Here is a 70737-nt window from a genome sequence, read left to right as displayed (position 1 = left end):
CCTTTGACATAAGCTGCGCTCACATCCACCAAGCTGTCATCCCTCACACATAGGTACATGTCATCATCCCCCTATCAACAGAATAAGGAGGGAAGGAAAAGCATAGTTACAGCCAAATGCTACAGTAACTTACCTAGCAAGTTATCAACCAACGCAAACTTACCATCCATGTGTCATGGGAGAGGGCGAAGGCAATGTAGCCGTCTGAGGGCCCACTGAGCTCAAACACCACAGTCTGACCCTTGGGGGCGAACGACAGGAAGAAGCACGATGGATCTTTTTCCGGGTCACATCCCACTGGGTCCAACAGGCAGGACTTCTGTTGGCCACAACCCACTGAGCTGAACTGAGAAGGCATCAAGAAAGAAAGAGAGAGAGAATGAAGGGGGGGGTTCTGTACCAAAACATACAGTAATGTACACTGTTTATATTCCATTATACAGTGCTTTCGGAAAGCATTCAGAAACCTTTTTTTTTACCCACATTTTGTTATGTTACAGCCTTATTATAAAATGGATAAAAAACGAATATTGTCCTCAATCTACACACAAACCCCATAAGGACAAAGTGAAAAAAGGTTTAAAAGATGATAAAATTACAGAATTATTCAGACCCTTTGCTATGAGACTTGAAATTGAGCTCAGGTGCATCCTGTTTCCATTGATCATCCTTGAGACATTTTTGATACCCGATATTTTCATTGCCCCAACAAAAAGATACCGATAACCGATATTTAAAATTCAGCAGCCTTTTAAGCATTCTATATAGTTCGCTACAAAGCTGTACAGTGCAATATGAATGTCAGTACACAATAGGCTGACTGGGGAGGTGATATCACAGTCACGTGATAAGAGCTACAACACTAATATTTGCGTAAACTCTTCAGTTGTGTTCTGTGGGTGTCACCGAGTAGACTGATAGCCCATTTCCTTGTTTCACATTCCAACCTTGTCTAGTCTAAATATGGCATGATTCCACTAATTGGAACCTGCATCACTTTCAAAGAGGTACTTTTATTTTGAAGCAAACTGCAAATTCCACTATTGTGCCTAATCCTTATTGTGGCTAGCTTCACAACAGATAGGCTCAACCTGACCGGGTTCACTAGCCAGATGAAGCTGGCTTGCTGCTTATAATGTTAGCTTTGGGCAACAGAGTAATACTTACTCAAGGATTCCTAAGAATAGTGAAAATTACTGCAGTTTACTGGTCATAGTTTTCAGGCTGGTATTGGTGCTAGCTAGGTACTAGTAATGCTTTCCAACCAACACTATTGTAAACACATCATTCGTGGCCGGTGTGTGCAGACTTTTGTACAGCTTTGACAGTGCTACTGATAGCAGTGGTGGCGCTTGGCTTGCATGTGCAAATTCCGAACACAAAACATTTTATAATAGAACTGTTATTTAACGTGTCAAATTAAAAGCTAATTTAATGCATCAAATAGTGTTATTTGACGTGTATCTTTTTTGACACGCAAAAACCCAAACGGCGTTCCATAGTATGTTGTGAAGCTAATAACAGTGACGCTATTACTGTGTCACTCCGGTAGGGAAACATCTGAACAATAGCACACTTGGCAACGTTAGTGTGTACCGGTGCTCAAATAGTTGCGAAAGCCAACATCACCCACGACAGAGAACGGTTGGTTGTGAAGGGCAATGAATTCCATTATCTTGGCGTTAATGGAGTTTGCATTTGAGTTGCCTCACTGAAATGGTCTTAGTTTTTCAATTGACTGCGCCATCCACACAGCAGACATTGTGGTTTAGGTTAGGAATGCTGTGTTGCACGTGCAGGGCAAAACTTTACATGGCGTCACAAATGCACGTCAGCTTTGACATTGGTTTTTCACATCGGTGTGAAACTAGACAATGGGTCGATACCGATGTTTGCATTCAATATGTTCCACGATATATTGTGCATCCCTAGTTTCTATAACTTGATTGGAGTCAACTGTGGAAAATTTAATTGGACATGATTTGGAAAGCCACACACACCTGTCTATATAAAGTCCCACATATTGACAGTGCAAACCAAGCCATGAAATCTAAGGAATTATCCGTAGAGCTCCAAGACAGGATTTTGTCAAGGCACAGATCTGAAGGGTACCAAAACATTTCTGATAGCCCACTTGGAGTTTGCCAAATGGCACCTAAAGGACTAAGACCATAAGAAACAAGATTCTTGTCTGATGAGAAACCAAGATTGAACTTTGGCCTGAATGCCAAGAGTCACATCTGGAGGAAACCTTGCACCACCCCTACGGTGAAGCATGGTGGTGGCAGTATCATCATCATGATGTGTGGAAATGTTTTTCAGTGGCAGGGACTGGGAGATTAGTCAGGTTAAGGAAAACCTGCGCCAGAGTGCTCAGGACCCCAGACTGGGGCGAAGGTTCGCCTTCCAACAGGACAATGACCCTAAGCACACAGCCAAGACAACGCAGAACAAGTCTCTGAATGTCCTTGAGTGTCTCAGCCAGAGCCCGGACTTGAACCCGATCTAAAATCTCTGGAGAGACCTGAAAATAGCTGTGAAGTGATGCTCCCCATCCAACCTGACAGAGCTTGAGTTGATCTACAGAGAATAATGGGAGAAACTCAACAAACACAGGTGTGCCAAGCTTGTAACGTCATACCCAAGAAGACTTGAGGCTGTAATCGCTGGTGCTTCAACAAGGTACTGGGTAAAGCGTCTGAACACTTATGTAAATGTGATATTCATTTTTTTTTATACATTTTCTAAAATGTCTAAACCTGTATTTGCTTTGTCATTATGGGATACTGTTTGTACAGTGAGGGAAAAAACAATTTAATCTATTTTAGAATAAGGCTGTAACGTAACAAAATGTAGATAGTCAAGGGGTATGAATACGTTCCGGATGCACTGTATGACTTACTGGTCTGGGCAACACAGAGGGAGTTGATGTCTCTATGGTAGTGGAAGGTGTGGTGGGTTTAGGTGGGATGGGAGTTACCCCACTCTGAGACACAACAGGACCGGGGATTTTCACCCAGAAAGTCTTGTAATGAGCCACTACTGTCACACTTAATTCAGAAACACAAATGCATTAACTCAATATATCATTTTTGCTGTAGATTGTAAATGACCATAGCATGTAATGTAAATGCATGTGTGAGAGGGAATGCAGATGGACTCTAAACACTCACAGAAATTGGACAGCGTCGGGTGAGTTTTGGGGAGCGTTCCAGATTACCACGATTTTTGTCTGTCTGGCATCACTTGTGTGACTGACAGCTGAACCCTAAATAGCAACAAAAAATAAATTAAAATAACTAAAATAAATTGCAAGAAATGTAGAGTATGAGGCCATGTGTAACCTGAGGTCATTGTAAAGGATTCATTCCAAGCCAAATTAAAATAAAACCATTTGCATAAAGGTAAGTAGGCCTACCGGAGTGTGGCCACATTTCAACAGTTGTGTGGTTTTAGGATTGGTCAGGATGAAGGAGCCGACAGCATCAGAGTCTGGATTGGATGCATTCCGAGCCTCAAGCAGGAATCCCTCAAAGTATGTCGTTCCAGATATGGTAACTAGGGACATTACATGACAGTGTAGGAGTGTGCTTGTGTTGGACCCAGAACAATTCTTTCAATGCCAATTGAATAAAATGCTGATAAAAGGGGTGGATGTCTAGTCCTCTGGATTTTTCATGTGAAATGTATTGACAAACCCCTTTACTTCTGTTTGGAAATACCGTGCATTCCAATACATTGGAGTTAACAATTAAGAAGCTTTCTATTCCCATTGTCTTAAGAAATGCTGAATATATTCCCCTCTTGTATTACCAAACTGTAATTACCTTGGATGTAATCTCCAGAACTGAATTTAGTGACATTGACAGCCAGAGTGTAGGGAGAGTGGCTGGTATTGGGGGCATGACCGTGTATTGGCATCATACTCCCACAGGATTCAGTCACTTTTCCATTGGGGTAGGCATCAACTGATGTCAAACAAAGAGTCTGAACAAACAGCAGGATGGTCCATAGACTCACACCCATCTAAAAAAATACAAAATACAAATAAAACCCTCCAATACACACCATTGAAGGCAAAGCATATGTTCAATGGCTATATCAATAACCATTATTACCACCTACAAATGTAGCACTTGCAGATACACTACATGACCAAAAGTATGTGGACACCTGCTCATCAAACATCTTATTCCAAAATCATGGGCATTAATATGGAGTTGGTCCCCCCTAGGCTGCTATAACAGCCTGCACTGTTCTGGGAAGGCTTTCCACTAGATTTTAGAACATTGCTGTGGGACTTGCTTCCATTCAGCCACAAGAGCATTAGGGAGGTTGGGCACTGATGTTGGGTGATTAGGCCCGGCTCACAGTCGATGTTCCTATTCATCCCAAAGGTGTTTGATGGGGTTGAGGTCAGGGCTCTGTGCAAGCCAGTCAAGTTATTCCACACCGATCTCGACAAACCATTACTGTATGGACCTCCCTTTGTGCACGGGGGCATTGTCATACTGAAACAGGAAAGGGCCTTCCCCAAACAGGTTGCCACAAAGTTGGAAGCACAGAATTGTCTAGAATGTCATTGTAGGCTGTAGCGTTAAGATTTCCTTCACTGGAACTAAGGGCCCTAGCCCGAAACATGAAAAACAGCCCCAGACCATTATTCCTCCTCCACCTAACTTTACAGTTGGCACTATGCATTGGGGCAGGTACCGTTCTCCTGTCAGTTACAGGTGTGGCTGAAATAGCCGAATCCACTAATTTGAAGGGGTGTCCGCATACTTTTGTATATATATATATATATATATATATATAGTGTATTTCTCAGTGAGGCTCTTGAATGTGCCACATGCTAAGACGGTGAAAGTTAACAGACATAGCATTGAGCAAACCAATGAAAAAGACTATTCTAGCAGTAAATATTAAGTAATCCAAATAAAGCATGTGGTCATTTCAAACCAATGGAAAACAGTATGGGAACTAACAAACTAGGACAAAAGACAGTTTAAATGACATATCTCAGACTATGTACTCACCTCCAGCATACTTTACTGCTTGCGAAAAGGATAGTATGTGTTTTATTACCTGAGCAAGGCTTTTTAAAGCTCATGCCCTGGGCGGTTCTTCCTCCAATGTGGGCTTGCCTTGAATGGGAAGAGGCGTGGCTTACATAGTCTGAGTATTGGTCTCTTTAGCTAACATTCCACTTGCCACTCCTTGTCATTGCCAAAGAGGCTGGCTTTTCTGCAATCTCAATGTTCAAGTTATGCGCTGGATTTACAGCAGAGTTGCTCATTGGTTGTTGGAAATTGTGACGACCCTCCCACTCTGTCTGTCGAATTCTTTCTCTTTGCTCTTGTTTTCCTTAATAGGATATCGGTGGGCGGAGCCGGGAGGGTCGTCAGCGAAATGGGACACACCTGGGCTCGTCTGGTTCGGGATAAATGCACCTCTTCCCCATTAATTGAGGAGACTCTCTCCGTTCAGACACAGATTTTGATTGTGGCATTTTTGCGTTTGTTTGCACCTTTCAACACCCCTCATTATCACATTTATGCACGCAACCACTCACTTACACTACTGATTACTGACTACACACACCATTGTTAATTATATTTAGTTTACTTTAGTTAAATAAATATATTTTGTTATTCCCTATCTCCACGTTGTCTCCTTGTTTGTTACGCGCTTTGAGCCGGTTCGTGACAGAAATAATATTAATATTTGTGTAGCGTCAAATAGAATTAGAATGTATAACAAAGTTAAACAACAAATATTTGGCTGTTAGCTAGGCACGTTTTGTGGTTGGAATTGTTGATTGATAATTTAGGCATGAGTTATCAACTTTTGACAGGCTGGTTTCACAGAGTTTCTAAACTCATTACTAAAGAACTGTACTATCTTCACTGGTTTCTTCTGGACAAACAAAAAACGTTTTTTTTAGCAAAAATGGTTATGGAGTTCTCTAATTTGCATAATTGTGATTGGAGGATAGCTGTGAGGGTGATAAAATCTGGAATAAATCCTCCGTTCTCGAGTTCATTAATGATAGAATGATCATAACTGAAGATTGGCAGAAAAGCCAGTCTCTTAAGCACATGACATGGAGTACAGGGAGTGGATTAGCTAAAGCCTTTACTGCATAGAATGTATTTGCATCAATATTCAGATTTAAAACCATGGTTATAACTATGTGATTAAATATTTGGTTGTTGATTGACTAACTGCAGTATGATCATGATTTTGGATGACCTCATCTGATGCAGTAATGTGATGCCGTACTGTATCAACCAGGTTCTTGGGTAGGGCAGAGTCAATGGGGACCTGAACTAGGTAATGGATATGGAACACAACACATACAGGATTTTCACTCAAAATATATGTTATTACAATTAATCTAACAAGTATGCTGTCAGACTTGGATTGCCATTTACCACAAAACACAGATCTCAAAATAAAATTACAATTACAAGTTGAAGAAATGTTGACTGAACATACACTCCCTGATGCATTTATTTGGACAGTGAAGCGAAAACGTTTAATTTGGCTCTATACTCCAGCGTTTTGGATTTGAGATCAAATGTTGTTTATGAGGCAACAGTACAGAAACTCACCTTTTATTTTAGGTTCAGAAATGAAAGCACTTTATGCATCTAGTCCACCAATTTAAATGAGTTACAGATGCACAAAGACCATGCCACCAAAACATGCTAACCTCTCACTGTTCCCAATAACAGAGACTACAACAAAACATGCTAACCTCTCACGTTACCAAAAACAGAGGCTACAACAAAACATGCTAACCTCTCACCGTTACCAATAACAGAGGCTACAACAAAACATGCTAACCTCTTACCGTTACCAATAACAGAGACTACAACAAAACATGCTAACCTCTCACCGTTACCAATAACAGAGGCTACAACAAAACATGCTAACCTCTCACCATTACCAAAAACAGAGGCTACAACAAAACATGCTACCTCTCACCGTTACCAATAACAGAGGCTACAACAAAACATGCTAACCTCTCACCGTTACCAATAACAGAGACTACAACAAAACATGCTAACCTCCCACCGTTACCAATAACAGAGACTACAACAAAACATGCTAACCTCTCACCGTTCCCAATAACAGAGGCTACAACAAAACATGCTAACCTCTCTCCGTTCCCAATAACAGAGATTACAACAAAACATGCTAACCTCTCACCGTTTCCAATAACAGGGGAGGTTACAATTTTTTCGGGGGTGTGATAGTTATGCCTCTGTAATCAAGCCTCTGTAATCATTATTTGAGATTTATTAATGATTATCTTTAATCATGGTCGCACCCACATTCATGTAGAAGTGTTCAGAAACATATGCTATTCTTATTTACAATAAAAGTGACTCCAAATTGACACAATACATTATTGAACATTCCTTTCTACTGGGCACAATTGAATCTGAAACACAACCAAAACAATACAGTCATTGTGTGCTAGGAATATGGGATCAAATACTACATTTTATACTAAACGTAATACACTATAAGTGAATTTGTCCAAATACTTACGACACCTTAAAATCAGGGGACTAGATAATGTACATAAAGTGCTTTAATTTCTAAACGGTAAAAAAAGATATGAACGAAAATACCCTAAAATAAAAGGTGACAGTTGATCTCAAATCCAAAATGCTGGAATATACAGTGCATTCGGAAAGTATTCAGACCTCTTGACTTTTTCCACATTTTGTTATGTTACAGCATTATTCTAAAATGTATTAAATTATATATTTTTCCTCATTAATCTACACACAATACTCCATAATGACAAACTAAAAACAGATTTTTTTGAAAATGTTTGCAAATGTCTTAAAAATAAAAAACAAAAATACCTTATTTATCTAAGTATTCAGACTTTGGGATGACACTCGAAATTGAGCTCAGGTGCATCCTGTTTCCATTGATCATCCTTGAGATGTTTCTACAACTTGATTGGAGTTCACCTATTGTCAGACATCAGGATAAGACCCAGATGCAGACAGTTCGAAATAACAAAAGTTTATTTACAAAATAGGGGGTAGGCAAATGACAGTTCAAGGGCAGGCAGATGTCAGTAATCCAGGGCAAAGTCTGTAAGGTACAGAACGGCAGGCAGGCTCAGGGCAGGCAGGGGTCAGTAATCCAGGGCAGTGTCAAGAGGTACAGAACGGCAGAGGGAAAGAGGAGACAGGACTGTGAGACAGAGGTTTAATCCTTGATACATGAAACGTGGGATGTATACGGAGGGTGTGGGGCAACAGAAGACAAGCAGCAGAGGGGCTAAGGATCTTGGAGATGGGGAAAGGGCCGATAAAACTGGGGAAAGTTTGCAGTACTCTACCTGGAGGGGCAGATCCCAAGTGGACATACCCTCTGCCCAAGACGATAGCGGGGAGCCGGGGTCCGAAGACCCTATGAGGGTGCAGAATGCCTTCAAGAACCAAGAAGAGAACTGAGGACCACGGTCAGAGACCATGTCCACCGGAAGTCCATGGATCCTGAAGACGTGCTGCACCATGAGCTGGGCTGTCTCCTTGGCAGAAGGTAGCTTCGGGAGGAGAATGAAATGGGCGGCTTTGGAAAACCTGTCCACCACAGTGACGATAGTGGTGTTGCCATCAGACAAAGTGACGAAGTCCAGGGATATATGTGACCAGGGAAGGTGAGGGACAGGAAAAGGTTGAAGGAGGCCAGCCAGAGCTTGCCGAGGAGTCTTGTTCTGAGGACAGACAGTGCAGGCGGCGAACGTGGAGACGTCAGGGACCATGGTGGGCCACCAAACGCGTTGTCGCACAAAGGCCAGGGTCCGACGGGAGCCAGGGTGGCAGGCAAACATGGCGGAATGAGCCCATTCCAGGACCGGGGAGTGGGTAGAATCTGCGACAAACATCCGGTTAGCTTCCCCCCCTACACCTCACGGACCTGGTTCTCTATTCCCCAGTCGAGGGTTGCCGCCAGGCATGAGGTGGGTAGGATGGTCTCTGGGTACGAGGTGTAGATACGGGGCTATAGTGGCGTGAAAGCTTGTCCGGCTTAACGTTCTTAGACCCCGGGCGGTAGGAGATGGTGAAGTTGAACCGGGTGAACAACAGGGCCCATCGAGCTTGCCTGGAGTTGAGACACTTGGCGGTGCGGAGATATTCCAGGTTCTGTGGTCCGTCCACACTATGAATGGAAGTTCCGCCCCCTCTAACCAGTGTCTCTACTACACCAATGCCTTCTTCACCGCAAGTAATTAGCGATTCCCCACATCATAATTCCTCTCAGTGGCGTTAAGACAATCGGAGAAGAAGGCGCAGGGATGCAGCTTAATAGGGTCCAGGGCAGAATGCTGGGACAGGACAGCCCCTACTCCGACATCCGACGCATCTACCTCCACCACAAACTGACAGGACAGGTCCAGATGGATCAATATGGAAGCTGTGGTGAAGCAGTGCTTAAGGTCCAGGAAAGCCCGGTCAGCAACTGGGGGCCACGCGAGCGGGACCTTGGGAGAGGTGAGTGCTAACGGGGGAAGCCAGGGTGCTGTAACCCCGGATAAAACTTGATAGAAATTGGCAAATCCTAGGTAGCGTTGCAGCTGCACTCTGGATGTGGGTTGGGGCTCTCACCTTTCCGGGATCCATCTCCACATTCCCAGCAGCGATGATGTATCCAAGGAAGGAGATGGTGGAGCGATGGAATTCRCACTTTTCGGCTTTGACAAAAAGCTGGTTTTCCAGGAGACACTGGTGTTTCTGTCGGACGTGGAGCACGTGTTCTTGAGCCGAGCTGGGAAAGACGAGGATGTCGTCAAGGTAGACAAACACGAACCGGTTCAACATGTGCCGGAGAACATTAACCAGGGCCTGGACACAGCAGGAGCATTGGTCAGACCGAATGGCATCACCAGGTATTCATAGTGTCCGCTAGCAGTGTTGAAGGCTGTCTTCCACTCGTCACTTTCCCGTATACGTACCAGGTGATAGGCGTTTCGCAGGTCCAACTTAGAGAAGATAGTGGCCCCCTGGAGCGGCTCGAAAGCCGAGGCGATGAGTGGTAGTAGGTGCACGGGTGCCTCAATGTCATTGAGACCCCGGTAGTCGATGCACGCGTGCAGGGTTTTGTCCTTCTCCACAAAGAAGAACCCTGCGCTGGCGGGGGAGGCAGAAGGGCGTATACCCACTGCAGCCAGGGAGTCCTCGATGCCTCCATAGCCTTGGTCTCCAGACCCAACAGTGAATACAGCCGTCTCCGGGGTGGTGTAGTGCCCGGGAGAAGGTCGATCCCACAGTCATAGGGTCGATGCGGAGGAAGTGAAGTGGCCTGTGCCTGCGCTGCAAACCTCCCGGAGGGCCTGGTATTCCGCGGTAACGGCGGAGAGGCCTGAGGCTTCTTCCGAGCCCACAGGAAGACGTCCTGGGGCAGGCTGCGCTGACTTCAGGCAATGGCCATGGCAGAACGGGCTCCAGCCCATGATAGTACCAGCAGTCCAGTTGATAAGGGGATTGTGGCGCTGGAGCCAAGAAACCCCCAATACCACCGATTGGGACCAGAATAGACCAGAATAGACTTCCTCTCCCTCCTATGTTCCCGTAGTCGAGATCGGTAGGCAGCTCCCGTCCTTAACCACCTCCGATAATCCATGAAGGAATGTGTCAAACAGAGATTCTGGGTTCCAGGCACTCCCGTCAGCCATCAAAACCTTTTTTTTTTTTTACCTCAGTCACAAACTCCTCCAGGCTGAAACGCACGACAGATTGTTGTTCCCACACCGCCATAGCCCAGGCGAGAGCCCTCCCGGACGTTAGCGCTATGAGATATGCTATCTTCGAGCGGTCCGAGGGGAAGGGCTGCATCTCGAAGATGAGGGAGCACTGGGAGTGAAACGCCCGACAGGTTCCTGACCCTCCAGCGAAGCATTCTGGAGGAGGTAAGCAGGGTTCTCGGGAAGCCGGGGTGGCCTGGAGAGACGCACTGCTGACAGCGGGGTTACCGAGGGGCTGGGAGGTTACTGTCGTGGCCGGCTGCCAACAGATCATCCGGGGCATTCATGCAGGAACCAATTGGATGCTCAAGGGGGGTTCCTGCAGATGCAGTAATGCCCACATGCAGGAACGCCCCGAATTGCGTGTGATTGATCGGGTAGGCGGGGCTTCTGACTTTGCAACTTGGCCAGATAGTGATGAACACGCACCCACCTCTTCCCGTTACAATGCCATAACATCATTTTGTAGTTTGATTTGCTAACTCACATTTCTACCCAAATTTTTTCCCCTCTATTACAAATAGTTTTTAGATGTATCATTAGACTGTGAGAATAACTGATAACCATTTTAGTTAAAATATTTTGCATTGTATGGACTACTCTTGCACAGCAGGTGGTGCTAGTAATGCCGATGATTAACAGTGATAACGCTGACAAGCATTTTTCCACTCATTAGTTTTGTTACAGAACACTCTGAGGACTTTCATAGTGATATAGAAATTATATAAGTTAATTAAGGGCTAAAAGTTAAAACAACCACTCAATGTATTGTGACAACTGTGAAACTAATAACAGGAAGGAGGTCTCCCCACCCAGGGAGGGGAGAAACCGTTAGGCTTGTAGTAGAAACATGTTGCAGAATATGATAAGCAATGACCATTTGGAGAAGACTTCGTTTATTGAGTTAATGCCAAATAATAGAAGGGGACATTTAACATGTGTGTGTGTGTTTCAAAGTAGGTTAGAGAAATATTGACAATTATAGGATGGAACATGTCTGTGTGGATTTACAGGAAACTATTTGGTCTATTACTCTGACATTATAGACTAGACTGTGCTCCGAGAAGAGAAGTAAGGCTTCCTGTTTTGAGCTCGACTTGTCAGTTGCAGACATGTTGATAGAGGAACCCGGTTAGACAGAAGAAGCTATCAAAGTTGAACATTGTGACAGAGTTAGATGAGAGGAGTGGCATTTATAAAGTGTATGTCATAATGAAATGTGTGAGGTATAAAAGGCTATGCGCATTGTATAATATTCAGAGCTCTCGTGATTAAAGAATCTGACTCTTGAAAGCTTGGTCTCCATCTGCTTCATTTAAACCAGAACCTTACAAACTCTGGGTTGCAGACTGAGTAGATGAATTAAAGTTCAGTTTAAGAACATTGAGAACATAATTCTCTTAACACATACTCAACTATCGACTGGACAGCCAAGTTATCTAGACAGGCCTACATTTGAGCTGTTGAAGTGAGATAGGTACAATGGAGGACAGAAGCCTTCCTCGTATTGTGGTCATTACACTGTCTGTGCTGATCTACATTTCTGCTTTGGCAATAAATGCCATGGCAGGAGCTGGAAAGGGTGAGTGAGTTTATCATGTAACTTTGAACTCAGTGTGTAATAAAGTGCTATCTTGTGCTGCAACTAACTTTCTTCTCGTAAATGTTTGGGCAAGAAACAAAAAATGTTGGGCAATGATACCAATGTCATTATTCCGTTAATATGGTAATATTAAGTAATTACATTGGAAGTAGAGGCACAAATGTAAAAGCAGAAGTCCCCCAAGCATGACATAAACTTAGGGAGGAAGTCCTGTTCTTCAGAAAACATAACTTACTGACACAAAAACATCTACTGTAGTTTCGCATCTGTTACAATGTACTTGTTTTGCTACACTTTCTCTCGTAGGACCATTCCACTGGAGTACAGGGAACATCTCCAGGAAGTATGAGACTGACATAACTCCGGCCGGATGGACCTTCTCCATCTGGGGGCTTATCTACACCTGGCTGACCCTCATGGTCATGTATATCATCTCCTTGATCTACAGAGGGTACTGACACAAAACTATTGGCCTGCCTAATCCAACCATGCAGCCATCCATCTGCCTACTATTCTATTGTATTGTACTGTAATCTATTCTATTCCATATTTTAGGCCACCATCCTACTGTAGTGTCAACATGTAGACAATGAAATGCAGTAATTCATTTATTAGAAATGAACATTGTATTATTATGTAGGTATTGAAATGGTTTTGATGTTGGTAGCTACAGTAGAATGTGTGTTCTTCTGACACCAACTTCTTTCTTCTTCTATTCCTCAGGAGCTGGACCCTCTCTGTGCTACTGTACGGTTTCTACCTGTCCTGGATAGTTAACATGGCCCTCAACATGACCTGGCTGCTCCTATGGGATCAAGAGTGCGTAACAGTCTTTTAACACCTAAACCAATGAGATCCAATGTCATTATCAGCCATGGGGGAATCATGTACTGTTCCTGTTTCCTGACTAGCCTGATCTAAGTGGATGGGTGGATGCAAAATTGCAGCATCTCTCCACTTACTGTAACCGTACAACAGTGCCCACACTGTGGGCCTCTGCCAGTCCGTATAGAACATTGAGACAAGTTGAACCACATAGGCCTAGCATTTCCCCCAACTCCTTTGCTTTACAATGTTGTTACTACATAAGGTATAGATAGACCCATTGATATTCATCATATTGCTCTGGGTCTCTATCATGCTATGATAATTACCAGGCATGTAGATTGTCAGCTCAAAACACAGAGGTAACTTGCCGATCAAATAGAGTGGTCTTTTTTTTACTGTTCCTGACAGGCAGGTGACTGCGGCATTGATTGTAATGGCGACCATTGCTGTCACCAACTACTCCATGGTCTTCTTCTCCTGCTATGGGCTGAGTGTTTACGGAGCCTGGCTCAGCCAGAACCATCCCAGGGACCTCTGGTGCATTCGGTTGCTGGTGAGTTTAATTTGAGGGTTAATCGAGTTAGTTGTTCGATAATCTCACGCCAGCATTATGATTGTAGCCTGGTCCCAGATGTGCTTTAGCCAACTCCAGTCAGAGTATTGTTTTTCATAGGATTCATGCACGCCATTTAATTGAATGGCAAAATGTATATTGAGACGAGTTGGCTAAAGCACATTCAGATCTGGAGCCTGGCCATCCTAGTGCATTTTACTTTACAGTAATTATATTGTGCTGTGGTTTCAATAGTTATTGTAGGTAATCCACTTTCAGTTCCTCTATCCTTCATTTGTCCTCTTATGAGGAATCCCACAATTCTACAGTCATACTACAGGTATCGTTTCTTAACTCTTAGGTGCAAAATGGCATTGCGCTGTATAGCACGTGGACAACCATCGCCACTTTGATCAACTTCACTCTGGTGTTGGACCTCTCTGGAGTGGCAAAGAACACTGCAGCCACCGTGTCTCTCTGCATCCTACTGGTGGAGGTGATCGGATGGTAAGCTCAGTTTTACAAATGTTCTCTCTTATGAGAATCAGGCTCATCACTTTTTATATTACAGTTTTGGACATATGATCCAATCTCACTTACTTTAGGCATATCTTTAATTTGTTCATTATCCAGATGTTACTAAATTGGACCTCTCGGCACATTTGTGCACACAGCCACATACTCTCAATGTAATTGTGATGTGTTTTCATTGTAGGTTTGGTATTGAGAACTTCCTGCTGTATCAACATGTGAGGTACATCCTGACTATTTACCCTGTGGTGATCATTGCTCTGGTTGGAAACGTGACCAAGCACTACAACCCTGCAGCACCAAGCGCTAACGCTATCTTCATGGGTGAGTAGTCGGCATCTCTCAGACTAGAGATCTATTACCAAGTGCAAAGTCAACGACACCTGGTATACTCAGTGTAAATGTAAATGATGTATAATAATTCACTCTGTGTCTTCTGTCACTTCCAGTTGTGCTCTTGGTGATTTCCTGTGTGCTCCTGGTGGTGCGAGTCTCCCTGGTGATCAGGAGAACCAGGAACCAGACCCTTCACCCGGAGGCTCTGAACTCACCCAGCAGCCTGTCCAAGAAGCAGAGGAAGATACTCATGTAGACAACTGGTACACACTTACTTACTTACTGACTTTATTGTCCCCATGGGGAAATTTTGTTGCAGTGTCATGTACACGTTTAAAGTGGCATTTAAATAAAAAACAAAATTGACAATACAACTTTCATAACAGTTACATACCAATAAAATGTTTAAAATATATATATATATAAATAATAAAGACTAGCCTGCTGGCCTTACTGAGTCGATAGGAAAATTAGCCCGAGCTATTTAGGAGGGATATCACACCTGGCACAAATTATTGTCTGGTTCTGTTTTTCCTGCTGAGGGGTGCCCTATACCTGCGCCCAGAGGGGAGTATTTCAAAGTCCGGGAACAGAGGCTGGCTTGGGTCTAAAATGATATTGTGAGCCTTGCAGAGGGCCCTGACCTTAAAACCTGTTTRRGACAGGGGGCAGCATTTTCACGTTTGGATGAAAGCATGCCCAGAGTAAACTGCCTGCTACTCAGGCCCAGTTGCTAATATATGCATAGCATTACTATATTTGGATAGAAAACACTCTGAAGTTTCTAAAACTGTTTGAATGATGTCTGTGAGTATAACAGAACTCATATGGCAGGCGAAAACCTGAGAAAAATCCAACCAGGAAGTGGGAAATCTGAGCTTTGTAGTTTTTCAACTCATCGCCTATCGAATATACAGTGTCTATGGGGTCATATTGCACTTCCTAAGGCTTCCACTAGATGTCAACAGTCTTTAGAACCTTGTTTGAGGCTTCTACTGTGAAGTGGGGGCGAATGAGAGCTGAATGAGTCAGAGGTCTGGCATTCTAAAGACAAAGGAATTCTCCGGTTGGAACATTATTGAAGATTTATGTTAAAAACATCCTAAAGATTGATTCTATACATCGTTTGACATGTTTCTACGGACTGTAACGGAACTTTTTTACTTTTCATCTGGACCTAGTGATCGCGCATCATGAATTTGGATTTGTGAACTCAAGGCGCGAACAACAAGGAGATATTTGGACATAAATTATGGACTTTATCGAACTAAACAAACATTTATTGTGGAACTGGGATTCCTGGGAGTGCATTATAATGAAGATCATCATAGGTAAGTGAATATTTATAATGCTATTTCTGACTTCTGTTGATTCCGCAACATGGCGGGTATATGTTTGGCTTGTTTTGGTCTCTGAGCGCCGTACTCAGATTATTGCATGGTTTGCTTTTTCCGTAAAGCTTTTTTGAAATCTGACAAGCGGTTGCATTAAGGAGAAGTATATCTATAATTCTGTGCATAATACTGTGCATAATATCTTTTATCAAAGTTTATTATGAGTATTTCTGTAAATTGATGAGGCTCTGTGCAAATTCACAGGATGTTTTGGAGGCAAAGCCAAATGTAAACGAAGGTTTTTGGATATAAATATGAACTTGATCGAACAAAACATACATGTATTGTGTAACATGTTGTCCCGGGAGTGTCGTCTGATAAATAATATCAAAGGTTAGTGATTAATTTTATTTCTGCTTTTTGTGACTCCTCTCTTTGGTTGGAAAATGGCTATATGCTTTCGGTGACTAGTTGCTGACCTAACATAATGATATGTTGTGCTTTCGCCGAAAAGCCTTTTTGAAATCGGACACTGTGGTTGGATTAACGAGAAGTTTATCTTTAAAATGTTGTCTAATACTTGTATGTTTGAGAAATTTGAATTATGAGATTTCTGTTGATTGAATTTTGCGCCCTGCAATTTCATTGGCTGTTGGCTGTCCGCTAGCAGAACCCCGTTCCCAGACAGGTTAAAGATCTCATCCAGGCCTGTCTGTTTGACTCCAAGTACCTTGCTTGCTGTGGTGATAATCCTTCTCAGCATATTTCTCTGGCTGACAGTGGCATTGCCAAACCAACAAACAATACAAAAAGTTAAAATACTCTCAATGAAAGATTTTTAAAACAGAGTCAGTATAATACAGTCTACACCCCACTGCGATCTGTCTTATCACCGAAATGTCAAAGCCCAATTGCCTATAACATACATAGCACATATCTGCCTATCTTACACCATACACATTCATTATTCAGTTTGGACAAGAAGCAGTGGAATATTCATGTAAAAGACTGGTAGCCTGTTTCACACACCACAATATGATGTCTACCAAAGTGTCAAAGCCTATACTGCCGTTAAAACGTTTTACCCTTTACACTTTACATTCAGTATTCAAATATCTGTGTTTATCCAATCACAGCACTTCGCTCAGCTGATATAAGACATATAACCCATTTCTGTATGCTAATCAATGCACTGAATCATGATCATGATAATACGATTCCAGTGTAAATAACACTATATATTTTAACATGATTAATTCTTACTATTTTGCATAGATTTTAGAAATAAAACACATATTTTGCCTATAGTCTAGTGTGCTGTATTTATAATGATATGTTCACTTATGAAAATCTATTAGTCTAGACACTGATGATGTTGTTTTATTTTATTTATTCAACCTGGTAAGTTGACTGAGAACACATTCTAATTTACAGCAATGACCTTGGGAATAGTTACCAGAGAGAAGAAAGAACCAATTGAAAGCTGGGGATGATTAAGTGTCCATGAGGGTATGAGGGTGTCACGTGTGATCCCTCTCCGGCCTCTAGGTCACCAGGCTGCTCGTCATGGCGCACACCTGTCACCATCATAATGCGCACCTGCGTGTCATCAAACTCACCTGGACTCCATCACTTCCCTGATTACCTTCCCTATATATGTCACTCCCTTCGGTTTCTTCCCCAAGTTTCTGTTTCTGAGTCATGTCTGTGTGTTGTTCGTGTGTTCTAGGTTTGTATTATGTTAAGTTTATTTATTATAACACGCACTCCTTGAACTTGCTCCCCGACTCTCAGCGCACATCGTTACAGAATGATGCCTCACCTAAGGGAAGCATCAGGGAGTGTTTTTAAAATGTAGTGTGTGTGTGTGTGTGTGTGTGTGTGTGTATATTTATTACATTTTTGTTGGTGGTGGGAATGACGTCCGGTCCGGGAGCCCCTACAGGCTCCCCTGCCTCAGCCGGTCAGGATCCCAAGCATCAGCAGGGGTGACCGGTTCGCTCCTGATCCTCTGGATTGTCCCTTTGGTTGGCGTCCTGCGGCTGGAGCCAACTGCGTCGGGGAGGGGGTACTGTCACGTGTGCTCCTCTCCGGCCTCTAGGTCACCAGGCTGCTGGTTATGGCGCACACCTGTCACCAACATTACGCGGACCTTGGTTCATTCCTCTCCCTGGTAAAACTCACCTGGACTCCATCACTTCCCTGATTACCTTCCCTATACAGTTGAAGTCGGAAGTTTACATACACCTTAGCCAAATACATTTAAACTCAGTTTTTCACAATTCCTGACATTTAATCCTATTATAAATTCCCTGTCTTAGGTCAGTTAGGATCACCACTTTATTTTAAGAATGTGAAATGTCTGAATAATAGTGATTTATTTCAGCCTTTATTTCTTTCATCACATTCTCAGTGGGTCAGAAGTTTACGTACACTCAATTAGTATTTGGTAGCATTGCCTTTAAATTGTTTAACTTGGGTCAAACGTTTCGGGTAGCCTTCCACAAGCTTCCGACAATAAGTTGGGTGAATTTTGGCCCATTCCTCCTGACAGAGCTGGTGTAACTGAGTCAGGTTTGTAGGCCTCCTTGCTCGCACATGCTTTTTCAGTTCTGCCCACAAATTGTCTACAGGATTGCGGTTAGGGATTTGTGATGGCCAGTCCAATACCTTGACTTTGTTGTCCTTAAGCCGTTTTGCCACAACTTTGGAAGTATACTTGGGGCCATTGTCCATTTGGAAGACCCATTTGTGACCAAGCTTTAACTTCCTGACTGATTTCTTGATGTTGCTTCAATATATATACATCATTTTTCTACCTCATGATGCCATCTATTTTGTGAATTGCACCAGTCCCTCCTGCAGCAAAGTACCCCCACAACATGATGCTGCCACCCCCGTGCTTCACGGTTGGGATGGTGTTCTTCGGCTTGCAAGCCTCCCCCTTTTACCTCCAAGCATAACAATGGTCATTATGGCCAAACAGTTCTATTTCTGTTTCATCAGACGAGAGGACATTTCTCCAAAAAGTACGATCTTTGTCCCCATGTGCAGTTGCAAACCGTAGTCTGGCTTTTTTATGGCGATTTTGGAGCAGTGGCTTCTTCCTTGCTGAGCGGCCTTTCAGGTTGTGTCGATGTTTTACTGTGGATATAGATACCTTTGTACCTGTTTCCTCCAGCATCTTCACAGGTCCTTTGCTGTTCTGGGATTGATTTGCACTTTTCGCACCAAAGTACGTTCATCTCTAGGAGACCGAACACATCTTCTTCCTGAGCGGTGTGACGGCTGCGTGGTCCCATGGTGTTTATACTTGCGTACTATTGTTTGTACAGATGAGTGTGGTTCCTCCAGGCGTTTTGAAATTGCTCCCAAGGATGAASCAGACTTATGGAGGGCACMATTTTTTTTCTGAGGTCTTGGCTGATTTCTTTAGATTTTTCCCATGATGTCAAGCAAAGAGGCATGGAGTTTGAAGGTAGGTCTTGAAATACATCCACAGGTACACCTCCAATTGATTTGTGTATGTAAACTTCTGACCCACTGGAATTGTGATACAGTGAAATAATCTGTCTGTAAACAATTGTTGGAAAAATGACTTGTCATGCACAAAGTAGATGTCCTAACCGACTTGCCAAAACTATAGTTTGTTAACAAGAAATTTGTGGAGTGGTTGAAAAATGAGTTTTAATGACTCCAACCTAAGTGTATGTAAAATTCCGACTTCAACTGTATATGTCACTCTGGTTCCTTCCCCAGGCGTTATTGTTTCTGTGTCATGTCTATGCGTTCGTGTTTTYTTGTTTTATATTATGTTATGTTTATTTATTAAAACACTCACTTCCTGAACTTTCTTCCCGACTCTCAGCGCACATCGTTACAGAGGGCCAAATGTAGAATTTAGCCAGGACACGGGGGTTAACACCCCATCTCTTACAATAAGTGCCATGGGCTCTTTAGTGACCACAGAGAGTCAGGACACCCGTTTAACATGCCATCCGAAAGACATACCCTACACAGGGCAATGTTCCCAGTCACTGCCCTGGGTGTTTGGGATTTTTTTATTTTCTTTTGACCAGAGGAAAGAGAGCCTCCTACTGGCCCTCCAACACCACTTCCATCAGCTTCTGGTCTCTCATCCAGAGACTGACCTGGACCAACCCTACATGACTTCAGGGACAAGTCAGAAGTAGGATGCAGGGTGGTATGCTGCTGGGATGGGTATGAGTGGAACTGTAGAATGCTTGTATGGGCTTCTCCTGCACTGACGGTGGCACTAATGCCTATGATTGACGGTGAACATGCAGACAAGCATGCCCTGAAGAAGATTATATTTGCACTCATTACATTGTTACCAAGCAAACAACACCATACTGTCTTTTATCAACTATTGACTGGATTAGCCAGTTATCTGGATACATTGTAGCAGTTGTAGTTAGACATAATGCAAGGGAGAAGCCCTCCACGTATTGTGGTCATTGTACTGTGCGCTGATCTACAGGTAACTGACAAAATAAGGGAAACACCAACATAAAGTGTCTTAATAGGGCATTGGGCCACCACGAGCCAGAACAGCTTCAATGCACTTTGACATAGATTCTACAAGTGGCTGGAACCCTATTGGAGAGATGTGACACCATTCTCCCATGAGAAATTCCATGTTTATGGTGGTGGAAAATGAGAAATTCCAAATATTTGTATTTATCCAATCCTAACACTCAGCTCAGCTGATTATACATAACACTATCAGTGTTTATAATACATATAATATATTTATGTATGCTAATAAATGCACTGAATGATCGTAAGATCATAATCATACAATTCCAGTGTAAATAACACTATATAATTTACAAAAAAACACAAAAAAACATATAATTTACAAAAAAACAAAAGAAACATATAATTTACGTGATTGCATTGATTTTATAAATAAAAACACATATTTTGCATATAACCTCATGTTAATTCAGTTGATGAAAATACTTTAGTCTACCCACCGATGAGTGATGAGTTTTAGTAGAAAGGTGGAATGCTACAATAACATGGGATGTTAGTGTTTTATTGTGTCTGACGTGGGACAAGATCATTTTGTCCTCTGATTACATACATCTTTATCAGATGATGACACAGTCTGTCAGGCAAAGTCAGCTCTAAGTCTAAATGGAAATGATCTTGTAGTATGAAAAGAGCTGCAGAAAATAGTACATATTTACTACATGATTAAATAGACCGCACTATTGCGTAACACATGTCCCGTTCATGTAAAAGCAGCGCAGCTTTGTTCACGATTTTATCGTGTATCACTTCTTAGTTAGTGTTTTGCATTGCAAAATTTGGTGATTAAGACGAATTGTGCTATGTAGTAACCCCAGATAATGTTGCCAAACGGATAGAACTCGCACTGCATCTGTCTACAAGAAATTACAATAAAGCTTTCTTATATTCGTAAATGTACGGTAGTCGGGGTAAAGGTTCATGCAACATTGATACGTTCCCCTCAGATGACAAGCCTCTTCTTCAAACTAGGTACAATTAAGCCTGTAAACTCTATCTTTACAAGTGACACTCAAGCGACTCTTCACGATGGATTGAGTATATGAAGTTGAATGTAACAGATGCATAACGTTTGCTTTTTGACAGTTTGTAAGCTAACCATAATGCTTCAACACTGCTTTGTGCGCATCTTGCAGAGTCAGGTTTTGTGGTTGACTGCTTGTTTCGTCCCAGAACGAGACATTGTTTACAAACGAAGCAAGTTGCCTGCTTGGTCCTTATATAGGGACAGACAGACTGCACACGGTAGACCGAGCATTTAAAATAGTTTTGTTGGCCTTTTTAACCGACTAAATTCTCGACTTAATCGAGAATGAGTTATGAGTTAAAGGGCAAGTCCACCAGTCTTGTCAACCTCGTTTTCATCATTCCCAGCACAATACCAGTGTCAGTATACGTGACAAAGGCGCATCTAATTTTTTGAGAAACAAATGTAAAGTTAAAAATGTATACCTGATGACATGGTAGTTAATAAATAAAAAATAAACAGTGATTTTTAAACACTGAGATTTACAGTGACAYAGGGAGCAAGAAAATACCCTTTGAAAATCAGTGTTTTACTTCTAATCCTACCCTGCAATGTCACAGAAAATTATATTTTTTAGAGCCTTAATTTTTTAACCACAGATCATAGAGACGTGCTGGTTTCACATATGTAAACACTGGTTTGGTGCTGGACGTTATGAATATGATGTTGAAAAATGGCGGAATTGCTCTTTTAAATATGGACACATGCGCTGTGCAACATCAAGTAGGGGCATGTTGACAGTGTGTGTTGTATGCGAGAGAAGCCGTTGGATACTTGCAGTGAACTAAAAGGGATGAAAACTTAAGTCTTCCGAATTTAGTTGATATGGACCAAATTTAAACTGGATGTGGAAATACAGTACCAGTCAAAAGTTTGGACACACCTACTAATTCAAGGGTTTTTCTTTGATTTTACTATATTCTACATTGTAGAATAATAGTGAAAACATCAAAACTATGAAATAACACATATGGAATCATGTAGTAACCAAAAAAGTGTTAAACAAATCAAAACATATTTTATATTCTTCAAAGTAGCCACCCTTTGCCTTGATGACAGCTTTGCACACTCTTGGCATTCTCTCAACCAGCTTCACCTGGAATTCCTTCCCAACAGTCTTGAAGGAGTTCCCACATATGCTGAGCACTTGTTGGCTGCTTTTCTTTCACTCTGCAATCCAACTCATCCCAAACTATCTTTAATTGGGTTGAGGTCGGGTGATTGTGGAGGCCAGGTCATCTGATGCAGCACTCCATCACTCTCCTTCTTGGTCAAATAGCCCTTACACAGACTGGAGGTGTGTATCGTGCAGAATGCTGTGGTAGCCATGTTGGTTAAGTGTGCCAGCCATGTTGGTTAAGTGTGCCTTGAATTCTAAATAAATCACTGACAGTGTCACCAGCAAAGCACCCCCACACCATTACACATCCTCCGCCTTGCTTCACGGTGGGAACTACATATGCAGAGATCATCCGTTCACCCGCTCTGCGTCTCACAAAGACACGGCGGTTGGAACCAAAAATCTCAAATTTGGACTCATCAGACCGAAGGACAGATTTCCGTCTAATGTCCATTGCTTGTGTTTTTTGGCCCAAGGAAGTCTCTTCTTATTATTGGTGTCCTTTAGTAGTGGTTTCTTTGCAGCAATTCAACCATGAAGGCCTAATTCACGCAGTATCCTCTGAACAGTTAATGTTGAGATGTGTTTGTTACTTRGAACTCTGTGAAGCATTTATTTGGGCTGCAATTGCTGGTAACTAATGAACTTATCCTCTGCAGCAGAGGTGACTTTGGGTTTTCCTTTCCTGTGGTGGTCCTCATGAGAGTCAGTTTCATCATAGCGCTTGGTTTTTGCGACTGCACTTGAAGAAACTTTCAAAGTTCTTGACATTTTCCAGATTGACTGACCTTCATGTCTTAAAGTAATGATGGACTGTAATTTATCTTTGCTTATTTGAGCTGTTCTTGCCATATAATGGACTTGGTCTTTTACCAAATAGGGCTATCTTCTGTATACCAACCCTGCCTTGTCACAACACAACTGATTGGCTCAAACACATTTAGAAGGAAAGACATTCCACAAATTAACTTTTAACAAGACACAGCTGTTAATTGAAATGCATTACAGGTGACTACCTCGAAGCTGGTTGAGAGAATGCCAAGTGTGTGCAAAGCTGTCATCAAGGCAAAGGGTGGCTACTTTGAAGAATCTCAAATATAAAATATATTTTGATTTGTTGAACACTTTTTTGGTTACTACATGATTCCATATGTGTTATTTCATAAGTTTGATGTCTTCGCTATTATTCTACAATGTAGAAAATAGTAAAACAATTTAAGAGACCCTTGAATGAGTAGATGTGTCCAAACCTTTGACTGGAACTGTACGTTTTGATTTAGTTTGCACATGTTTTCCACTTTTGGATAAGGCTGATAGCTCCACTTCTAAGCACTTCACCTTTGTAGTGACTTTTCAAATTACAAATGCATTGATCTTTAAGAACTTGATCCACTAGTCCAATTTCAACCACATCATGTGAGCCGTCACAATGTGTCAACAATATTATGTTACAAACTGTAATAGGCTGCTGCTAAAATGTAACTATTTTTAGACAGCTGGAATAGAACTTATGTTAATTGCTTCAATTTTCAACTGGTTGTGATGTAGCCATGCATATTCTGGGGAATAGACTGGCCTCAGACTGTACAACAGAATTTAAAATGTTGTTGAATGTTCACAAATATATGTAGCTTATGTGGAGAGAGAAAGATGTGAGTCAAATGTCAATATGAATGTATTTGGAAACATGGGCTGATAGCTGGTGACACATGACTCTCCTTTTTTTCCACAAGGGGGTCTCGAGAACTAAAATTCCAAAGCATCATCCCCTGTACAGTAAAGGGCGTCCTATATAGGGAAAGTCAAAATGTCCCTCCAGGCGAAACAAGTCAGAGTCCTGGTCCTCAGAGATATGGAACAGCTGGGAAGGACACTCTTCCGCCTGGACCAAGGTACCTGGACATTATTTCCCGTTTATGCATGGCTTAGGCTACCATGGTATTGACTTATTGAGAATGAGAATAACGTGATATTTTMCGTGGTATTTAAATATGATACTGGTAGAAATATTTGCCAGTGTGCTATTTCTGTAGCTAGCCCATGGGAATTGGGGAGTGTGGGTGCAGGCGGACATGTACACATGTCCTAGTCTTGTTGCGTTGCAGTTTTTTCTACATTTTGTTCTTTTGTTGTTGTGATGTGAGAGTTGTCTTTTAGTTTATTGTAGTCCAAATTATTGCATGGATTCAGACACCTTTTGGTCATCCAAGATTTCCATTATTCGAAATCCAACAACGTTTTCTAGATAGCACTCACACTATACATTGTGTCAAATAGCCTCGTCGCAGCCATTCAGTCGTTTTAATCCTGTGTGATATCTGGTAACGTGAGACTATTATGAGACATATCCAACATAGTTTGCTTCTTTAAGAGAAGATTCTGGTTTAGAGGGTTTGAATAACTACTTTCATTGTCGATTCTTTTCATAAACCACAGCTACAGATGCACAGCGAAAACCGGATTGAACAAGTAGAGATCCGGTATCACTCAGAATCTCCCAGTTGAGCAACTGTGCAGGCTCAACCACACTTGATAAGGCAGCTGCTGCTGAGCTTATTAGCGGAACCTATTTTCAGAGATCAGAAAGAATTTGTTTAGTTACACGCACACTATAATATGATTATTGTGAATAGTCAGATTAATATACAGGGAATTCAGAAAGTATTCAGACCCCTTGACTTTTTCTACATTTTTGTTACATTACAGCCTTATTCTAAAATGGATTACATTGTTTTTTTCCCTGATCAATCTACACACAATACACACTAATGACAAAGCAAAAACACGTTTTTAGAAGTTTTGGCAAATTTATTAAAAACAGAAATATCACTTTTACATAAGTATTCAGACCCTTTACTCAGTACTTTGTTGAAGCATATTTGGCAGCGATTACAGCCTCGAGTCTTCTTGGGTATGACGCTACAAACTTGGCACACCTGTATTTGGGCAATTTCTCCCAGTCCTCTCTGCAGATACTCTCAAGCTCTGTCAGGTTGGATGGGGAGCGTCGCTGCACAGCTATTTTCCGGTCTCTCCAGAGATGTTCGATCGGGTTCAAGTCTGGGCTCTGGCTGGGCCGCTCAAGGACATTCAGAGACTTGTTCCGAAGCCACTCCTGCATTGTCTTGTCTGTGTGCTTAGGGTTGTTGTCCTGTTGGAAGGTGAACCTTCGCCCCAGTCTGAGGTCCTGAGCGCTCTGGAGCAGGTTTTCATCAAGGATCTCTCTGTTCTTTGCTCCGTAAAGGTTGGATTGGTAGAGTGCTACAGAGATGGTTGGCCTTCTGGAAGGTTCTCCCATCTCCACAGAGGAACTCTGGAGCTCTGTCAGAGTGACAATCGGGTTCTTTGTCACCTCCCTGACCAAGGCCCTTCTCCCCCGATTTCTCAGTTTGGCCGGGTGGCCAGCTCTAGGAAGAGTCTTGGTGGTTCCAAACTTMTTCAATTTGAGAAGGATGGAGGCCACTGTGTTCTTGTAGACCTTCAATGCTGCAGATTTTTTTTGATACCCTTCCCCTGATCTGTGCCTTGACACAATCCTCTCTTGGAGCTCTACGGACAATTCCTTCAACCTCATGGCTTGGTTTTTGCTCTGACATGCACTGTCAACTGTGGGACCTTATATAGACAGGTGTGTGCCTTTCTAAATCATGTCCAATCAATTGAATTTAGCACAGGTGGACCCCAATCAAGTTGTAGAAACATCTCAAGGATGATCAATGGAAACAGGATACACCTGAGGTCTCCTATCAAAGAGTCTGAATACTTCTGTAAATAAGGTGTTCTGTTTTTTATTTTTAATARATTTGCAAAAATTTCTAAACCTATTTTCGCTTTGTCATTATGGGTATTGTGTGTAGATTGATGAGGATTTTTAAWTTTTTTATCCATTTTAGAGTAAAGCTGTAACGTAACAAAATGTGGAAAAAGGGAAGGGGTCTGAATACTTTCCAAATGCTCTGTAGTAGTTTGATTTAAATGTTTACATGCTTTGCAGAAATAACTATTTTTATAATAATCCTTTTTTCATGGACACATCTGAAATCAGGCTACCTGTTTTATTTGTTTCAACTTTTGGGAGAGGTAGATCAGCTTTAATATTGCAGATAGATTGTGGCTTCCATCAATGTAATTGTCTGCATAATTTCCAATCTCCCATATTTTCTTTTGTAAATATATACAGTACCAGTCAAAAGTTTAGACACACCTACTCTTTCAAGGTTTTTCTTTATTTTTGCTATTTTCTACATTGTAAAATAATAGTGAAGACATCAAAACTATGAAATAACGGAATCATGTAGTAAACAAAAAAGTGTTGAACACGTTTTTATATTTGAGATTCTTCAAAGTAGCCMCYCTTTGCCTTGATGACAGCTTTGCACACTCTTGGCATTCTCTCAACCAACTTCACCTGGAATGTTTTTCCAACAGTCTTATTTCATTTTTTCCCCCTTCACTCTGTGGTCCTTCTCATCCCAAACCATCTCAATTGGGATAAGGTCGGGTGATTGTGGAGGCCAGGTCATCTGATGCAGCACTCCATCACTCTCCTCCTTGGTCAAATAGCCCTTACACAGCCTGGAGGTGTGTTGGGTCATTGTCCTGTTGAGAAAAAAAAGATAGTCCCACGAAGGGCAAACCAGATGGGATGGTGTATCGCTACAGAATGCTGTGGTAGCCATGCTGGTTGAGTGTGCCTTGAATTCTAAATAAATCACTGACAGTGTCACCAGCAAAGCACCCCCACACATTACACCTCCTCCTCCATGCTTCACGTTGGGAACCACACACGCGACTGCACTTGAAGAAACTTTCAAAGTTCTTGAAATTTTCTGGATTGACTGACCTTCATGTCTTAAATGAATGATGGACTGTGGTTTCTCTTTGCTTATTTGAGCTGTTCTTGCCATAATATGGACTTGTTCTTTTACCAAATACACATCTGATTGGCTCAAACGCATAAAGAAGGAAAGAAATTCCACAAATGAACTTTTAACAAGGCACAGCTGTTAATTGAAATGCATTCCAGGTGACTATGGAGCTGGTTGAGAGAATGCCAAGAGTGTGCAAAGCTGTCATCAAGGCAAAGGGTGGTTACTTTGAAGAATCTCAAAAATAAAATATATTTTGATTTGTTGAACACTCTTTTGTTACTACATGATTCCATATGTGTTATTTCATAGTTTTGATGTCTTCACTATTATTCTACAATGTAGAAAATAGTAAAAATTATTTTAAAAACCTTGAATGAGTAGGTGTGTCCAAACYTTTGACTGGTACTGTATATAACATTCTATTGGTTGCAAGAATTTGATATAATAATTTAAATGGAAAAACTCTTATGTTTTGAATCCAGAGCTGTTTTGTTTATCAGTTCATAAGCCATGTGCCATGGAATCGAAAATCTCTTCCCAACTGCAATCTAAGCTCAGCAATAAAAGAAACGGCCATTTTTCAGGACCCTGTCTTTCAAAGATAATTAGTAAAAATCCAAATAACTTCACAGATCTTTATTGTAAAGGGTTTCAACACTGTCTCCCATGCTTGTTCAATGAACCATAAACAGTGAATGAACATGCACCTGTGGAACTGTCGTTAAGACACTAACAGCTTACAGACGGTAGGCAATTAAGGTCACAGTTATGAAAACTTAGGACACTAAAGAGGCCTTTCTACTGACTCTGAAAAACACCAAAAGAAAGWTGCCCAGGGTCCCTGCTCATCTGCGTGAACGTGCCTTAGGCATGCTGCAAGGAGGCATGAGGACTACAGATGTGCCCAGGGCAATAAATTGCAATGTCCGTACTGTGAGACGCCTAAGACAGCGCTACAGGGAGACAGGACGGACAACTGATCGTGCTTGCAGTGGCAGACCACGTGTAACAACACCTGCACAGGATCGGTACATCCGAACATCACACCTGCGGGACAGGTACAGGATGGCAACAGCAACACCAGGAACACACAAACCCTCCATCAGTGCTCAGACTGTTCGCAATAGGCTGAGGGAGGCTGGACTGAGGGCTTGTAGGCCTGTTCACTGACAAGTCGCGGTTTTGTCTCACCAGGGATGATGGTCGGATTCGTGTTTATCATCGAAGGAATGAGCGTTACACCGAGGCCTGTACTCTGGAGCGGGATCGATTTGGAGGTGGAGGGTCCRTCATGGTCTGGGGCGGTGTGGCACAGCATCATCGGACTGAGCTTGTTGTCATTGCAGGCAATCTCAACGCTGTGCTTTACAGGGAAGACATCCTTCTCCCTCATGTGGTACCCTTCCTGCAGGTTCATTCTGACATGACCCTCCAGCATGACAATGCCACCAGCCATATTGCTCGTTCTGTGCGTGATTTCCTGCAAGACAGGAATGTCAGTGTTCCGCCATGGCCAGCCAGGAGCCCGGTTCTCAATCCCATTGAGCACGTCAGGAGAGTGGGGTAACATCTCACAGCAAGAACTGCCAAATCTGGTGCAGTCCATGAGGAGGAGATGCACTGCAGTACTTAATGCAGCTGGTGGCCACACCAGATACTGACTGTTACTTTTGATTTTGACCCCCCTTTGTTCAGGGACACATTATTCCATTTCTGTTAGTCACATGTCTGTGGAACTTGTTCAGTTTATGTCTCAGATGTTGAATCTTGTTATGTTCATACAAATATTTACACATGTTAAGTTTGCTGAAAATAAACACAGTTGACAGTGAGAGGATGTTTTTTTGCTGAGTTTCTGTGTGCACAGCTGTCAATTTTTGGTCCTTAAATGGAACTTCTATACTTTTTTATTAATCACAATTTTCTTTAGCTAGTTTTGGTCTTTAATGCAGGTCGGACAGACAAGTTCCTTACTTTCTCCCCCTTCCACTTGCCTCTTCCATTTTTTGTGGTATTGCTGCAATTAGTTGGTTGTAATTCTGAGTAAAGCAAACATTTCCATATATTTTTATTAGCTGCATGTGTGATATCACTCCACCAGTCCTATTTATGATATAATTTACAAAGATCATACCTTTTTTATTTTTTATTCCCAAAATATAGTTTTTTTTCATCAATTCGTATATTTGAGTTTAATCATAATATTTGTTGTAATATGTGTTCTGTCTTTTCTGATTGATTAAACTGAAATTGCATCCAACTTTATATGGCTTATTTAAAAAATAGTGATATTTTGGAGATTGTTTCCTTTTCAAATAACTGAAAGTGAGAGGTTGTAATCTGAATAAAGGGAAAAAGGCCAAGTATAACTTTTTGTATGACTGAAGCYTTAAAGTGAGATGTTTAATGCTTTAATATTTAATCATTTCTGCCCTCAAGTCATGTTCATTATATAAATAGGCCCRTTTTATTTTGTCTGGCTTGCCCTTCCAAATAAAATGACATATTTTGCTCATATAATTTACAAAACAAGCCATTAGGTGTAAGCAAGCCCATAAGCAAATAGGTAAACTGGGATATTGACTAAATACTTAATGTCATCCAGTACRTAATATAGTAAGTAAACTTAGCATCATTTGGTTGTAATCCAGAGAGGTTAGAAAAGTATCTAGATCCTCTATGAGGCTGTGGAGGGATTCTAATTGTGGATTTAAAAGAAAACAGGAATCATCAGTGTACAATGACACCTTTTGTTTTTAAGCCACGGATTTCTAGGCCCTTGATTTTGTTGTTGGATCTGATTTTAATGTAATCTGATTTAAGGTGTTGACATGTCCTAATAATTTGAAMGTTTGCTCGAAAACCATGTGTTTTAATCAGCGGATATTTACTTTGGTTATGCCCTTACACCGATTTAAGATAAGCAGAGTAAGGTGTTTACATGACTAATGCCATACTCGGCCTACTGCCATAATTAGTTTAATATAAAATTACTAGTGTGCATGTAAACACACTAATTTGTTATTCCTATATCTAGCTGTTAACTAATAACTAATAGTCTACATGGTATTTATTAACCCTTTCTAACCCGTTCATAAAGAGTAGCAACATGGTAGGCTACCGTTGAATTCTCGCTAGCAGGCATCGTGTAACTACTAAAGACATGCTTCTATCCCCTTTACAGTGGCAACAGGGTTGGAGTGTTACGGTCTGGGTTTTGAAAACAGGCATGGTGGCAACTAGACTTTAAGGGGGTGGTTTCCACAGATTAAGCTAAATACTGGACTAAAAAGTAATCTCATTAGAGAGTCTCCATTGAAGATAAWTTTTTTTGTCCGGGACTAGGCTAAATATGTGTCTGGGAAATTGGTCCCAAATTTGTTAGCTGGTTCATTAATAGCGATGTGCAAAATTTCCTGAATTAACAATTGTAAATYGGAAGGTATTGTATCAGTTAGTGGTGCATTCAAAATCATGGGGAGACGWAACTCGATCCATGTGCCTTGCGCCATGCTTTTAGCTAGATCTGCCATTACAATCTGGGGATGTTACCTGAGTAATACCTGAGGAAAYATCTGTCGAGTTGTGTACTTTTATCATATGCTATGGAATGTMTCATATAGATGTATTGTATCCTCAGGCCTGTTTGTACTATATGTTTCTTCTAAGGCTTTGAGCTCCAGTTCCGTCTGGGCCCTACTCTCCAGGGGAAACATGTGCGTGTGCAGACTAACTACCCCGCCCCAGGGGAACACTTTGACCGTCACACCTTCCGGGCCCTGGACTGGCACAACCCCACGGGAAGAGAGGACGACTGTGACAAGTTCTGCTCCCTAGACCTACAGATCGCTGGATCGTACCAATACAACTTTGGTCACGGGTGAGACTCTATTGTGATACAGACTACATGTAGTATTCATATTTCATTTCTTTATGAGACACGACATCACTAGGCAACTCATTGGAGCTTCATGTTTTAACTAAATATTCAACATGTTTTCACCCCCCCCCCCCAGCCGCGAGGAGAAGTCAGGCGGTGGCTACGTGGTGGTGGACCCAGTGCTGCGCGCCGGAGCTGACGACCACCACGTCCATCTGGATTGTATCACCATCCAGACCTACTTGTCCAAATGCCTCGGACACCTGGATGACTGGCCAGACAGACTGAGGGTGGCTAAGGAGTCTGGTGAGAGAGCAGGGGACAGGGGTCCACCCTTATGCAAGCCTGCCTTTACCTGTAGTGTCCTTTTGAAGGCTGTCTAGTCTGTGTAGGGCTTTATTTGTTCCAACCGCCGGACTTTAATACCCGATTCAATTGATCAACTAGTCATCAACTAAATTAGGTGGGTCAGGTGTGTAATGCCTGCGCACACGGCGCTCTTCCAGGATCAAGAGCGAAGAATACTATTTTAGTGCATTGTCTCACCTGGAATTTTGAATCCCATGTAATCACAATGAACAGGGTTAGTCTAATTTCTTAGGTCACGTATGGACAGCAGTGTAGTTCAAGGTCCCAAGCCAATGTTTACACTACATTTCACCTTGTCATTCTGCAATATCCCATTCTTGAAAGAGGGCTAGGTTAATCATCAACATGCTGGCGGGTTACAAAATGCATGCATCTAGTAAGTGACAGAAGTAATATAAATGATGCCATATGATAGACAGTGTTCCCTGTGTCGTTTGTATGAAACTRAACATGTATGTGAATAAAGAACATTCAGCTAATTTCTTCGAATATGTCTTATAATATCTTATAACATGTTATTTCTTATAGTACCCATTTATTACATTGTTGATTTTAAGATATTTTGTTTGTTTCCCAGGCTACAACATGATCCACTTTACGCCTCTGCAGACGCTCGGTAAATCCAGGTCCTGCTACTCCCTAGCTGACCAACTAAGCCTGAACCCAGAGTTTTCACCTCCGGGAAAGAACTACACCTGGACAGATGTGGGAGAGTTGGTGCAGAAACTGAAGAAAGAGTGGAACATGATCTGTATCACTGATGTGGTCTACAATCACACAGGTGTGCGTGTGTCGGGGGAGGGGCTTTACGTGTGTGTTTGCGGGAGAGCATGGACGTGTGTGTGGTGGTGGGATGGGGCATGGACGTGGGTGTGGTGGTGGGATGGGGCATGGACGTGGGTGTGGTGGTGGGATGGGGCATGGACGTGGGTGTGGTGGTGGGTTGGGGCATAAACGTGGGTGTGGTGGTGGGATGGGCATGAACGTGGGTGTGGTGGTGGGTATGGGCATGAACGTGGGTGTGGTGTGGGATGGGGCATGAACGTGGGGTGGTGGTGGTGGGATGGGGCATGAACGTGGGTGTGGTGGTGGATGGGGCATGAACGTGGGGTGTGGTGGTGGGATGGGGCATGAAACGTGGGTGTGGTGGTGGGATGGGGCATGAAACGTGGGGTGTGGTGGTGGGATTGGGCATGGACGTGTGGGTGTGGTGGTGGGATGGGGCATGAACGTGGGTGGGTGGTGGTGGTGGTGGTGGTGGTGGGATGGGGCATGGACGTGGGTGTGGTGGTGGGATGGGGCATGGACGTGGGTGTGTGTCTCCCTCTCCTTGGTTGAACGACTAGCTGCCCAGTAGATTACAGCAGTCTGTTACAATGAGGCCATACGTAAAGAGCAGTTAGTTCAGAGGAAAATAACCAGGGTTTGTCAGCGAGCCAGGCAGGTCTCACAATTCATAGTTTAGTAGTCACCCCTAAGAGTCCTCTACATGTACAACATTTATAAACTCCCACTCTAGGGAATGTAGGAAAATTATTTTCTTTTTTTGGGGGGGGGGGTTGTTATCTGTATAGTGTCGTGTGTTGACTAAGTTGCCATAGCAGAACTCCTAATATCACAATGGGTGTGCATACTACATGCCTCTGACTGAATATAGACTAGGGAAAGGCCACTATTGAAAGGCCACAGTCGCAAAAAAATGGTCCTAGGATCTAGTGCAAGCTTTAAAGATGAGTGCCGTGTTATAAATACCCTCCCTCGATAATTCTGCCATAACTTAGTTATGGGTGAACTTCAACCTAGCCACTGTGTGCAGCTCTGAAGTCAAGCTGTTGCATAGCAGTTCAGGCAGACACTATGTGGAGTCTTTGTGACTAGCATGCTAAACTAAAAAGGGAGAATGAAATCATTGACTCATGCTCCAATTGATTAGATGTGTTTTGAATAGAACCTGCGTCAAAGGGACTCGTTGCCATTGGTTCAGAATTGGTTTCTTTTGTSCTAGTAGTTGAGTTGTTTTTCTATTGTCTACTTGTTCCTGTTTAGTGCAGTTACCCTATTTGGTTTGCAAGTTTATCTAATGAGGGTCATTTATTATAGTGCAGTGTAGTTAGCCTGCTTCAAAAAAAMCTAGATAAGGCTTGGAGAGTATAAAGGCTTGAAAACAGAATTCTCTGGCCCAGGCCCAGTATTGTAAAAGGTTGAATGGTCAGAGAAACCTTATCTCCATGGCAGCTTAAAGGCCATGTGCTAGCTGACACCCAACCTGGGCTGGCTACTGGTTGGCTCTGTGCTCAGTGCAGCTCAGGGTTAACCAATGGGTGTGCTCTGCTGTTACTTGATGCAACATTAAGAAAACCTTTGTTAATTTTTCCCTTTTCTGTCATATGTGCTCATATCATAAGCAGGCACACACTATGGTTAGAATGCTTTTCGTACTCACAACCCGGGCTCGAATCTTACTCAATATTATCGACAGCTGTAATGGCTTCCGAAGGTGCTTCGAACAAGTATTAACTCTGGGGTGTGAAGACATATGCAATCAAGACAACTTTTTAAAATGTATTTATTCATTTGGAAACATTTCTATACTTTTTTACACTTTGAAAATGTGGAGTAGGTTGTGTACATTTGTTTTAAAAAAATTAAATGAATCCTCTTTTTTGGGGCTCCCGAGTGCCGCAGCGGTCTAAGGCACTGTATCTCAGTGCAAGAGGCGTCACTACAGTTCCTGGTTCGAATCCAGGCTGTATCACATCTGGCCGTGATCGGGAGTCCCATAGGGCAGCGCACATTTGGCCCAGCGTCATCCGGGTTTGGCCGGGGTAGGCCGTCATTGTAAATAAGAATTTGTTCTTAACTGACTTGCCTAGTTAAATAAAGGTTAAATATTTAAAAAAATATATATTTAATTTTAAGGCAGCAAAATGTGAAGACTGTGCAAGGGGTGTGTAGACTTTCACTATACACTGTACAACAGCCATTTTAGTCATATGCCCAACGATTATCCTACCACTGACAGAAGGTTAGCTTTTACATTATCAGCTAGTGTCTGCATAGGGAGAGTCCATTAACCTTCATTGTCCTCTGTATTAACCGCTGTAATATTCCTTGGCAAAAGGCCTCAATGTCCTCCATAACATTTAGGATGTCTGTGTGGTAACTCTTGCATTGGCCCCTTTCCCTTCCATGTGCAGCCGCCAACAGCCCATGGATCAAGGAGCACCCTGAGTGTGGCCACAACCTGGTCAACTCCCCCCACCTGAGGCCAGCCTGGGTCCTGGACCAGGCCATATGGCACATGACTTGCAACATGGCTGATGCCAAGTACGCTGCTAACGGCCTTCCCGCCCAGGTCCAGAATGAGGCGCACCTGAATGTGAGTGTCTTAAGGTCACTTTCATAGCTAGGTTTGCAACATTCCCAGAAACCTTCCTAAAATTCAAACATTTTCTGAAAATCCTCAAACTGGGAACTTAAGGAAAGTTTATGGGATTTTGTAACCCTCTGGGTCCAGAGTTTTTCCTGGTCATGCCATGATGTGGTCAGGAAAAACTCAGGACCTTACACATATCACCTTATTAGGTTTGTCTTGATGAAATTGTGAGCTCCGTTTGTGAAGAGCTGAACCTTGAACCGTTTATATGTATATTTTTCTCTCTCAGGCAATCCGCGATGTTCTGTGGGGGCAGATCTTCCCCAAGATCAAGCTGTGGGAGTTCTTCCAGGTCAGAATCGAAAGCGCTGTGGAGGAGTTCAGGGACCTGCTCGCAGATGGTGAGAGCATTCAACTGAGCGCTGCACTGTTCTGTTCTGTCTTTCTGTTCATGACATCTGCTGTTCATTATAATAAGTGGGATGTATTCAGAAAGAACCAAACAGAAGCAAAGAGGCCGAAACAGGGAGGGACTTGTCCAATAAGAAACTCTCCCTTTCGTTGCAAAAAGTTTTCCGGCGTGCACTCATGAATACACCTCTGTGTTATAAACCCCTAATGCCAGAGGGTTGTGCGGAAGAGTGACCGTCTCCCCTTCTCATGAGCTCCACCTGTCCAAACAGTGACCGTGTATGGATTCGCACGAGAAGTAGATCCAAGTCACAGTCAAACAGGCACCTACCTCCACCTCAATGAGAGTTTGTCCATGTCTGATGTGAAACAAAAGGAGTCAATAAAAAAGAAAAAGCACATAAATGGGATTTTTTGTTGTTGTTGAATTTATCATTATCCAATTTTTATTTTAAGATGAATTTTGGCAGCTGCAGTACATGCTACCTAATCCACCACCCTTGTCAATCAGACAAATGATGTGTGTTGGTATTGATTCATTAATTGAATGGGTTGTGGTATTATGTGGTTGTAATCAGGAGAGAAACCAGACCAGAAGAAGACTGGGGGTAAACAGGGACTGAAGATCATTCAGGACCCCAAGTTCATACGCTTCGGAAACGAAGTGGACATGGACTCTGCCCTGGAGACCTTTATGCCTCACAGGTAAGTACATTGAAATTCCAATTTCCTCAATGGTTTAGTTTGCAATTGACCCCAACCCTGGTGCGTGTTTGGTACTTTATAAATGTGTGTGCTGTCTAGTTCAGCAGTGTTAAACCTATTTTGCCCCATGGGACACATTGAGTCTTCAACGAGGTACGGAGGGCCGCACAATGTTTTTCAAATATTTCCTTGCCGTCAAAATGTGCAGAAAACAGTCCTCTAGCTATAGTTTTTGGAATTTTCAATGCTCCCTGACTGTCTAGCTTTTGTTAGGGTGACTGTATAAATGTAGGTCCGTTATCATGTCGACTCAGTTTCCATTTGGTTTTAGTCATTTCAATGTAGATTGAGGTTGTAAAAAACAACAATGAAAAAAAACAAAGAAGAAGGGTTTTAGTCAAACCACCGCGTTGATTAGGATCCGGCCCGCGGGCCTTATGTTTGACACCTAAGACTCTAGTTACTTGGATTGACAACGTTGATGATCCTGACTTTACATCAGTTCATTGAGTGGATTCTCGAATCAACCCCCAAATCTAAAACCAAGTCTCATTCTGCACATGTCAATCCATTTCCCTGTCCAGCCACAGTACACAAGCCATTCTGGAGGCCTGTAACAGGCTGTGGGGGAGACTGGAGGAGATCAATAAAGAGCAGTACCAGCAGATGATACACCACCAGGAGAAGGTAGGTACCACCCCCCCCCCCCCCCACCATCAGTAGCTTTGGTATGCTCCATATGCATGTATGGATAATGTAGTCTATACATTTTACAATTCATTGTTCTGCTTCTTTTTTTCTACTCAGGCCGCGGACTGCATTGTGGGAAATGTAGTTTATGAGCGCCTTGCTGACCATGGACCCAAACTGGGCCCCGTCACCAGGAAAGACCCTATTGTTCCCAGGTAGGCCAGTGGTCGGGTCGGGGGAACTGCAGTGGGGTCGTAATTTTTTTATTATATATATATATATAGCTAAATTCTGGTTGAAAATATGGTGTCCTCGCTGAAAAAGTTTGAATACCACTGAGGTAGGCTGTGTGCTGACTGTATGTAGATGTTAAAATGCTTCATGACCTAGTTTATTTCACTCACATTAATATAGAAAACTGCTTTAGGAACAAGGTCGACAGTATTATGACTGTCATGTTAAAGAGGCAGATTAACTTTATTGAAATCTCGGCAGTGAATAAAAAAAGTTCCATCCGTGACATAAGAGATTATATCATGCTAAACTTCTTTCAACAGGAGTTCCCTCCTCAGGGCCGAAGCAGTAATGCACATGCAAATACAATCCTTTGTTTTCACGTTTCATTATGGTTCCAAGTCAATAAATATGTGTGTTTACAGATACTTTACCTTTCCGTTCGAGGAGAAGAGCCTGGAGGATGACCTGAAGATGATGGACCAGCCAGACAAGGCCTGTCACTTCCTGGCTCACAACGGCTGGGTGATGGGAGACGACCCTCTGAGAAACTTTGCCGAGCCTGGTTTGCACTTTTTATTTGACATTCATTCACTTCTCCCAAATTGTGCGCGGCTGGCACTTAGGGCAGCAACAAAAGTATCTCCACTTCTGGCAGTCTTTGGGCGACTTATCCACTGTTTCCCCAGCTCTGCTGATGTTGGTGCTTAGTACATTTGTTTTTACATTATAATCATTTAAAAAGAGGCTCTTATCCAGATCAACTCACAATATGTGCTTTGAGTCAAGAAAGATGATAATACCTTACACTCACTTATTTCATCAGGCCAAAGATCAGTGTGTCTATGGGTCAATGGCACCCAAACAGTCTGGAGATGCATGATCCAGTCACTCAACTGCTATCTTACCATGTGTAGTCCAAGTGATATAGATGAATGCTTAGTTTAGACTTCAGAGAGTCACTCGGGGGGGCTCCCGAGTGGCGCAGCGGTCTAAGGCACTGCATCTCAGTGCTAGAGGCGTCACTACAGACCCTGGTTTGATCCTGGGCTGTATCACAACCGGCCGTGATTGGGAGTCCCATAGGGTCAGTGCACAATTGGCCCAGCGTGGTTAGGGTTTGGCCTGGGTAGGCCATCATTGTAAATAAGAATTTGTTATTAACTGACATTTTTTTAAATTAAGCTGGAAATAGCAATGCCATTCCAGTGGTAACCTGATCATTCCACAAGGGGGAGCCAGTGTGATGTAAATATCATTCCCAGTGTTACTAAAGACCCAGTCCCTGAGAGTGTCAAGAAACGAATGCCTCTTTGTCTTTCCAGGCTCCAACGTGTACATCAGGAGAGAGCTGATCTGCTGGAGCGACAGCGTCAAGCTTCGCTATGGCGACAAGCCCGACGACTGCCCCTACTTGTGGGCCCACATGCGGAAGTACACAGAGATCACAGCCAAGCACTTCGCTGGGGTCCGCCTGGACAACTGTCACTCCACCCCCCTGCACGTGGCTGAGGTACGTTCCATTTAGTCTGAGCCATTTTAGTTTGTTATTACAATCCGTGTAGGCCATACCATACCCCTCTCTATGAAACACATAGCGTTACTGCATGTAAGTATCTTCCAAGGTAACAATTGATACACTTGATGTATGAATAAAGTTAGTGATCATTTGCTGTAAAGTGACAAAACAATGTCATTACTGAAACCACTCTCCTTCCGTAGCACATGCTGGCAGCAGCCAGGGTGGTCAGGCCCAACCTGTATGTGATCGCGGAGCTCTTTACGGGCAGCGAGCTCATTGACAATGTGTTTGTTAACCGTCTGGGGATAACCAGTCTTGTCAGAGGTACCCGGATGTTAACATGTAGTAGACAAAGCACTGGAGTGGTGGGGGTTAAACCCTAGGTTACACTTTATTTGACATATCTGGTGTTTACTTACTAACATTGAAAATGTGTATTTAAACCACGTCATAATTACATTTTGCATAGTCTGTTACCTGTTTCTTCAATGTAAGTACCAGAAAGTATCGTTGGTTACCACATCATTTTCGAGTAAACGCCAAGTACCATATTAGGACTGTAAAATAAAGTGTTACCAAAAATGTTTTGTTTTGGCATGACACTAAATCTCTGTTTTTGTCTCTTTCTGCATGTCTCTCTCACTACATCTCTTACTCCCATTTACAACCCTTCATTCATCAATCCTGATACTTCCCATACTATTGCTCTGTCTGATTAACATTTTTGCATTAAACATATCACCTGTCGTTTACTTCCTGGTCTAAACACCTCATTGACCTTTTGACCTTTATAATTGGTTGTTCTCCTCACCCCTTTGTCGGTTCTCTTCTCATTTTCTGTCTCTTTGTTTGGTCTCTGTTTTGGGTTTTGGCATGTTTTCTTTTGCACTTTGACCCCCCCATCCATCACTCCTCCATACTAACCTCCTCTCCTGCTTAACTTTGCCGCCTCCCTGCATTTCTACTTCATCTTCCCTATCCCTCATCCATCCTTTCTCTCCTTCCTTCCTTCCCTCCCTCAACCTAACCCTATACCCTCTCTCTGTGATATAACCCCTTGTTGACTGGCCTGTGGATGTGGACATGTAGTACATGTTGGACGTGGCTCGTGTGGCGATGCCCAGTCTGTATGTGGTGGCTGAGCTTTTCACGGGCAGCGAGGACCTGGACAATGTCTTTGTAAATAAGCTAGGCATTACCTCACTCATCAGAGGTAGGACTACACACCACTAGTCTGGTCCCAGATCTGGTTTGGTCAGCCTTGCCAACTCCTTTGGTCGTTGTCATGAATGACCATAGGAGTTGGTGAGACACCACAAACAGATCTGAGACCAGGTTAATGCATCACTGCATCTTTGAAGGAAAAATGGCATCAACGGGCATTCTCGAGTCCTGCATGTTGGCATCGTATGTGATTGAAAAGACGACAAAGTAATACAGTGGTATAACTGTACATCCCTTCTTCCCTCTCTTTCCCTCTACCTGGTCCCTCCAGAGGCAATGAGTGCAGGGGACAGTCACGAGGAGGGCAGGCTGGTGTACAGGTACGGAGGGGAGCCCGTCGGAGCCTTTGTCCAGCCCAGCCTCCGGCCCTTGGTGCCCAGCATCGCCCACGCCATGTTCCTGGATGTCACCCACGACAACGAGTGCCCCATCCAGGTACCTTATTCTTTAGTGCCCTATTTAGGTAGCTTATTCTTGAGTTTCACTATTCAGGTACAGCACAGCATTATAGTGGCCATTGCTAGTTCATTGCTGTAAAACATATCTAGGCAATGTTTCAATATGCAGACTAGCTAGCATACTACTTACAATGAAGCAAATATCCTGGCCATGCATTCTAAGTGATATGCTAGTATGTACATTGAAACATATTGTTAAACGATATAGGGGCTTCACACTGTTCAGAACCTGGTTGATTTCAGTATGATCTTTGGGTTTAAATCCAGTGCTATATGAAACTCCAGTGAGGTAGGGGGAGCTGTCTCCCTGTTCACTAAAACGGGAACATTGCCATCCCCCAATAAAAAAAAAGAGAAATGGAGAGATCCACAAACCTGGTTGTGTCAATTCCTTTCGTTGTTGTCTATGTTCCAGCTCCGCTCTGCGTACGACTCGCTCCCCAGCTCTGCCATCGTCTCAATGGCCTGCTGTTGCTCTGGCAGCACCAGGGGATACGATGAGATGGTGCCCCACCAGGTAACACACATACGCACTCACACTTTTTCTCCGTCATAACAGTATAATGACTTTTGTCTTGATATGTGCATATGTTAATTGCATATACACCACTATAGCATCACTATATATATTTCAAATCTCTTTTAAAGGGTCATTTAGAAAAATGTAATCTTCATATTCATCATCTCCAGTATGTGAATATGGTGTGTTTCTATGTTTTGTAGTAAAAAAAATAGAGAATGATAAGTGTTTCCAATGACATCATCAACCAATTAGTAGACAATTATTAAGCAATTAGTAGGCAATGCCTACTCACAATTGGTCAAAATCACACAATGCACACCGATGGTGTCGTTGGAAACACTTACCTTCCTCTATTTGTTTTTACTACAAAACATAGAAACGTTTCCCTTTAAAGTTTTGAAGTTTCCCTTTAAGTATAAAGCCAAAGGAAAGTTTAGAATTATAGTAGGTACTATAGTAGTATTGTACAGTAAATAGCCATGGAGAATGAATGACTAAGCTCTTCAGTAACCATCTCCTCTGCCTGTCTGCCTGTAGATCTCAGTGGTGAAGGAGGAGCGTTTCTACCCCAAGTGGAACCCTGACGCCAAGGCCTCGTCCCCCGGTGAGGTCAACCTGAAGACGGGTATTATCGCCGGCAAGCTGGCCCTCAACAAAATGCACCAGGATCTGGCCTCCAAGGGCTTTAACCAGGTGGGTGTGTGGAGGAGTAAACGAAAACTGAAATGAAAACGAATCATGAAAAAACGAGTTAGTAAACTGAAATTAAATAATTAGCAGACAAAAATCGAATGGGGTTTTCAAGCATTTTTCCCCCTCTAATTGGGTTGTCAGGCTTCTGAATCTAGTGTGGTGACTCAGCGAGATGACATTGTCACGAACGGCACCGCAGATGTTGGTCGCGTTCCCCTGCTTAGACGTTGCATGCATCAATAAATGGTTTCGTGCCACGTCATCGACTGTGCAGTCGGGCACCAGATTGCTATAACATGTCAGTCGTGTTCCTCTGCTCAGACATTTCTAACGCATGCCAGATCTTACAACTCCTGGATAAGTATTTTACGTATCAGTTAACCACTTTATGTTATAGCAGTCTGGTGTCCGACTGCACGGTCGATGACGTGGCCCGCAACCATTGGTTGATGCATGCGACGTCTGAGCAGAGAAACGCACCCATTGAGATGAGCGCGATGCAAGACTTTGCTACTATGGCTACACTCGCAATGGCCGCCAGTCCACCCATTATGCCTTCATTGACTTGCATGTATCAGGCTCCCGAGTGGCGCAGCGGTCTAAGGCACTGCATCTCAGTGCTAGAGGCGTCACTACAGACCCTGGTTCGATTCCAGGCTATATCACAACCGGCCATGATCGGTAGTCCCATAGGGCGGCGCACAATTGGCCCAGCRTCGTCCGGGTTTGGCCCGGGGGTAGGCCGTCATTATAAATAAGAAGTTGTTCTTAACTGACTTGCCTAGTTAAATAAAATCAAAATGGGGATCCTCGTTCTATTCATTATATTTCTATGGCAGCACATGCAGTCAGGAGTGAAGGAGAGGATAAAATGTGCGTCTTTTTTGCTATTCGAAACGGTTATTACATTGAGCTCGGTCATTTGGCTGGCCAATTACCATCAACCAAAATTCCATGACCGCCACAGCCCTACGTTAAACCTAACCTAACCAATCACTTAACTCCTCACCTTATGTATTACTGCACTACAGTAGCATGAAGTGACATCCCCAAAAACAGAAACTATACTACACAGAAATGGCTGTTAGCCTCCCACACACAGGTTACTTTTTGTCCCCAACACTGAAACTAAATCATATAAAAACTAAATAGAAATGCCTCCCAAAAAACAGGTTTGTTATTTTATTTCAGTTTACTTCATCGTTTTTTMATGATTAGTTTTAGTTTCCGTTTACTATAATACCCTTGGTGAATGTATAAATGTATTTGCATGATAAGAGTTGTGTAACAATGCTTGTTATTTCCTCTGTTCCCTTCCTAGGTGTACGTGGACCAGGTGGACGAGGACGTTGTGGCGGTGACGCGTCACTGTCCCAGCACACACCAGTCTGTGGTCGCCGTGTGTCGCACGGCCTTCCACAACCCCAAACACCACCAGTACAGGAAGGAGGTTCCACCCATGTTCATCCCTGGTATGATGCTTCACTGTTACCATAAACAGGACACTGCCCTCAGAATGGGCCATCCATAGAAATACAATAATACTAGAGTGGCCTATGTCATTCATCTTCATAACTTTAGAATGTGCTGATAATGGCAGACATCTTGGTCAGGGATCAGTTCCGAACCAGTATTGTTGGAACAAATGACAGGAGATGACTTGAGAACACTACAGACCTGGATGCATTTTAACACAATCAACATAGTCTCTCTCCATCTCCAGGTAAAATTAATGAGGTGGTTCTCGAGGCGCGTGTCATCGACAGGCAAGCCGGCACCTACAAGAAATGTGAGAAGTACATTAACGGCATGCCGGAGTACACTGTGGAGATTAAGGAGCACATCCAGGTAACGTGACGCTGGGGAACGTGGGTAATTACAGTTGTTTAGGCCCCCTGTCACAATGGGCTTGAGATGTAAAGTCTTTCCTCTCAAACAAAACAAATCCATTCTCAGACTGGGTCTTGATAAACAAGCTGCTTCAGGGGCATCTGGTTACGTTTCACAAGCTGGTATATTGTCTGTATTCTGTCTGGCTTGTTTGTGAGTTTCCATTGAATGCCATTTAGTTTACATAGCTATTTACTCAGTGTTATCTGCTTCGCTAAATGTACTTTTTGCTTTTTAGTTAAAGTAAAACATTTGGTAATGATTAATGCCATGTTTTTGCAATGATTTACACTAGATGACTAACAGGTGCTGCTTTTTTGAAGACACCATCTTGGTACTCCTCCGTTGTATTTTTTTTATTTTGGAAGCTATATAAATAGATTTTTTAAATTTTAACTAGACAAGTCAGTTAAGAACAAATTCTTATTTACAATGACGGCCTACCGGGGAACAGTGGGTTAACTGCCTTGTTCAGGGGCAGAACGACAGATTTTTACCTTGTCAGCTCGGGGATTCAATCCAGCATCCTTTCGATTACTGGCCCAACGCTCTAACCACAAGGCTACCTGCTGCCCCCATCTTTATTTACTTCTACATTTAGTTTTTGCCATGTTTATTCTATTACAGACGCCTTAATACATATTTTTGTATTAAATTATGTTAGCTAAACATTAACATGTCAAATGAAAAGATATACACAAAAATTTACCTTAAAGCATAATTGTTTTGTATAAAAAAAGTACAAGTTCTAATTTGACTGTCCCCACTACTACAACAACAAAATACTTAAATACATGTAATTTTGTCCTCAAAACATTTGATTTCAATGCTGTAGAATTCCATTCACTCTTATGGAGTTCTGCTTCTTCTGGGGAGTGCCAATATCGCCAACCGGTGGCTTCAAAGCGTCTCACTGGTCAATACTTAGCATCAGCAATCCAGTGTTTATATACATAATTGATATAGGCCAGCAAAAGCCAATTCAGAATTGTCCTCAACGCTCCTCTCAATACCCCATTGTGGACCTTGATACTGTTTTGTGTGGTAGTGAAACTTTATTCAACCATGGTCTTCTGTGTCCCCTGTCACCCCAGCTGAAGGACAGTGGCGTTGTGAAACATGCAGGCGTGACATCTAAGGGCAGCAGTGAGTTTGTCCAGGAGATCGTCTTCGAGCGCCTCACCCCCGGCAGCGTCATCGCCTTCAGGTTAGAGGTCATGATGAGCAGCCCACACATTGAATAGAATTTAAAAGTCTACTGTAAAACACACACAAATGTTATTGAGGGGTGGGGATGTTCTTTGGCCAGTTTGGCCTCATATTGTCTACTCACAGCTCACAGGTAATGCTGTTAACTCTTCACCCCTTCGATAGCTCAGTTGGTAGAGCGTTGGACTGTAAAATAGCAGTGATCTGTAGGTCGCTGGTTCAAATCCGTCTTGAAGGAAGAAACCTTTTGGCCCGAGAAATCTCTTCAGCATTGCAGACTGTATGTCTCCTAGCCTGGTCCCAGATCTGTTTATGCTGTTTTGACAACTTCTATGTTCATGTCAGGCCAATGGCACAAACAGATCTGGGACCAGGCAATATGTTTCCCTCTGAGATGTGTCGTTTCCCTCATCAGGGTGAGTCTGGATCCCAGGGCCCAAGAGCTGGTGGGAGTCATCAGACATCACCTGATCCAATTCAGCCCAAAGTACAAGCTTGGCAGTCTGCCCGACCAGCACACACCAACCATACTGGAGACACCCCTGGCACAGTGAGTATACATCGCACAAAGACAAGCTTGCACACACACACGCACCCACACACAAATGTACCGCTACACACACACACGCGCCGCTTTGCAAACACACCTTTTGCAAGCACACCATGTCTATTGGAAAAGTGCTGAAAAGGTATAGTACAGATATTGTATCTTAATTTGATCATCATGTTGCAGGAGAACTTTCCTGCAATGCAGGGAATTAAAAACGTGTATTGTATTTCAAGTTTAAAAAGGCTTCTGAAGTTTGTATTTTCCACTTTGAAATTTCAGACTTGATTTTCCCTCACGAAAAATGTATCAACCCGTACCAAAAATGTACATTGATTATAATCCGCATAATAATTGACATGTCCTGTTGCTGCAGGATTATTTTCCTGCTGTAGCAAACTGCCTCAAATTAAAATCCTACATCTGTATGTTTGTTTTTAATGATGGTCATGTATTTGTATTGTGAGGAATTGATCAACACACTGATCAACATACTGATCAGTGGAACTCTGTAGTCTCCAGTTGTGCCCAGTAAGGTGAGCGTGTGTTGTAATGTTACGTGACCCTGTCCTCTATCCCCATGCAGGATCATGTCTAAGCTGACCCTGGCCGACATGAACATGCTGCTGTTCCGCTGTGACTCTGAGGAGCAGGAGGAAGGAGGAGGCTGCTACAACATCCCCTCCTGGACTAGCTTCAAGTACGGTGGCCTGCAAGGTACAGTACAGTTCACACAGAGGGGGGGTCCAGTCAGCACCAGGGTTGGGGTCAATTTCCCATTTTAATTCAGTCAATTCAGTGTAAATTGAAATCGAAATGAGAATTTTGCGAAGTGAATTGATCCCAACCCTGGTCAGCGCACATTGTGGAAGTTGCCCCTAACCACTGATACTGGGTCAGATATTTTTCCACCTCCCATGGTTACGGTTAGGATTTGGGTTGTTAAGCTGATCCTAGATCTGTGCATACGAGCATCTGTACACATGAGAATATTGTTGAATGAAACTGGACATAGACATTAAAAATCTGATTCATTGTTTTGATACAGGTTTGATGTCAGTGATGGCGGACATTCGTCCCAAGAACGACCTGGGCCACCCGGTGTGTGACAACCTGAGACAGGGTGACTGGATGATTGACTACGTCAGCAACAGGCTGGTGTCCCGTGGTGGCGCTCTAGGAGAGGTGAGCACGGTTTGAGTGACAGTAATTCAAACCTAATGAATCCCTCTTGATTTTCTATAAGGCCTTATGACAAAGTAGACTGCCAAGACGGTCTGATGAACTAGACAATAACGATGCTAAATAGAAGGGAATCCATCCTACAACTCTGCCCATCTAAGGTCCAAGACCTGAGTTTTAAATCTACCAGTGTGGTAGCAGTAAGATGAGGATTCACTCGCTGTCACCATTTTCCGTGGTCGTCATTTTCAAGGTTGGTGTTTTCCATATAGCATGTGTTGTCTGAAACGTTTCCAGGTGGGGAAGTGGCTGAAAGGGATGTTCCACTATCTGAAGCACATCCCTCGCTACCTCATCCCCTGCTACTTTGACGCCATCCTAGTGGGAGCGTACACCACGGCCCTGGACATCACCTTCAACAAGATGTCCAGGTATGTCCCCACAGAAACAACCCTGTAAATGTTTCTCACACACGCAACATACAGTCAGAAAATGATGCAATAGAACAATTGGAAGATATTTCGTGTTAAAAAGGCCCTGCACCTTTAAGGGTGTGCCCGAAAACCTTATTTACATTATTTTTGCAACTTATGTGTTTTTCTGCACAATAGTTTTAATGTAAAACAATGTTTTTTCTCTGTGTTTCTCTCTTGTTCAGTTTTGTCCAGAACGGCTCCACCTTTGTCAAACTGCTGGCTCTGGGCTCGGTCCAGATGTGTGGTGTTGGCAGTTTCCCGGCTCTGCCCCCCTTGTCCCTGGCGCTACCCGACGTCCCCTACCGCCTCAACAAGGACACCGGCAAGAAGGAGCAGTGCTGCGTCTCCCTGGCCGCAGGTCTGCCTAGCAACAGCTCATGTCTATTCGTCTATTCTACTACTGTAAACAGTGGTCGGACGCCACCCAAATAACTCCTCATATTTTTCTGTTGATATTCTGGAAACGAATGATAATAATCATCATGCTGGACTACATTGAGTAGGCAAATAACTGGTGTTTAGAAGTCTACTGGTAATCATTAAAACAGCCTATCGTTGTCGCCTGGTATTTTACTGAAACCACGCTTTCAGCTTCAGTTCATGACCAGTTCAGTAGCTAGCAGCTGATAAAGTCCTGTCTGTACCATTTGAGAATTGGTGTTTGAATTTCAGCTGTGTTCGAAGATCTGCTTCCTTTATTCATCTCTACCGTCCTGTTTCACAGGTCTGCCTCACTTCTCCTCTGGAATCTTCCGCTGCTGGGGCCGTGACACCTTTATCGCTCTGCGTGGACTCATGCTGGTCACTGGTCGTCACCTGGAGGCTAGGTGACTGTGCCCCGTACTGTATCCAAGTATCCAAATGGAACTTCTTAGGTATCATTTGATACAATTGTATATGTTAATTCAATGTTTATTTTCATGAACAGAAACATCATCCTGGCGTTTGCAGGCACCCTGAGACACGGTCTTATCCCCAACCTGTTGGGCGAGGGCATCGGTGCACGCTACAACTGCCGTGACGCAGTGTGGTGGTGGCTGCAGTGCATCCAAGACTACTGTACCCTGGTGCCCGAGGGCACTGCCATCCTCCACTGCCCCGTGGTCAGGATGTACCCCCATGACGACTCCGAGCCCCACGCCCCTGGCACTCCGGTAGGTCACAGCAATGCACATACCGTACACACACATTTTCTTAATCTCTCTCTCTCTCACACACGCCCACATGGACACATGTATACATACACTCACACATGTAGACACCCACACTCACACGTGTAGACACCCACACTCACACATGTAGACACCCACACTCACACATGTAGACACCCACACTCACACATGTAGACACCCCACAGCTACATATTTGTAGACACCCACCACCACCATGTAGACACCCCCACACACATGTAGACACCCACAAACACAACACCATGTAGACACCCACACATGTAGACACACCACACACATGTAGACACCACACACACACATGTAGACACCACACTTGTAGACACCACACACACCATGTAGACACACACACCACATGTAGCACACCCACCCACATGTAGACACCCACACCACACATGTGACACCCACATGCACACGTAGAAACACCACACCACACACACACACACATAGACACACACACACACACACACGTAGACACACACACACACACACACACACACGTAGACACCCACTCACACACATGTAGACACCCACACACACACATGTAGACACACACATTCACACATGTAGACACCCACACACACGCATGTAGAACACCACACACACATGTAGACACCCACAACACATGTAGACACCCACACACACATGTAGACACACACATGCACACGTAGACACACACACACACACACACACACACGTAGACACACACACACACACACGTAGACACACACACACACACACACACACACACACACACACACACATGTAGACACCCACACACACAGCGTCAGACCCCACACACACACATGTAGACACACACACTCACACATGTAGACACCCACACACACCTAGACATGCATAAACACATAAATGCACACCCAGGCACACACTCTTCATCTTTCTGTCTCACACACACACTCCCACATGTACACATACAGTATATACACCCACATACATATGCATAAGCACAATCTACACACACACGTACTTTGTAATATTGTTGTATGGTGGTATTATACGTTTTGTATTGTAGATATGTAGTGGTGTAATAATGTTATGTGATGTACTGTTCTATCTTTTGTTTTATGTGTGATGTACACTCTCACATGCGCACATATTACCCACACATATTGTGCATAAATCCACACATGTCCACACAAATACCTACAGGACATCAAGCAGGGGCACAGTCTCACGTCATCCTCGTGTGTTTCAGTTCTCGTTCACACAGCCCCTTTGTGATGTCATCCATGAGGCCATGACACGTCACATGCAGGGTATCGACTTCAGAGAGCGCAACGCCGGACCAAATATCGACATGCACATGAAGGACGAGGGTGAGTCCGCAAACGGTCACCTCCGGTTGCATTCACACTTTGAGTTAATAAGTAGGACCAGGAGTTTTTCCTGGTTACGTTACCTTCTGGGCCCCGGTTATTCCCTAAGGTAGCTCTAGTTGGTTATTATGTTTGTTCTTATGGTGAACATTGTCATGGTGTCTTGCTTCAGCAAACGTGGTATATTATTGTTCTCCTTGCTCCCAGGCTTCAATGTTGTGGCCAAAGTGAATCGTTATACTGGCTTTGTGTACGGCGGCAACCGCTTCAACTGCGGAACGTGGATGGACAAAATGGGAGAGAGTGACAGAGCTCGCAACAAGGGCACGCCCGCCACACCCAGGTTAAGACCTTTATCGTCATAGACCGCCAATATAATAGACTAGAATACAAAACGGTACAATAAAACACAACGTAAACCAAACTGTGAGGCAAACGTATTATTCTTCAAACATTAAGCTGTTGTAAATGCACAATGGATTCATGTTTCATTTGATCTGATTTGACTCATGTCCCTGGTTGGGTGTGTCTCCAGAGATGGGTCAGCGGTGGAGATGGTGGGCCTCAGTAAGTCTGCGTTGCGCTGGCTGGTGGAGCTCCATAAGAAGGGCCTGTTCCCCCACAGCTCCATGAAAATACATCGGGACGGTGAGTGCTGCCTGGGCACAAGCGCACACACACACACACACATTCTACTGTATGCAAACACACACGTACCCAACTCCCCTTTCTTTAATTAGACATAGAATAACAATGTTTTCACTATGATTGTTTTCCCTGGCAGGTAAGGAGTTGAAGGTGTCCTATGAGGATTGGAACCATAAGATCCAGGTCAACTTTGAGAAGAACTTCTACGTGTCCCACGACGAGAAGGACCCCGACGAGAAGCACCCCGACCTGGTCCACAAGAGAGGCATTTACAAGGACAGCCACGAAGCCTCCAGCCCCTGGTGTGACTACCAGCTCAGGCCCAACTTTTGCATCGCCATGGTGGTGGTGAGTTGCTATCAGACTGGCGTCAGCTCGTGTCCGGTTTCCTGTTCTTTTTCTCTCATTGGAATTTCAGTTTACTTCCAGAATCGACTGATTGAAATGGAATTGACCCCAAGACGGGTCCTTAGCCGTTTTCTTGCAATGATCTACAGCAGTGGTTCCCAAACTTTTTATAGTCCCGTACGCCTTCGAAACATTCAACTTACAGCTGTGTACCCCCTCTAGCACCAGGGTCAGCGCACTCTCAAATGTTGTTTTTTGCCATCATTGTAAGCCTGACACACACACACACTATATGATACATTTGTTAAACATAAGAATGAGTATGAGTTTTTGTCACAAACCGGCTCGTGGGAAGTGACAGAGCTCTTATAGGACCGGGGCACAAATAATAATCAATAATTTTGCTCTTTATTTAACCATCTTACATATGAAAACGTATTTGTTCGTATTTGTTAATAACTCACCACAGGTTAATGAGAAGGGTGTGCTTGAAAGGATGCACATAACTCTGCAATGTTGGGTTTTATTGGAGAGAGTCTGTCTGAAATCATTTTCCACACACAGTCTGTGCCTATATTTAGTTTTCATGCTAGTGAGGGCCAAGAATCCACTCTCACATGGGTGCGTGGTTGCAAAGGGCATCAGTGTCTTAACAGCGCGATTTGCCAAGGCAGGATACTCTGAGCGCAGCCCAATCCAAAAATATGATTAAATAACATTTTCACAGATCCGCTTGTTGCAATTTTGATGCGGCTCTCTTGTTCAGATATCGGTAAGTGGACTGGAGGCAGGGCATGAAAGGCATAACGAATCCAGTTGTTTGTGTCATCCTTTTCGGGAAAGTACCTGCGTAATTGTGCACCCAACTCACTCAGGTGCTTCGCTATATCACATTTAACGTTGTCCGTAAACTTGAGTTTATTTGCACACAAAAAAATCATACAATGATAGAAAGACCTGTGTGTTGTCCTTGATAATGCAGACAGAGAAGAGCTCCAACTTCTTAATCATAGCCTCAATTTTGTCCCGCACATTGAATATAGTTGTGGAGAGTCCCTGTAATCCTAGATTCAGATCATTCAGGTGAGAAAAAACAGATAACCAGCGCACTTCTGTATGTTGTAAAAGCGCTACATGGTCGCTGCCCATATCATTACATAGTGCAGAAAATACACATGAGTTCAGGGGCCTTTCTTTAACAAAGCGTCTTTCAACCTGTCAGGCATTCCCTTGGCAGCAAGAGCCAAGGGAAGGTGGGAGCCAGGCCAAGGTGGATGCTGCAGTGTACCCAAGTGGTGTCGGGTGCAACTGCTTGCATGCGCGTTACCACTCCACTATGTCTCCCTGTCATGGCTTTTGCGCCATCAATACAGATACCAACACATCTTGACCACCAAAGTCCATTTGATGTCACAAAGCTGTCCAGTACTTTAAAAGTATCCTCTCCTGTTGTCCTGGTTTCCAGTGGTTTGCAGAAGAGGATGTCTTCCTTAATTGACCCCCCATAAACGTAACGGACATATACCAGGAGCTGTGCCAGGCCGACCACGTCTGTTGACTCATCCAGCTGTAACGCATAGAATTCACTGGCTTGTATGTTAAGCAGTAATTGTTTCAAAACATCTCCTGACATGTTACTGATGCGTCGTGAAACAGTGCTGTTTGATGAAGGCATTGTCTGTATAGTTTTTTTGGCCTTTTCCCCCAGCATTGTCCCAGCCGTATCCGCGGCAGCAGGAAGAATTAAGTCCTCCACAATAGTATGGGGCTTGCCTGTGCTAGCCACTTGGTAGCTCACCATATAAGACGCTTCTAGCCCCTTCTTATTAATGGTATCTGTTACTTTTATACATGTCTTACTACTCGAAAGTCATCTTAATTCTCGCTCAAAAAACTCCTGTGGCTTATTTTTCAAATTGGCATGTTTTGTTTCTAAATGTCTGCGCAAGAGTGAAGGTTTCATCGAGTTGTGAGATAGTACTTTTGCACAGATAACACACTGTGGCTGAGGAAAGGCACTACTCCCAATATAAGTGAACCCCAAATCAATGTAGTTATCATATTGTTATCATATTTGCGCCTCTTCGATGGTCCAACGTCCCTGTCTGTTGTTCGGTGCTTTCCCGGGTAAGGGGGCAGTAGCTCTTCGGCTGCATCAGATTCACAACTGTCAGTGTCCATGCCAGCTGGGCTAACAACAAATGTAGAATTACTGATGCTAGCATTGGATGTGCTCGTGGAAGCAGAACAACTTGTGTCGTCGACAGGTGCAGGTGTAGTACTGCTGGTAGTAGCAGTACTACCAGTAGAGCTGGTATGTGTCTCTATGGATGCGGCCTTACTGTTTGGCTACATACGGACCGTTAGTGGAATTCCCGCGAGAGAGTAACAGTTAATGTGATTGGATGTTAATTATTTGACTAGGCTACCTGTATTTGACATTGTGTTGTTATTTCGCTGAACACTAGATGGTTTCATTTTATTTTTGCCAGTGAAACAAGGTTATTCAGGTGAGAAAAAAACCTCACCCAAATGTATAGCCCTGTTGGAAAATATAAATGKACTGTTTGAAAATTAAATATATATATTTTTTAAATGTGAATCACATTTTTATTTGGCGTACCCCCGACGACATTGTACCCAAGTTTGGGAATACCTGTGGTTTAGACCGTTTTGACAGACTAGGAGTGAGCTTCTCTTCTTCTCCCGCTTCGACCATGCAGTGCGGGTAGTTTAGCTCTATTCCGTTTAGTTTTATCCTAAAAAAAACTCCCTAGTCCTTGCCAATGTCAAGCATACCAATAACATAATGCAGCCACCACCATGCTTGAAAATATGAAGTGATACTCAAAAATGATAAAATATTTTTATTTGGCATATCCCGACAGCATTCCCCGTACCGCTGGGGTTAAAACTTTCAAAAATGCGTATTTTAAGATAAACATTTTTTAAATATCTTTTCATTCTAAATCTTTATGTTTAGCTCACATAATATAATTTAAAAGTATTCATCAAGGTGTCTGTAATAGAATAAACGTGGCAAAACAAATGTAGACATTAATAAATGCATTTCTATAGCTTCCAATATGTTTTTTACAATGGTGGGGGAGTGCCAAGATGGCGGCGCGGTGGCTTCAATACAGCGCCCCCTGTAATTTATCTAGTGTATATAAAAATCCTTGTTTTCTTTACTACCCCTTGGGTGTAAATATATCTAAAGAACTGGGGTGGAGTTTGTGAAGTATTAATGAGTTGAGTATTTTCTCTATTTTGTCCCTGAGGCTCCTGAATTGTTCACGGTGGAGAGAGCCTGGAAGGCCCTGGAGGTCGCTGAGAAGAAGCTGCTAGGACCTCTGGGAATGAAGACCTTGGATCCAGAGTAAGATACCTACAGCTATTAGTCATTATTATTAGTAGGGCCAAGTTTTTCCTATTCAGGTCATATTGTCAGGAAAAGCTCCTGGCCCCTCTTCATTTACTGATTAATTTTCTATATATATTTTCTTGGCTTGTATACTACTGACATCACGTTTATTTCTCCCCCAGTGATATGGTGTACTGTGGTGTCTATGACAACGCCCTGGATAACGACAACTACAACGTGGCCAGAGGCTTCAACTACCACCAAGGACCGGTGAGTGTGCCTCACTCAGGATTGGAGTTGTAACTCACCTTAAATGAGGAGTTCTTGTTCACCTTCTTATGGCAATGCTCCTGAGCAGATAAATTAAGTTGTATTGAATTGATCTGTTGGGTTTAATGACTTGTTTGTTTTTTTAGGAGTGGCTGTGGCCAATTGGGTACTTCCTTCGAGCAAAGCTCTATTTTGCCAAGAAGCTTGGGAAGGAGACCTATGACCAGACAGTGTACCTGGTGAAGAGCATTCTCTCTCAGCATTATGTCCACCTGGAGAGGTAAATTCACACAGTCACACACACACATTTACGCACACTATTTGAACACCCATCCATGTCTCTTCTAACCCCCCAGGTCTAGTTGGAAGGGTCTGCCAGAGCTGACCAATGAAAACGGACAGAATTGCCCCTTCAGCTGTGAATCCCAGGCCTGGTCCATCTCCACAGTGCTGGAAGTCCTCCACGACATGTAACAACACCTCACTTCCTGTGGGCGGAGAGCCGCCATATGATCTCACTTCCTGAGGGTGGAGACTCGCCCCATGATCTCATGTCCTCTTGTAGTTCGGCATTGTTTTATTTCACATTCATAGTGTGGTCTTTGTTGTCTTGTTTTGGACCTCATGTACACCCTATGGACTAACCCTACTGGGATCTCAAGTATACAGCAGGCTAATGCCTAGTGAACATGTGAACACCAGCACTTGCAGTTTGTTATGGAGGGCATTGGGAAATTGTAGTTCACAGCCTCATTTGACACCTGACTTAGTGTTGTCAAGGTATCTGCTACAGTAGATATGAGCTAACGTTATCGCACTTAAAGATGAAGTATTAAAGACAAAGTGATGTATTCTAAGGGATGGAAGACAGACTGTTTTGAAACCAGATTACCTCCTAGGTAGATACACGTTCATCTTGTCGCCTTAGCTGCTAACCTGTCACTGGTGATCCCTTTTACAGACTGTATCAAAATGTACTAAACTGTGCTATGAAATGTGTCATGTGGTGATCCATTGTCGTGTGCTTCCATGCCTTTTACTGGAGTTTAGATCCCTAACTAGAAACCGCTGTGGAAACGTATCACTGTGACTGAAACCTTGTAGAGTTGATCTTCTATCTATGACCCTCTCTAAATGTGATGCATCTCTCCTTGTGAATCTGATGCCTCATTTTATTGGTCAGCATGCGTCTATCTTATAGTGTGTTTATTGTGTCTAGTCTACATAGTGTTGTCATGGTACTTAACGGTATATAAACAGTCTGCAACCTGACCTATTCTGTGTCTTTGTCTTCATGTCTATGTTGAGGTGAAGAAAAACAATAGTTTTACTGACTGAGTAGCCTGTACACTAGCTCCCAGTTAGCTCTCTAGGTTGTGTTAGACACAGTAAAACCTTTATTTATTGAAACGTAATCTAGTTTTTTTTAAATACAAATTTCAAGAGAAACCTGGTTCAAAGACCGCAGTAGATTAAAAAAAAGGTTTATAAATAATTGTACATATGTCATGAAGAACGGTTATTACAGTATAATAACTGTCTCTAGTCCTGTTCTTTAGGATCAATTGAAGACAGCGAGATATCATGGGAATCCCGAACACTGACAAGACACAGGCAGAGAACACCTGAAAAGAGAAAAAGAAACAATAAAAATGACATACGTACTCCACATTTTCAAAGTGAAATCATTTTGGGGGGAATTGTTCCAAATTTAATATTGATTGCATATCTCTTAAGGACTGACACTGGGCCATTCAGGATCACTTAACACCTTTTGCCATTATGGTGTGTCTTTGGCATTAAAATGTGTGTAATTGTACTGCTGAAAAATAAAGCTGTATCCCCAGGGTTAGGGATTCAGAAGACTGAGGCAGGGTTTAATCTAACGTTTTAGCTGGGCTTTGCTCTTTTCATATTTATTTTGATCCTGACAAACTTCCCAGTCCCTCCCAGCGACAAGCATACCCATAAAATGATGCTGCCACCACAATATTTGACAACACAGAGGATCAACAACATTGCATTCACTCATTACTGGCCTGTTTGACAAAGTGAAAAGAAGGAAGCCTGTATTTTAAAAATCCACTTCAAATCATCCATTCTGTTTGCAACAAGGCTGGTAAGTAATACTGCAAGACAACATGACAAAGAAATATATTTTTGGGCCAAAATTTTAAACTACAGTGCATTTGAAAAGTATTCAGACCCCTTCCCGTTTTCCATATTTTGTTACGTTACAGCCTTAAAATGGATTAAACTTTTTTTTTCATATTGACAAAACGAAAACAGGTTTTTAGAAATGTTTGTAAATGTATATATTTTTTTAAACAGAAATACCTTATTTACATAAGTATTCAGACCCTTTGCTAGGAGACTCGAAATTGAGCTCAGGTGCATCCTGTTTCCATTGATCATCCTTGAGATGTTTCTACAACTTGGAATCCACCTGTGGTAAATGCAATTGATTGGACATGATTTGGAAAAGCACACACCTATTATTTAAGGTCCCACAGATGACAGTGCATGTCAGAGCAAAAACCAAGCATTGAGGTCAAAGGAATTGTTCGTAGAGCTCCGAGACAGGATTGTGTCGTGGCACAGATCTGGGGAAGGGTACCAAAACATTTCTACAGCTTTAAAGGTCCCCAAGAGTTTCTTTGTGGAGATGGGAGAACATTCCAGAACCATCTCTGCAGCACTCCACCAATCAGGCCTTTATGGTAGAGTGACCATAAAAAGCCACTCCTCAGTAAAAGGCACATGACAGCACGCTTGGAGTTTGCCAAAAGGCACCTAAAGACTCTCAGACCATGAGAAACAAGATTTTCTGGTCTGATRAAACCAAGATTGAACTCTTTGGCCTGAATTCCAAGCGTCACGTCTGGAGGAAACCTGGCACCATCCCTACGGTGAAACATGGTGGTGGCAGCATCATGCTGTGGGGATGTTTTTCAGCGGCAGGGACTGGGAGACTAGCCAGGATCGAGGGAAAGATGAACGGAGCAAAGTACAGAGAGATACTTGATGAAAACCTGCTCCAGAGCGCTCAGGACCTCAGACTGGGGCAGAGGTTCTCCTTCCAATAGGACAGCGACCCTAAGCACACAGCCAAGACAACACAGGAATGGCTTCGGGACAAGTCTCTGAATGTGCTTGAGTGGCCCAGCCAGAGCCCGGACTTGAACCTGATCGAACATCTTTGAAGAGACCGGAAAATAGCTGTCCAACCTGACAGAGTTTGAGAGGATCTGCAGAGAAGAATGTGAGAAACTCCTCAAATACAGGTGTACCAAGCTTGTAGCGTCATACCCAAGAAGACTCGAGGCTGTAATCGCTGCCAAACATGCTTCAACAAAGTACTGAGTAAAGGGTTTGAATACTTATGTAAATGTGATATTTCCGTTTTTATTTTTAATACGTTTGCAAACATTTCAAAAAAAAAGTTTTTGATTTGTAATTATGAGGTATTGTGTGTACTGTAGATTGATGAGGGGGAAAACAATTTAATCAATTTTAGAATAAGACTGAAGTGTGGAAAAAGTTAAGGGGTCTGAATACTTTTCGAATGCACTGTATATAGGGCAGGGTTGAGTAACCGGGTGGTAGCTGGCTAGTGATGGCCTTGAGACAGAAGCTGTTTTTCAGTCTCTTGGTCACAGGTTTGATGCACCTGTACAGACCTCGCCTTCTGGATGATAGCGGGGTGAACATACCGTGGCTCGGTCGGTTGATGTCCTTGATGATCTTTTAGGCCTTCCTGTGACATCGGGTGCTGTAGGTGTCCTGGAGTGCAGGCAGTGTGCCCCCGGTGTTTCATTGGGCAGACCGTACCACCCTCTGGAAAGCCCTGCGGTTGCGGGCTTGTGCAGTTGCCGTACGAGGCGGTGCAGTAGTAAATACATCCCTGATCACCCGCACACACAGTTCACTTTCATAGCAGCCACATACAGCATCAACTCTTTGTTCATTCTCGTATAATTCCTTCTCGCATCTACACGCTCTCAACTGTTGAATTGTCTTTCTCTCCGAGTGAACTACCCACCACACTTTATGCACTGCAGTGCTAGCTATCTGTAGCTTCTGCTTTCAGTACTAGATTCATTCGCTGATCCTTTGATTGGATGGACAAGATCGTTCGTACTCCAAGAGCTCTGATAGGTTGGAGGACGTCCTCCGGAAGTCATAAATAAATACTGTGTAAGTATATGGACGGGGGTGAGAACCATGAGCCTCCTAGGTTTTGCATTGAAGTCAAGAAGAGAATGGAAAATAGCTGTCCTCCAGCTACACCATGGTGATCTAATGGAGGCTCCTCAGAGGAGGGGAAGGTCCATCCTCCTCAATGAATTTCATAAAAATGTAAATGGTAAAACATAATAAAATGTATCATTAAAAAATAAAATGATACTAAATATAAATCACATCACCAAATAACTGATTAAAACACACTATTTTGCAAAGAAAGTCTACAGTAGCCTCAACAGCACTGTAGGGTAGCACCATGGTGTAGCCTGAGGACAGCTAGCTTCCGTCCTCCTCTGGATACGTTGACTTTAATACAAAACCTAGGAGGCTCATGGTTCTTACGAAAGCATAAGCTACAGCTAGCTAGCACTGCAGTTTATAAATTGTGGTGAGTAGAACAGTTTTTAACAAGGAGAAAGAAGAGACAAATGGAGAAGAGACAAATGGAGAGAGAGATTGTCATTTTTTTCACTTTCAGTTTCACTTTCTTAACTAGCAAATGCAGCTAACTAGTTTAGCCTACTGAAACATCTTGCTCAGACAGAGGGATGCTATGTTAGCTAGCTGGCTGTGACTTTCCAACACAACACTGGAACTCTTCCAAGTCAAGGTAAGATTTTGGTATCACTCAATTATTGCCCCCGGGGCCCACCGGTGTAACTGCTTACTGACTATACACTGTAACGTTACTGCATGATTGTAGCAGGTTTATTAACGCATTAGTTCTATTAGCTATGTTGACTATTATGTTACTTTAACTTTAGCTAATATGGTGACAACGATGTAGGCTGTGTGTAGCGGTTTGGCTTGGAAAGATTTTTTGCCTGGTCACATACAGCTGATGTGTTGTGCATTGAAGTCCACAAGCGAAGGGAAGAGGTGAGAGGAGGAGAGCGCAAGGATGCGAGAAGGAATACAACGTGGCTTCTATGAAATTGAACTGTGTGTATTCATTCTGTCGACTTTGTTGAAAAAGGTTTCATAAACGGAAGCAAACGGAACAAAACCGGGATAAACATACTTGAATTTGTCCAATAGAAACTCTAGTTTGCAACTGTTGGACTAATGATTACACCTTATATCAGCTAGATGCAGGCAAGAGTGTGCAAGGCGGCATTGAATGTCACTGTCTGTCCATGTGTCACCTCAAATTTGTCTCTCGACCTGTGTGCACCTACGTTATAAACTTGTATTCATAGGCTAGGTTGTAGCAACCTCATGATGGGTATAGGAAAAAATGTTGTATCATGTAGTAGCCTAAACCTATCATTGTTACATTGCACTGGGTGAATGGAATATGAATGAGAGTCATCCAATATGGTGTAGTAGAAATAAGGCCATGCTCATTAAAAATAAATCGTCCTCCCTCATCTTAAACGGCACTGACCACCACTGGATTCTACCCTAGAGGGTGCTGTTTTAATCAGTTATTTGGTGACATGAATAAATTCATTATAGTTTAATCAAAACAAAAAAACAAACAAAAAAATTTCACTATTTTTATTCGTATGAAATTCACTGAGTAGCATGGTCCTCGCCGTCCTCTGAGGAGCCTCCACTGGTTGACGTTGTTGCGCCCCAATGCGACTAGTCCTCCCATCTCCCAGGCCTGTAACAGGAAACCCTGGAATTCTAAGGAATTCCCAACAGCCTTCATAGTAACTGTGGGGAAAAGGTGAGGAGTGGAGCGGTGACCTGGGCAGTCTCAAACAGGAGTCATGCCCAATCCTAAACACTTGACCTTTGACCATAGAGAATTGGTAGAGTACGAGTGAGAGGCTAAGAAAGACAAAGCATGCAAAGCAATCAAATTGAAATCGACCCTTTCAACCAAGATGAACAAGCTATCAACATTATGTACTTATTCTTAGACAAATCTTCCATGACCAGTAACACAACAGTAATTGCTATGTAACTATCAACTGCCATACACTAGCTTACTACGTGGTTTAGCTCCACTTTATCCGAGGTTGAACTATATTTTCCAAACTGATGATTGGCTGCATATGATAACCCTAGTGTTATGAGGACTAGAGTCACCTTTCTCCCCCGTCTATTGACGGTAAAATAATAATAACATTTTCCATCCCCTCTGACCAGGCCCCTGGGCTGATCCCCTCTGACCTGTGAGATCGGCCCTTGGCCTGTAGGGGGCGCTGCTGGCTAAAACTGTGTACAGGGGGGACCACCGAGCCATTGGGAAATGACAGGGCTCCCTCCATGAATGCAGACATCAAGATAATGGGTAGAACGTGTGGATGCATCTAAAAAACAGCTATCAAAAGGAGACTGTATCACGGAAATACAACAGACAATTGGCAGTATTTCTCATGTACAAAATGCAGTGAAAATAGTTGATTTACCATACATACAGCAAATAAGGTGTCACCAAACCATTACGAAATGCAAAACAAGACTACTGCAAATGACCTACCTCTGACATACGATAAGGCGCGATTCAGAAAGAACTGTTCTGTAATAGGCCCTACTTTATCATTATGTCAATCTTCTTCAGATTTGTCTATGTCTATTCACTCTCAGTAACCTACCAAGATAATTCAAGACAATTTAAATACAGACTAATTGAACAGAAAAAGAACAGACAGAAACTCCCAGTCATACAGCGGGTGCTGTATCCCAGTGCTATACCGAAACTGTTGAGTGAGTTTCAATGAGGACGGAAGTAATAGAGTGAGGGGAGAGACCTTAGCCATGCGAGTATTACCTCTTTTCAAATCAAATGATGAAATTCAGGTGGCGGCATACAATAAAAGAGGAAGTGAAGGGGTTAACTTCACACTGAATGGACAAAAGCAGGCCATTGCTAAACTCTTGCCCCCCACTTGCTAACAACGTCCTCAAAGTGGGGTTGAACTGCGCTCAGATTACGCATGACATCATGAAACACTAATCCCGTGTACTTGCCAAAACGAGTGGTCATTACTTTTTTTTACTTTCCCGTCATCTCCAACTCAACACAACGGTCAAGAAAAAAAAGGACAGGGTTGTCTAAGTTGTTAAGCCTTAACATTTCAGTCTGTGCTTGAAAGCCTGAACGACGCAATCATCTGAAGCCATTATTTCATGAACGTCTTTCCAGATTCCGTAGTTCTTCTGTGGCCACCAACGTTTATTGTATTACCTCTAACCATTATGTTCTCTTACTATGCTCTATAAGTGTTGTGGAAAAGTCCAAGGGAATGTACTATAGTAGCCTGGTAAAGCGGTGTAAACTCAAAAAACAACAACCGTGGAACTTCCAAAACAGCTTGGCTTTTATTTTCGGTCTTCCTAAAACAGCTGGAGACATACAGTACACATTTAGAACAATTACAGCAGAAGAGGTGGAGAGACCGTGCACTGAGTGGTCGAGCCACGGTTGGACGGTCGGACCGGTTGGTCTCTCCTGACCGTGGAGCTGTGGATCCAGCTCGATATACAGTCACGTAACAGGAGCTGCCTTTGGGGGGTTGTAGTGTTACTGAGCGGTTACTGAGCGGTTTGCGCCCGACACCCAGGGTATTATAGCACCTTTGGTGGGAGTTGGTCTGGCTCCCAGGTTTTGGGCTTGGAGGAAAAGGGGGTAGAGAGGTGGAGGGGGTGGAAGGTCTTGGATTAGGGGTGAGGATAGGCATGAGGTTCTGGTAGTGGTTAGGGAGGAAGGAGAGATTGGGGTACAATTCTAGCCTGGTCTCATCTGTATGTGGTTTAGGGAACCGCTCTCTGCAACGTTCCTTTCTTATCATTCCAAACGTGTACAGGTAACTGCCAAAATAATGGAAACACTTGAGTAAATGAGGGTTCTGGAGGCTCTGTTATGGTGTGTGGTGCTTTTTCCTGGCATGGTTTATGTCCACTCAACCCCTTAGAGGGCCAGGTAAACGCCAACCTATGGTGATCACCTTCATGGTGAATCATTTCTACCCAGATGGGAGTGGATGACATTGCCTCCATCCACAGGGCACGAATGGTTTGATGAGCATGAAAACGGTGTAAAACATGCGCCATGGCCGTCTCAGTCACCAGATCTCAACCCAAATGAACACTTATGGGAGATTCTGGAGCACCGCCTGAGACAGCGTTTTCCACCACAATCAACAAAACACTAAATGATGGAATTTCTCATGGAAGAATGGTGTCGCATCGATCCAATAGAGTTCCAGACACTTGTAGAATCTATGTCAAGGTGCATTGAAGCTGTTCTGGTGGCTCGTGGTGGCCCAACGCTCTATTAAGACACTTTATGTTGGTGTTTCCATTATTTTGGCAGTTACCCGTAGCTTTGGCATGAAAACAAGTCAGAGTTGGCTACAGGCCATATAACTTCTGGAACCAGGCTATAGGACAAGTCTACAATCTAAAGGAAAAGAGTCCAGGGCACAGTGCAAGGTGTCCTGTATGGGGACTGTCTTCACATTCTGTGGGGGGCCATTGTGAGTGCGGGCCCCTGGCCTGTGGCCCCTGGCCCTTACGGGGACTTGCTCTTACAGGACTGGCAGCAGGCCTTCCTGTAGTACCAGTGTGTACACAGCTTCACCTTCAGCACCAGGGCACAGTTGGCYGTAGCCTTGTCCTGACACACCTCTTCAACTGGGGGAGAAGAGGGGGGGACAATATTACAGTGGCCATTTTGACAGACAGACAGTTAGGCAGACAGACAGCGTTCTTCCTACCTGGGGCCTCTGTGGGACAGGCCTGCACCTCACACGTCTGCCCGGCCTCAGGTTTGAGGGCGGAATCACAGCTGTGGCCTAGCTCCTCCCCCTGGTAGCACTTCACCTCACGAACGTGCACCCCGCTGCCACATGTCTTACTGCACTGTGATGGGAGGAGAAGAAAAGCAACGGCATTACTCACACACAGGAACAAAAAGTGACAAGCGTCCACATTTTGTACTGTGCTTGAGAGGGGAGAGAGTGAGAGCATCACACAAACCCTGCAGTTATTCTTTCCCATCTACTACTAAACTATGACTTAAATACTGATAGAATGGTCTAAATAACAGTGGAATGAGCTAGAAGAGTCTGCGCTAGACAGAGTGCGATGGAGAGGAGTCCATTGATGGTCCTAAGTAAGTGAGTAACAGTGACAGCGGTTGGATCGCTCTAACGACATGTACCTGAGACCAGGAAGTGGTGAACCACTTGGAGCAGGGCCTCTCGAAGCAGGCGGAGCTCTCCTCGGGTTTGAGGGCGGAGTCACACGTCTGCCCGTGGAACTCCTTGAACACGCCGTCCTCCAGGCCTGAACACACCACCTGCCGCGTTTTCACCCCCCGCCCACAGGTGGTGTTACACTGGTGGTACACAGGGAGGGAGGAGAGGAAGATTGTCACAGCCAGAGCCAGAGACTTCTCTGTCATCTTGCATGTAGTTCCTTTGTGGATCGTGCATTTCACACAGCGGTACATGCAGGTAAGAAAGGAAGACTGTTACGCCCAAAACCAGTCATCGGTAGTCCCGCATTCATTTTTTTCATGACCTTTTTTAAAAGTTTTGTCCTTGCTGTAAGGCCTGGACTTGTTTGTTGCGTTATTACCATGACAATGTTTGTTTAACGCGGCTACGACAATGTTTGTTAAGCGTATTGAATTAAATGGGATGAAAATAGAAACGACTGAAGCTGAACTCACGGTGAACTCTCAAATAAAAGATCTGACTTGTATTGAGCCCTGCTAGGCAAGTCTTTCTTCTCCATAAAGCTACAGCACACTCACCTGTTCCCACTCCTGTTCCACCCAGTGCGCGGGGCAGTTCTTGTCCCCACAGGGGTACACGGCCAGGGGCTTGAGGTCCAGGTCGCACTGGCCGTCAGAAATCACGTTGCCGTTGCTGTTTTTGCACGCCACGTAGCGCGTCATCCTGCCCTCGCCACAGGCCCCTGAACACTTAGAGAGTACACAGACAGCCAGGGGGGGAGGAAGGGGAGAGAGAGACAGAGTGAGGGAGGGACAGTAAGGAAGAGTAAGAAGATGTATGAGAGAGACAGTACGTGATGACAGGTAAATAGAGAGAGGGGAACAAAGGGACAAGGAGGGAGAGCGTATTCAAGATCAAGAGGAGCTGTGTTGATTTCCTATCAATTATATATTATCAAAATACAATATCAAGATTCTTTATCAGCCCATATTGTTGCTGCCAAGGCCTAAGAACATGACGATCTGAGAGTAGTTGATGGTGTAAAGGAGTTTCTTCCTGACCACGTGAATACCCCTGGGGAATAACCCTGGGTGTTAGCTGTGCCTAGGCTAAGACCTTCGTGCAGCTGAGGGTGGTTAACTCACAGGGCCCCAGTCCGAAACAGTCCACCTGCGGTCACAGGGCGGTCCCTCACACTCCTTCTCGCTGAGTGGCCGCGAGGATTCGTTACACAGACGCGTCTCCATGGAGCAGCGCACCTCCCGACTCCTCAAACCACGTCCCCCACACCGAGCAGAACACTGGAAGAGAGAAACGACCACACTGCCCTCCATCAACGCTCAGAGAACACTCACTATTATGATCCTTCAATTTAACTAGGCAAGTCAGTTCAGAACAAATTCTTACTTACAATGACGGCCTAGGAACAGTGGGTTAACTGCCTTGTTCAGGGGCAGAACGACAGATTTTTACCTCGTCAGCTCGGGGATTCGATCTAGCAACCTTTCGGTTACTGGCCCACGCTCTAACCACTAGGCTACCTGCCGCTCATGATCCAGCGATGAAGTATGATAGCTAACATTTTACAACTTCATATGGTTCCTACTGTTACTCAGAACACATACTTGAAGATCCATTTCTATCTTAAAGATTCCTTGACAGATACACCATTTTTAAAAACACACACACACACCTCAGACCAGTCAGAGACTTCCCACTGTGGGCCACAGCCTTTGCTCTTGCAGGCCTTGCGTGCCATTGGTTTCTGCAGCTCTGCAGCCACACACAGCTCGTCGTACACAGAGCTGTCGAAGCCTGGAGCCATCATCTTCCAGCAGCGCACTGTACGGAACTGGTAGCCCTCGCCGCACGTCCTCGAACACTCACTCCACCGACTGGTCTCCCACCTAGGGCGAAGACCCAGTCAGACCAAGTATAAAGGTTAGTAGAAGGCTTTAGTTCCGCTGGCTAACGCAATCTTATGGCATGCAGGGCAACCAGGTTCAAACTCCAGTCGGTCACAATTGTACTGGAGAAAAGTTATTATTTGTGTGAAGGGAACGGCAGACTGAATGCCAACGGGCATAACGTTTCAAAGGAGCTACAAACCCAGTCGTTATTCTGAAACCATCAGGTCCTAGCCAACGGAATACAATTCAGAATACTATTTAATGGTCCACAAGGACCCCAGTCTGATGTTGCAGTGAAACTGATCATATGGGATATCTAACCTGGGTGGACACTCCTTCCCGGTGCAGAACTCATGTGTGGGTTCAGGTCTGGTCACGGCGTCACAGTAAGTCTCATCCACCTCAGAGCCGTCATACCGGACGCACAGGGCGTAGGACGTGCTGATACCTGGCAAGGAAACGTAGACTACCATGACCAATATAATACCGAAACTCACACAGCTGTTGAACAGTCAGGGTTAAACAAAACATCCCAGTGAACAAGTATCCTTTACGTTAAGTTGGTTAATGAGACTAAAGTATATTTAGTGAGAGGTATGATCAACCTGGAGAGAAGAGACACTAAGTGATTTGCCAGTACCAGTGCGTGTCTATGTTTGTGTAACGTGTGTGAGAATGTGTGTGTACAATGTGGGGGGTGTACGTGTGTGTGTGTCTGTGTACACTGTGTGTGGTGTGGCTGGTAGCTGCACCTGTGGTACATGTTGAGCTGCAGGGTGCATACGCAGATACCTTCCATCTGTACATGTCAGCAAGGCTGATGTCACGGTCTAGCAATCCCACCTCAAACTCATTGCTGCTGGAACGCATTGGGAGAGAGAGGGAGGAAGAAGGACAAAACCCGGAGAATGGGAGGAAGAGATCGAGGGAGAGGGAGAAAGGTGATTGAACGTCTGAATTGAACCAAAAAGCATGGGGGAAAAGCATGTCATGGTTATACAATATGAAAATGCAAAGGGCCAACAAATAACAACAAACTAAAGCACATATAAGACCCCCCCCCCCCACCCTTCCACTAAGGCAGCTCACCTCTCTGTGTCGGGGGCCTGTACCGGCTCTACCTGGTGGAGGTTGACGAGGTTGGAACTCTCTGTCCCGTTGGGCTCTGGTTCGAAAAGGAGTCCATAGGGGGCGCTGTCTTCAGCCGTGGCCTCGTGGAGGTTGAGGCTGCCTGGATAGATCTCCAGCTGGGCCAGGCTGTTGTCCAGGGAGGAGCTGGTGTTGAGTTCCAGGAGAGGGCAGAGGTTGGAGCCATCCTGGCAGGGTTGTCTGAAGCCTCCTGGCTCAGAGACCAGGTCCAGGAACAGGCTCCTGTGGAGGGGCTTGGATGGTCGGTGGGTGCCATTGGGACCGGGAGAGTCGCCATCGATCAAGTTTGAGTCTGTCCCTTGTAAAATATTGTAAAATACATAGAAATGATTTCAGATCTCATTAGAAATTCTTCAGAACAGTCCCATTACAAAAGGGCATCAAAACTGTTTGCTGATATCCTGCAATAATATACTTTGAAGAAACTTCCCAACTAAAAGACAGACTACAGGCCAATGTCCTTGTACGTTACAGATACAACAATGTATGTACATTTGAAAGTGAAAACTCTCTGTAAAACAGTCAAGTGGATACACAGCCCAGATATCAACTTCCTACTCAGACTCACTGTAGTTAGCAGGTGCAGGATGTCCCTGGTCTCCTAGCTTATTCTCCAGGTTGTTGTGGTAGATCTCACTGGCTGGTCTGAACACCAGCATGGCTGGAGGTCGACTGAGGTTGAGAGGAGCCTGTAGTTCCCACACAAGACCTTCATGATCCAGGTCATGGTCTACATCTGGAGGCTCGTCCGGGACCAGAACACCACTGTGGTTTCCCAGCTTCCCATAGTCCTCGCTGGCTTCAATCTCATTATCATTGAAGGAGAGTTCAGTGGCAGTGGCGTTGGCTATTGTTTCTTGGGCCACCGGGGGCCATGGTTCTGGGACCGCTGGTTCGACAACGGACAGTGCTCGTATCTGGACCTCCTCTGGAGGTGAGGCTACTGGGGTTGTTGTGCGGGCTTCTGGGGTGCGAGGTACGGTGTACTCGTATGTGATGTGGGGCATCTTTCCGTTCAGGTTGTAGTACTTGTATAAAAGGGTAAGAGGCCTTTCAATCACATTACAACAAAGCCAACATGTCAATTGTCTATTTTTAGGACTCACTGGAAAACATGCCCTAGTTACCTACAGACAGTACATACCTAAATACCTACCATGACGTTTAGCCCCTGGTCAGTGGGTCCTTGGGCGATGATGTACTCAAATCCATCTGATAAGAGGTTAGCGGGTCTCCTGTACTTGAAGACTGTGCCAGCAACACGGAAGTTACGGGGATTGTCGATAATTGTGTTCCCATTGAAAAAGAAGTGTCCTGCTTCATCGGATAGGGCTGGAGGAAAGCAATACGATCTTATGGACAACAGCTGTAACAACTTTCTCGCTAAATTAATTTTGTTTTAGATTTATTCCACAAACCCAGACACGAGTTTTGATTGGATAGGGCCTATGGTAATCGCACGGAAATCAACAACAGCTCATATTTCTTAATTCTAGTAACTATGAAGGTTGTTCTGCTCCAAAACATGTTCCGCTTGTTAAGTTTCACAATTTCTAGTTACTGTATCCCAATAAAATTCAATACAACATGATCTGAATCTTACCCAGTATATTTTCGGTTTTCCGTCTCTCAATGATCTGGATGTCGGTGGCACCAACAGGAATGTTGGTGATAAACACATAACCTGATCCAAAGGGAAAAAAACAAGATCACCCACCTTTATTTCCAGGCACACTGTGAAATGGAGGTTAGGGCTCTTTGATTTTATAGATGTTTAGAAGGGCACTTAAAAAGGTAGGATATGCAGTATAACCTCTTGATACTACTTAAGATATACCTAACTGTGTGCTCCCTTTCCGGTGAGATCCAGACACTCTGTAGCAGGAGCTGCCATTCCCGCCGCACAAGCCGCACGTATCTACTGTTTTACTGGAGTAAAGCTTCCCGTCACAACCCACCGTCTGTAGTACAGGGCAGCCAGGGGAGAGAAGAGAAGAAAGTCCTCATGCGTTTGGGATCCTTTTCCTAACCCTGTGACCTGACCAGGAAAACTAGGTATATTGTTTGGCAGATGCTTTGAACCAAACGAGACTCAAGTGGCTAATTAGGTAAAAACATCTCCTGGCAACAACTCATTACAGACCTAGGTCCAAAGGGCATTGATTGACATTGATTGGCAGATGCTTTGAACCAAAAGAGACTCAAGCGGTTGATCACGGAAAAAAATGTATGGTCCTAATACTGATCCCTGTGGCGCACCTGACACTGGCCCTCGATGCAGACGCCCTGGTAGATGCCGTCCCGGCAGTAGGTTCCGTCGTGGGCAGGGACCAGCAGCTGCCTCTCCCCTGTGGTGCTGGTGCACTGAAGGTCACACGGCTTGTTGGAGATACTGATGTAGTCATCTGGGCCAGGAAGTGACAGAGAACAACTTAAAGAAATGTTCAGATACTCTTAAGTTCGTTAAGGCTGTTTTGACGCTAGCTACAAAAGTCAGTCCCTGAGGTTATTGTCTAGAACGGAGATTTGATTAGAAAGGGATTGAGAAATTCACCCAAATGCGATTAGATATGAATGAGAATGTTTTTATTTGTCATGTCTATATGTCATTTACCTAGAAACCGAGACATAATAGTCTAAGTTTAAAGATGACATAAGCCTTGGACTGGGGCCTTAAAGCATGATGTAAGACGTTCTATGGAAAGGTACTCGTTTCCTGATTCTGGCAGGCAAGAGCCAAGCAAGGCAGACAAAAGAATGAAAGACAAGGAGACAAATGAAGGAGTAATCATGAGAAAAAAAATGAACATCAAATGAATGCAACTAGGCAAAAGCTTGAGAGGGAAAGGAAGAAGGAGAGAGAGGGAGAAATAGAAGGTGCGTCCCAATAATAGCTTCTTTCTCCTGAAGTGTGCACATGTTCATGACTTCCCACAATTCTAAAAGCATAGGATTGGTGGAGGCATGTGCTCGGGGGAGTCTTCACCATATTTCTTATACCAGTCATTTCCTTTTCGAATCAGTGAAGGTGAACAACCGCACACTTCTATAGGGAGGAGAGATAATTGGGACCTAGCAAAATAGCATTTTAGAGAACGAAAACCATCTATGACTAATTCATTGCTTACCTGGATAGAGGGGCACCCACTCATAGTGTCTCCTGCCGAAGGCTTTGGCGTTGAACTGGGAGCACTGCTGCTGCTTAAAGCTAACACTGGTACTGACGCAGGGCTGGGGAGAAAGACGAGAACAGCAGGATGAGACAAGAGTAAACCAAGTCTCAGAAACAAATGGAAGTAGAGTAGGCAAGGCATGTTTTTTGGACCGTGACACTGAAACATCTTCGGTCTAAAGCTCATATTCCCCTTTAACAGGGCAGTCCGCAGTTGAAAACAATAACAACGGGTCACCCTGCCTCTGTTTTGGTAAAAAGCTGAGGGATGGGCCTGGAGAAATGTAAACAATCTTAAATGCATACAGTAGACTGAGCTATTGATGCAAGGACTTACCATCCAAGATATCAAAATTACGGTTTTGAGCATATTTGGAGGCTATAGAGTGTTTGTTTACATGTATAATGTTTCCAAACATTGGAGTAAAACTAGCATATATTTTGGGTTCCGACAGGATACGACAGTTAAACTTAGCTCATCTGGGCTTTTAGTCAGGCGCTGGGCCATTTAGGGGGAGATTCCTCCCCAGATAAGCACCAGGGTTTGACTTTGTAAGATACCTGTATATTCTTCAAGAATCAATTAGTATATATCCTTAATTTATAAGTCCAAAGAGTATGTAGCAACTGCAGATTGCCCTTTTAAAGGGGTGCTGAATCAATGTAAACGTAATCCGTTAGAAATGGGTTAGGGCAATGGTGCATAAGCTAATAGGTGCCGAGCAAAAACTGTTGTTGAGACTCAGTTGATACTCCCAAAAGGAGAGGAGAAAATTCACTTCATGGTGTTGGGGTAAAAGCATACCTGAAATGGACATAGCTGATACTGCTTCGGAGATCCGACACAGAAGGAACTGTTGATGTTCTGTGTGGCAGTGAGTCTGTAGAGAAAGGATTTTAAACATACTTATCTGGCATGAGCAGACACAATGGGATATTACAATAAAGATACCTTAGCTTGAGCCTTGTTAAGGGTCTTACAGTGTACTCCTTAAGATTTGTAAAGTGGAAGTGGCCTCAAAGGTTCACGATAAGCTCATAGA

At 43.6% G+C, this 70737-nt stretch overlaps 4 protein-coding genes and 2 non-coding genes across 12 annotated transcripts in view; 4 read left to right on the top strand and 2 right to left on the bottom strand.

Annotated features, from left to right (window-relative positions):
- The window catches only part of frrs1a (ferric-chelate reductase 1a), a 12684-nt gene extending 7546 nt beyond the window's left edge, over positions 1-5138 (bottom strand). Inside the window, exons 1-7 of the mRNA XM_023976941.2 lie at positions 5037-5138; positions 3828-4026; positions 3419-3558; positions 3174-3268; positions 2903-3050; positions 164-346; positions 1-71 (exon numbers count right to left, since the gene is read on the bottom strand). The exon at positions 1-71 is cut by the window's left edge and continues 28 nt beyond it. Coding sequence (XP_023832709.1) covers positions 1-71; positions 164-346; positions 2903-3050; positions 3174-3268; positions 3419-3558; positions 3828-4026; positions 5037-5045 — 845 coding nt within the window. The 5' untranslated portion in view covers positions 5046-5138. The remainder of the gene's footprint in view (positions 72-163; positions 347-2902; positions 3051-3173; positions 3269-3418; positions 3559-3827; positions 4027-5036) is intronic.
- A 6897-nt stretch (positions 5139-12035) lies between these two features.
- On the top strand, positions 12036-17483 carry LOC111957121 (uncharacterized). 2 transcript variants are annotated; one of them, XM_070436719.1, is made up of 8 exons: positions 12036-12359; positions 12687-12831; positions 13104-13199; positions 13617-13761; positions 14123-14268; positions 14477-14616; positions 14742-14891; positions 17397-17483. In XM_070436719.1, exons 1-7 carry the CDS (start codon positions 12260-12262, stop codon positions 14882-14884), a joined length of 915 nt encoding a protein of 304 aa, XP_070292820.1. In that variant the 5' UTR covers positions 12036-12259; the 3' UTR covers positions 14885-14891; positions 17397-17483. The 2 variants fall into 2 exon arrangements, with proteins under 2 accessions (XP_070292820.1, XP_023833622.1); XM_023977854.2 differs by lacking the exon at positions 17397-17483 and having other exon boundaries at positions 14742-14971.
- A 3946-nt stretch (positions 17484-21429) lies between these two features.
- LOC111956742 (glycogen debranching enzyme) lies at positions 21430-55352 on the top strand. Of its 3 annotated transcripts, none has more exons than XM_023977313.1 (34): positions 21430-21491; positions 24400-24558; positions 31207-31417; positions 31554-31723; positions 32364-32567; positions 34984-35165; positions 35452-35563; positions 36152-36278; positions 36863-36965; positions 37086-37183; positions 37628-37767; positions 38528-38715; positions 39814-39937; positions 40220-40383; positions 40822-40923; positions 41467-41622; positions 42944-43094; positions 43346-43470; positions 44607-44719; positions 45137-45271; positions 45855-45985; positions 46317-46453; positions 46748-46881; positions 47109-47284; positions 47651-47753; positions 47855-48080; positions 49330-49450; positions 49658-49793; positions 49986-50098; positions 50235-50446; positions 53728-53825; positions 53993-54080; positions 54227-54360; positions 54437-55352. In XM_023977313.1, exons 2-34 carry the CDS (start codon positions 24474-24476, stop codon positions 54552-54554), a joined length of 4617 nt encoding a protein of 1538 aa, XP_023833081.1. In that variant the 5' UTR covers positions 21430-21491; positions 24400-24473; the 3' UTR covers positions 54555-55352. The 3 variants fall into 3 exon arrangements, with proteins under 3 accessions (XP_023833081.1, XP_023833078.1, XP_023833080.1); XM_023977310.1 differs by lacking the exon at positions 39814-39937 and adding an exon at positions 38925-39048; XM_023977312.2 differs by lacking the exons at positions 21430-21491; positions 39814-39937 and adding exons at positions 21552-21573; positions 38925-39048.
- On the top strand, positions 35815-35948 carry LOC111957317 (small nucleolar RNA SNORA75). The gene has a single exon (XR_002876361.1). It is a non-coding gene; the product is annotated as a small nucleolar RNA SNORA75 (small nucleolar RNA).
- trnay-gua (transfer RNA tyrosine (anticodon GUA)) lies at positions 44877-44959 on the top strand. The gene is given in 2 exon segments: positions 44877-44913; positions 44924-44959. It is a non-coding gene; the product is annotated as a tRNA-Tyr (tRNA).
- Positions 55353-61578: 6226 nt separating the features above from the next.
- The window catches only part of si:ch211-267e7.3 (ADAMTS-like protein 2), a 14194-nt gene continuing 5035 nt past the window's right edge, over positions 61579-70737 (bottom strand). The window contains exons 3-18 of one of the 4 annotated variants that reach the window (XM_023978039.2): positions 70500-70575; positions 69651-69753; positions 68782-68927; positions 68360-68483; positions 68126-68206; positions 67679-67854; positions 67091-67550; positions 66463-66814; positions 66126-66232; positions 65695-65821; positions 65157-65370; positions 64609-64764; positions 64042-64212; positions 63445-63621; positions 62999-63143; positions 61579-62915 (exon numbers count right to left, since the gene is read on the bottom strand). In XM_023978039.2, coding sequence (XP_023833807.1) covers positions 62794-62915; positions 62999-63143; positions 63445-63621; positions 64042-64212; positions 64609-64764; positions 65157-65370; positions 65695-65821; positions 66126-66232; positions 66463-66814; positions 67091-67550; positions 67679-67854; positions 68126-68206; positions 68360-68483; positions 68782-68927; positions 69651-69753; positions 70500-70575 — 2737 coding nt within the window. In that variant the 3' untranslated portion in view covers positions 61579-62793. Of the gene's footprint in view, positions 62916-62998; positions 63144-63444; positions 63622-64041; positions 64213-64608; positions 64765-65156; positions 65371-65694; positions 65822-66125; positions 66233-66462; positions 66821-67090; positions 67551-67678; positions 67855-68125; positions 68207-68359; positions 68484-68781; positions 68928-69650; positions 69754-70499; positions 70576-70737 lie in introns of those variants that run through there. The other 3 variants (XM_023978037.2, XM_023978038.2, XM_023978040.2) reach the window with 3 other exon arrangements.

Source organism: Salvelinus sp. IW2-2015, linkage group LG32, assembly GCF_002910315.2.
Source record: "Salvelinus sp. IW2-2015 linkage group LG32, ASM291031v2, whole genome shotgun sequence".
Classification (NCBI taxonomy): domain Eukaryota; kingdom Metazoa; phylum Chordata; class Actinopteri; order Salmoniformes; family Salmonidae; genus Salvelinus; species Salvelinus sp. IW2-2015.
This window is presented reverse-complemented; position numbering and strand designations above follow the sequence as displayed.

Bases quoted from the DNA above. Each gene is read 5' to 3' on its own strand.
- LOC111957121 (XM_070436719.1), top strand. From the start codon at position 12,260: ATGGAGGACAGAAGCCTTCCTCGTATTGTGGTCATTACACTGTCTGTG. The intron at 12,360-12,686 runs GTGAGTGAGTTT...TTTCTCTCGTAG, and splicing joins CATGGCAGGAGCTGGAAAGG to GACCATTCCACTGGAGTACA. The intron at 12,832-13,103 runs GTACTGACACAA...TCTATTCCTCAG, and splicing joins ATCTCCTTGATCTACAGAGG to GAGCTGGACCCTCTCTGTGC.
- LOC111956742 (XM_023977313.1), top strand. From the start codon at position 24,474: ATGTCCCTCCAGGCGAAACAAGTCAGAGTCCTGGTCCTCAGAGATATG. The intron at 47,754-47,854 runs GTGACTGTGCCC...TTTCATGAACAG, and splicing joins GGTCGTCACCTGGAGGCTAG to AAACATCATCCTGGCGTTTG. The intron at 53,826-53,992 runs GTAAGATACCTA...TTTCTCCCCCAG, and splicing joins ATGAAGACCTTGGATCCAGA to TGATATGGTGTACTGTGGTG.